The sequence below is a fragment of the Lissotriton vulgaris genome, chromosome 5 (assembly GCF_964263255.1).
Source record: "Lissotriton vulgaris chromosome 5, aLisVul1.2, whole genome shotgun sequence".
Lineage (NCBI taxonomy): Eukaryota > Metazoa > Chordata > Amphibia > Caudata > Salamandridae > Lissotriton > Lissotriton vulgaris.
This window is the reverse complement of record NC_141693.1, coordinates 1,726,601,527-1,726,673,615: the sequence shown is the minus strand read 5'-3', so window position 1 is coordinate 1,726,673,615 and position 72,089 is coordinate 1,726,601,527.

The following is a 72,089-nucleotide window of genomic DNA, read 5'->3' as shown; positions in this document are numbered from 1 at the left end:
GCCCAGCTCGTCATGAGCACAGCTACACTGTGACTTATGACGAGTTTTGGCTCGTCATTAGCATGGAAGGGGTTAAATCTATCACTTGACCAATCTGAGCTTTCTTTGGTCAAATTCCTCCCTTTTATTATGGTCTAGCTTGACAGGGCAGCTGTGGCTAGACAATAATGTGACACTCATAACCAGGAGAACATGTTCGAAGCCAGGTGTACATGTTTTGATTGGGCCAAAGTTGTGTGCTTCCCCAAAAACGTGCTTGCCTGCCACACAGCTTTGAGCGGTATATAACTGTTACCACGGATTTTTTACAACGGATTCCATGACCACGGATTTTTTACAATGCAGGTCATGTTACAACAGATCCTTTTACAACGCTATTCACAACAACGCAGGTACTATTACAACGCAATACCATTACATCGTAAGTATAATTATAGGTAAGTTTATTAGTGGTATATGGGTACAGGGGTATTTTTAGGTTTTAGGGCTGGGGTTGGGTTTTGGGGTACAGGGGTATTTTTAGGTTTTAGGGCTTGGTTTGGGTTTTGGGGTACAGGGGTATTTTTAGGTTTAAGGGCTGGGTTTGGGTTTTGGGGTACAGGGGTATTTTTAGGTTTTACGGCTGGGTTTGGGTTTTGAGGTACAGGGGTATTTTTAGGTTTTAGGGCTGGGTTTGGGTTTTGGGGTACAGGGGTATTTTTAGGTTTTAGGGCTGGGTTTGGGTTTTGGGGTACAGGGGTATTTTTAGGTTTTAGGGCTGGGTTTGGGTTTTGGGGTACAGGGGTATTTTTAGGTTTTAGGGTTGGGTTTGGGTTTTGGGGTACAGGGGTATTTTTAGGTTTTAGGGCTGGGTTTGGGTTTTGGGGTACAGGGGTATTTTTAGGTTTTAGGGCTGGGTTTGGGTTTTGGGGTACAGGGGTATTTTCAGGTTTTAGGGCTGGGTTTGGGTTTTGGGGTACAGGGGTATTTTTAGGTTTTAGGGTTGGGTTTGGGTTTTGGGGTACAAGGGTATTTTTAGGTTTTAGGGCTGGGTTTGGGTTTTGGGGTACAGGGGTATTTTTAGGTTTTAGGGCTGGGTTTGGGTTTTGGGGTACAGGGGTATTTTTAGGTTTTAGGGTTGGGTTTGGGTTTTGGGGTACAGGGGTATTTTTAGGTTTTAGGGCTGGGTTTGGGTTTGGGGGTACAGGGGTATTTTTAGGTTTTAGGGCTGGGTTTGGGTTTTGGGGTACAGGGGTATTTTTAGGTTTTAGGGCTGGGTTTGGGTTTTGGGGTACAGGGTTTTTTAAATATATATTTACAATTAAAAAAATTAAAATTAATTTCATTAATATATGTTTTATTTTTTAAATAATAAATAATTTAAATTAATAATACATTAATAATTATTTACATTAAATATTAATTTTATTTACTTACCTGTAATTATACTTACGATGTAATGGTATTGCGTTGTAATAGTACCTGCGTTGTAGTGAATAGCGTTGTAAAGGGATCCGTTGTAACATGACCTGCGTTGTAATAGATCCGTGGTCATGGTATGCGTTGTAAAAGGACGCGTTGTAACATCATACATCCCTTTGAGCATTTTGTCTATTTATCCAGCTGCCTGAGCTTGAATTTTCAAGGACACACATATGATATTGTAATGCTATTGAACTGCCAACTTCCTTAGATAACTAGATAATTTATGTTTTTTTTATTTTCTCCGGCCGCAGCACAGTTGGGAGGAGGACAGTTAACTTAAGCATGTGTTAAATACAAAAGGATTTTCAGGATGAATTGTTATGACACAGTGCTAAAACCTGTAGTAAGTATTTCAAGATTGCCTAAGTAGGCACATTTTTGTGATCCACCCAAATGAATTGTGACGATAGAAGATATACACTACAACAGTTCTTGTCAAGCTCCCTTAGGAGAGATAGTATTTTGCTTTGCCAAATGTAATAGGCTCAGTGTGACGACGTCAGCATGATGACGGGGGCGTGCCCCAGCGGTAGCTAGCAATAGCATTCAAAATAATGCTTGGAAACGGAACATACCCATTCTTGGGATCCGGATCGGGAAATTACCAGCAGGGGCGGCTCTAGGGTAATGGTGGCCCTGGGCAGGGAGAGTAGGTAGGGGGCCCCGGAAGAGGGGGTCCAGGTGGGGCAGAGCGCGGAGGCCAGTAAAGACGGGGGGGGGGGTCAGGGTGTTTAGAAGTAGAACTGGGCCGGAGGCCGCCAAATCCCTGCCAGGGGCCGCCACACAAATATGTATCCATCCTCAGAGGATAAATTTATTAAGGATATATATTGGTGTGGTGGCCCCTGGGGTTTGGTGGCCTTGTGCAGGTGCACAGCTTGCACATGCCTAAGGCCGGCCCTGCTACCAGGTTTCAGTAGCTGGCGTATGGTGTTGGCATAGTGAGTATATTCTTGTGGCTGGAAACGGTAAAAAGACTTTTCTACCTCGCGTAAAGCAAAAGTTTATGCTTGTAATCCTTTTCAGAGTGTGACTACAGACCTACACCCCCTTTAGGATCCATGGGGTAGGATGGTACTACGTCCCATGTAAGCCTTGTATTTTTCCTTTTTCCACCATGTGCTTGGGAAGAGGAGCGCCACGGCTGTGTGTTGCTCCTCTCCTCTCGGTCAATTAAGTTAATCTCCACATATTTAATGAGGCATGTCTGTGAATAACGGTCTTGTGGCAGATTACAAATTAATCACCACTATTCACTTAGAAGGGGTAGAGAGTGTGTAAGAAATTACCTGGACTCATAAACACCTCCTCTTGTAGAAATACACCACGCATTATTTTATTGCTCATATTAGTGCTAAAAGTATACACAGCACTACAATATGGGCACCATAATGATGAGAGCCTAATGAAGCACATTGAACGTCACGCATGGTAGCATGAGGTTCGTATTGTTACACCAACTATGCTGAGTATCATTTCAAACTGCAAGTCTAACCTGTTTGTTTTCCTATGTTGTTTTTTTCTTCCAGAATTAAATTCATTATCTTTCAGACAATGCTGAGAGTTCAAAAGTGTGCAGTTGATTCGACACAGTGACGGGTGCAGCTTAGCCAGTTTACACATTTGTTCCTACACTGGTCCTGAAGAAATCCTTGCAATTTTGCATGTGAAGACTGAAACATGTAGACCTGTCTCTAGCCAATTAAACCAGACAGGATGTCCTCTTCTATTTTAATCTTTCCCTACTATTCCAGCATAAAAGTTTTTTAGGAGTAGTAAAGGCAATTTTTTATCACCTAATCACTGATCCATTACCCCACGCTAAAAAAACTTCTCCACTGTAATCAAGCATCATAGCACACCGAGTGGCATTTTGCCACTCAGGAGGGGACCTTATGATGAAGCATGTCACAAACTAGGTTGGTGCGTGAGGGTTCTTTTAAAAACGAAGTGTTACTCCTTTGCTTCGTTTAATGCAGTAATTTGGAATTACCCCTATTTTGTTGTTTACATTAATACTTTAAGGGGACTGGGAATGGTTCTGCTACAACCTTACTCTGTTTGTTTTTAAAGGTAAACATTATTAGCCCAGTTAATTTGCGCTTTTGGCATTGCTGAATTAATGCCCTTTTTTCTATGTTACCAATCCTCGTCTCCTTTGTCTAGCCAGTGTGTTTGCCATTGGTCACCATTTGTCTTTGCTTCCCATGCCATGTGGCCTGGGGCCATTTTGTATAGTCAGTGCCAATAGGCCTGCATGTGTTCTTTGTTTGTGGCCATGCCTCCTTGCTTGTTGTTTGACCATGTGGTCGGTGGCCATTTTGTGTTGGCAGCCAGTGAGTTTTTTGCTGTAGGCCTGCATGTCTTCTTTATGCCCCATGCCTTCTTGCTTGTGGCAGTGACCATGTGACTGGCGGCCATTTTGTGTAGGCAGCCAGTCTGTTTTTGCCATTGGCCTGCATGTCTTCTTTGTTGTGGCCATATCTCCTTGCTTGCTGTTTGACCATGTGGTCGGTGGCCATTTTGTATAGGCAGCCAGTGTGCTTTTGCCATGGGCCTGCATGTCTCCTTTGTTGAGGCCATGCCTCCTTGCTGTTTTTTCAAAAAATATTCTTTATTTGTTCTTGCAAAACAACCACATCCCCACCCCCAACACAGGAGATAACACTAAATATTCAAATGAACCAGTTTGAGTTCAACAGGATTAAACCGTTATTTTTTTTTTTGTCTTTAGCCCCCCGTTGTACTTTTAAAACAATAACATCTAGACAAAATAATTCACTCTTCAGTCCCCTTTATCAAAAGTTATTGAACCACTTTTGTAATCACGCTCAAACATTAATGTCCCTCTATCTAAAGGAGCCCATATCTTCAATCCTCTCTTTCTGGTCTTTCCTCTGATACAGGGCAGTTTCCAGATTATGTTTAGCCAATAGCTGTGCCAACCATTGCTAGAAAACTGGAGGTTTAGAATATAACCAGGCAGAGGCTATACATAGCCAAAACACTGCTGCTGCAATAAACAGAAAGGCCTGTATACTGTTTAACCCTGGGCAGAGTTCTCAGAGTTGCGCTACACAAAAATGCGAAGTGGGAAAAAACTCAGTCGCACTACGTGGAGCTCCATGAGCGAAGAAGTACAGTAGAAAAATGCTGTTCGCGGTGATTGCACAGTGTTGGATGCTTGTCCGCAGTGTGAAATCATTGCAAACGGCACCATGCACAGCGCAACCTTTCCTTTTCTGAAGCTCGAGCGGCAGCTTTCTTAACGCAAACGGGCAGTTTCTCAATGTAAGCGGTCGCGAGCATACGCGACCACTCGCAATGAGAAACCTGACCCCGGTCCTGCATTGGGAAATCTCACCGGTTGGTTTATTTTCCACGCTTGCGCTCGCCAACTTGAAGTTGACGATCGCGAAAGAGAAAAAATCAAGCCGGAAGGTGGATTTTCCACGCTCGTGCTCATCAAATTTGATGTTGGTAAATGCGAGCGAGGAAAAAACTCCGCTCTGCTGCACGAAGCGAAGATTTTCGGAGCTTCGCGTAATACGGAGCGCGAAAAACCTGGCAAACTCCAAGAGCGGAGCGGAGTTCACCACCCAGGGTTAATCAAAATAGGTTTTGTAATGCTAGGCCTGCAAATTTGCAGCTCAGAGAACAAAATGAGCCAATTGAAGAGATTCCGGAAGGGTGGGGATCACCGACCCGCGTTTTGCCTGCTATTTCTGAGAATATTTGTCCAGGTCAACCTTCATGCGGGAACTCAGGAAAATATAGGTTCCCCCTTATCGGACAACGCTTCCCTCTTAATAACCACTCTACCATGTCTACCCTAGTGAACCCTGCCACGCCCCCACCCTCCCGTGTAAGAAAATCTCAGATTGCAAGAATTAAAAAAATTCACGACTATCATTTTTTTATTCTTTCTTTAATTTTTCAACAGATACAATCCCCATTTGAGTATAAAAATCTCCCAATCTACCAAGACTTTCCTCTTTCCAGCGAGACATACATGAACTTTGAAATAACTCTGATAATAATGGATTATTATTAATTAGGATGGTGTAATACTTCAATCGTTCGATAGCAAAATTCTTGTTGACCTCAGGCCAGACTTTAATAACACAGATCAGGGACTTAAATCGAACTCTCTTAAAATGCCCAAATTCAACCTGTCTCTATAAACAGCCCCATGCCTAATTCCCCATAAGGATCTCAGGGTGAGGGTATCCCTATTTCTGCTTCTAGAGCATTCTTTTTCGCTTGAAGCAAAATTAAACTTTGCTGTATCACTAATCACTATATCCCAGAAGTGCAGCCTAAGACCAACCTCTCTTCTCCCATTGGGGAAGTAAGAAACTTCAAAGCTCTTCTGATCTTAGCGTACTCCCTTAAAAAGCGGGACATAACTTCCTCCAGTTTTTTAAACCAGAGATTTTCCACCTTCCAAGACGAATGGCCTGAAATAGATATCATTTTTGGGGAAAACACAATTTTCAAAATATTGCCCCTACCAATCAGTGAAAAATGCATGTAATTCCAACTTACAAAATCATTTCTTGCCTTCTTGATTAGAAGGGAGATGTTTTTCCTCACAATCCTTTCACCATCTGCAGATATGTTAACGCCTAGGTAGCCCACATTCTCAACAACTCGGGGAGCGGAGAACTGTATATCCGTATTGGTCACAATTCATGTTTTATCCCCATTAAATTATATCCTGAGAGTTGCCCAAACTGCTGGGCTTCCTTCTCTATCTCTCATTGTAATCCAGGGATCCGTTGTAACTAATTGAACATCATATGCAGATGCTAGGATCTTTGTATCCCACCTAATAGGGTGTATTGGGAACATTACAGGATTATTATCTAACCTTCTTATATACTGGTCAATGTAGATAGCAAATATTAACGGAGAAAACAGGCATCCATCCCTTTTGGCCCTGTGCAATGTGACTTTACCGGATTGGCTGCCCATTAAAATAACCTTTGCCACTGGTTCTTGAAATAGTGCCCCAATTGCTCTAATAAAACCAGGTTAGATACCACCTATGCACATAACGTCCCATAGATACTACCATGAGACCCTATTGAATGCTTTTTTTGCATCCAATAAGATTAAAGCCATAGGGACATTTAGAGTATTAGTTACATCAAAAAGGGAGATAGATTACCCATCTAGTGTGATCCATCATAACTCTCCCGGGGACAAACCCATGCTGTCTCGGGGATCAGGGTCGGCTGGTGACATTTGAAAGTGGTGAGGTGTAAAATGATTGGCATACTGCACTGTCGCGAGCGAGCAAAGCGAGCGAGCCCAAACCACCATAAGGGGCGTTCTCCCCCTGAGAAAAATGTGAAAAAAGAGAAGAAAAATGGTGCATTTTCAAGCAAATTTGAGAAAGCAGGAAGCTTAATAAAGCAATTGTGAAAGTGTAGTTATTACATTAATAGATGTCATAACATAGGTAGCTGCTTATTCAGTATAACCACAGAGCTTCATACATTCTGTCCTATTACGCTGCTGAATTCAGACTATGAAACTTTCATGAAAATCTCAGCTCTAAGAGTAGCAGAAGTTGCACAGCAGTTGGGAAACAGCCTTCACAAAGCATCGGCAACCTCGCATTACCTTTACCACGTTTCCATTACAACGCATGTGACTTTACCACGCATGTCTTTCCACACAGTTTATAGTGTTTAGGTGCTACAGAATGTAATTAATATGCCACTTGATCTGTAAAATCTGTTTAGTCCCCAAGTGGAACAAACACTAGAAAACTTTTAAAAGGAGAGATAACAATGCATTTCTGAGTACCTCACACACAGATGTTTTTTATTTAACAAACAACTAAACTGGTCACCAAGTAGCAGCATTCAACATTGTTTACTTTTTGTAAATGAAATCAGCACATCTCTCTTTAACCCCTTCGATGCGGCCGCGATTTCCCTGGTGTGCTGTAAACAGCACGAACAGGGGCGGGCCGTGACGAACCCCAGCCGTCATCAGCACATGAGCACCGTAGTGCATGACGGCTGGGGTTCGTCATCAGCATGGAAGGGGTTAAGAGCAGCAAACTTGTCAATAAATTTAACGTTGAAGTCCGGGATTTTTTTAACTAGCTTGCTCTCTACAGAGAGCATTGCCAAAGCATTGAGTCTTTCCTCTAGCATGGTGTTCCTGAGGAATGTCTTCTTAATCCTCTTTAAGGCTGAAAAACATCGTTCAGATTCGGATGTTGTCATAGGAGTGGTAATGACAATTTTTAGTAAAGTCACTGTCTCTGTAAGTGACTTTTCCATATTCAGTTTATGTATTAAAGCCAGCAAAGTCAAGGCACGTGTGGCCTTCTGGTACACAGGCATTGTGTATAGTACTCAGCTGCTCTTTTTTAACACCTTAAGTGCTGCGCCTATTCCAACGGCCGACGGCACCACTACCTCGGGAGTGCTGCCGTCGGCCGTTGGACGTTCCAACTGCACCTGCGCAATGGAACGTTCAGCACTGGAGCTGGACGTTCCATAGCTGCTAAGGTGTTAAGCATAGGATATGCTTGAATAGCCTCATTCAGAGCACGCTCTGGAAGGATTCATCATATTTTGCAAACTCTTTACTTTGCAATAATGTGGCACTCACCAAATGTTTAGTGAATGAAAAACGTTCTTGTGCCTGCACAATTACAATGTCACATATCTCCTTTGCAATTTCGAACCAGAGTTGTGATGTTTTTCCTGCGGTTTACAAAAGTAGAATGCTCTGTCAGTTTACTCTCTAAATTGTCAACCCCATCTCTCACTTTCCTTATGCTTTGTGCACACGTAGTGGTACATTCTTGCACTTTGACAGTATCTATCTCTCGTGCTTGTAACCGATTGTATAACGTGTCGACAGCAAGCATTATTTCATGGAATAAAAACAGTAAGAACTGAAACTCTCTGTCTTCTAGTGTTCTAACAAAGCCACGGGCTTCATTCTGACTTATGTAATCAAACTCATCATTGGCTTCTATGGCGACAAAACATTTCTCAAGGCCCTCCCTATGTTCAAAGATTAGGTTGACTGTACGGATGTTAAAGTTCCAACGAGTTGAGGATCCCCTTAGAATGCTTTTGTCCACAATCTCATGAAGGGCTTCTGTTTTTTGGGGGGAACGTGAGAAGAATGCTGCCATGCCTCCTATATCCTGAAAGAAAATGTGTGTCTCAGTGATCTTTAATACTGCTTGTTGCATAATAATGTGAGTTGGTGAGCGTAACAGTGCACATTATGAGCTTTAGGGTACACATCTCTAATTCTTTTCTGTACTCCACTGAGGCTTCCACTCATTATGGACGCACCATCATAGCTTTGTGCAATAAGTTTTTGCTTTTGAGGCAGCTCCGGAAATATTACGTTCAGTTGACACAGTATAGCTGCTGTGTTGGTTTCTGCACTAGAGTCTCTTAAATGTGTGAAACCATAGAACCTCTCCACAAGGTCTCTGTCATTATCAAGGTACCAAAACACTAATACGGACTGTGTTTTAGTGGCCACATCAGTGGTGTCATCAGCCTATATAACCACAAAGTCTGTGTTTTGCAACTCTTGCACAATATGGCTTCTTATAATTTCAAGCATACACTCAAGGAGTGCATTTGGTATTGTTTTAGAGGTGCCCTTAAAGACTGCAGCACTTGCTAAATGTGTTTCCAATTCCTTGTCTATGCTTGCTGTTAAATCCACTAGACCTCTGAAGATCCCAGGTTTTGAGGAACTTTCTGATTCATCTTGGCCTCGCAATGCCAGTTCGAAAGCACCACAGAAACGAATGCAATCAATTAATTTGGATAGAATCTGTCTGTTCCTATCAACGGCTTCATTGTTTTTCTGTATGGTTTTGCGGTATGCATCGTTTATCTGCTGCTCAATTGGTGCGTCTTGCCCCAACATTCCCAGTCTCGTCAGGTTTTCCATATGCTTTCTTGTGTATGTGTGCTTCTTTATTTTTTCCGACAAATGCTTTAAGTCTGTGATTCCTTGATTTGTCCAAGAAAACTCACCACCAAACAGCAAGCAGGGGAAGCAGCACAGAGAATTTCTTAAAGGGCACCCTGTAAGCCAATCAGCTTTTGTGTACCAGGCATTTGAGAATATACGTTTTGACATTATTCCTCTGTCCTGGGAAGTTTTCTGTAGGTTTATGTCAGGTTGATGAGGTTTGAATTGCTTTAAATGTAGTTTCTCTTCAAGTGGCCATGCCTGGAATGACCTTGTAATCAGCTCTTGTACTGTATTCATGATGCCGATGCTGGCCTTACCAATATATATTAAAGAAACCTTTCAATAATCAAAGTACAACGTATAAGGTGCAGTGCAATAGTATCAAATTTCAGTATGAATACATATACCTTTGCACAAAATGACTGCTAAAAATACAGCCTTACTGCCTCCTGCCTCTCTCTGCTATAGTGGTTGCTGGAGGCACTGAGAGTGACAACATACATAGCCCTAACTCCCATGTAAAAAAATATAGCATCAGTTTCATTACCTTTAACACTGGTGTTTGCTGGGTCGTAGCCGGGGTGAAAGAGCAGCAAAGGAGGTTGGGGGGCCTCTTGTTGTTCGCTGAACAATTGCCCCAAAATTTGGTAATGTTTCTGGTTGCCAGGTTTTACCAGGTGCTGAAAATAAAAAGATAACAATTTATTTTTGAAACACTAGGGTAATCAAACAAAGACTGTGGGGAAAAAACATAACGATCCAATTTTTCCTTGCAGTTTGCATGCAACTCTAACATGATAATGTTAATAGATCTTTTTTGATATATAATGGAGGAGCCACTACACTTATCATTGATTTGTCATCGTTGGCTTAGTCAGTCACTGTAAAAGTCAAAAGGGAATAACCTGAACAAGTGTAAAATAAATCTGTTATGGGAAACCATGAAATATTTATAGTTTGGAATCACTTCACTTCACAAGGTTATAAAATGAAATGGAGCATATGCGAATTTGTGCGAAAGCGAATTCGCGGTCCGCATAATCAGCAAATTTGTGCAAATTTCCGGATTTTTTTTTGTGTGTTCGCAGGGCGCTTTGCGTGTTCGCTGGCCTCTTGCAGCGTACAGACCGCAAAATTACCCATGAGGTCGTACATGGGCGCGGCCATCTTTTTCGCGTTGCGTATTTCCGTTTTCGGGGCGCTGGTTGCATGCTCGCGTCTGGGGTGTGGCGCACCTACAACCAGGCGACGCACCGGTGGTCCGACATCCTGGACCGGGAACACGACGTGCTCGACCTGCTTGGCATGGAGATCCCTGGGCTTGGTGAGTAGTAGTAGTATTTAACCACTACTTTGTTTTCTCCTGCTCTGTGTTATTATGATATTGAAAATAATTGTTTTTTTCCGAAGAGCAAGAATGCTGCAGATTACAGTGCAGGTAAATTATGTTTCAAAAGCTTCTGTGATTGCAGGTGGTCACCTGCTCACTGGCGGTGCTACTATGCTTACTTGTTTTCAATTTTGTGCTCATTTGGCCTGGGTGATGATTATGTATCAGTGTACTTTACAGAACTGCGTAATGCTAGACATTAGAGACTCAGGTCTAAGTATGAGCGGAAAATTTGTTCCGCTTGTGAATTTGCGGATTTTCAGCGATTTCGCGATCCGCGAATCGCGCGAAATTGCTGCAAAATCCGCGAATCAGCGAGCGAGACGAATTTTACTCAGGAAGCACTTACAGGGTTACAGCAGGTGCGATGTCTGCAAGGTCCGCTGGCCGCCAAGGAAGACTTGCCAGGCCACTGGAGGCCCCGGGCCGTACTATGAGTACCCGTGATATACACCCATCAAGATCAGGGCTTAGAAAACTTGGGGAGAGAGTTACTATGATTTTGCGCCGTTCTTGCATCACAAAAGTGACGCAAATCAGTGAAAAATCTCTTTTTCTCCATTTACTTTCCTGTGCTAAACTTGTTTAGCGCTGGAAATAATGTGACAGTAATGCAAAGCAGAGCATAGAGAAGCTTTGCATTACACAGCGCCAAGGGGGCATACCTTGGGTGGAGAATGGGCATTCCCATGTAACCAGCCAAGGTTTCTCACACTAAACCCAATACTAAACACAGTAAACAGGGTTTAGAGTGAGAAAACTGTGCCCTTTTAAAGTAGGTAAAAGGAAGGAGAAATGCTTTCTTGTCTCATTCCTTTTCTGACTTTGCATGTGTGCTGCACTGAACAGCACACATGCATAGTATGAAAATGCTTCAAGCTGGTCTAAGCATAGCATTTTGTACTGGAAGGGTTCCCTTCCAATACAAACCTCTGCTAGCCTCATGGATACACCCTTGCACCATGGCGCAAAGGTGTCTGCATGGGGCATGACAGTGATTTCGGCACTGGCGCAAGGGAGAGGGGAGGAGAGTGCCTTTTCTATTAAATTGGGCGCTCTCCTCTCTCCTTTTTGCATTGCGGCTGCTGCAGTGCGCTATGTGAAAACAATGGTAAATCTCCCCCTCAGAGTCAAACCTTTTTTTCCATTAATGTGCCCAACTCCTAGAAATATTTTCCTATGTTCAGTAAAGAAATGAAAGTAAATAGGAATGCTACTCACTAACCCATGGCGGAACAGAGCATCAGTTCTCCTGTCAGGAAATGCGAGGGGAGGAGGGATGTCCGTGGGCACAGATAGGCCTAGCAGCTGAAAAGAAATACAATGCCCCCGGCAAAAACTGGAGATGTCCCACAGTATCTGAAGACTGTAATTACTGTCCTGGTTTATGTCCTTGATGCGGTTACTTTAGCAAAACATATTCATCTTCTTGTCTTGACAATTACAGTCTTAGCAAATTGGATTGAACTGAGATGGGTTTGAAGAACGAGGGAGTAAGGGAAAGGCAAAGGGAACAAGAGAGAACGTAGAAAGGAAGGGAAGGCGAGCAGGGAGAAAGGGATACAGAAGAAGGGAGGGAGGAAGAGAAGGACAAAAGGAGAAACAAGAATCGGAGGAAGAGATATAGGATGAAATAGAGGTATGATAGGGAAAGAAAGGCAGGGGGGGGGAAATGAAGTGTAGTGAAGTGCAAATATTTTTAAGGTTATGTGAACGTAGGGGTACCCAGGTGTCAGCAAGGAAGGAAGAAAGAACATATGGAAGAATGGGAAGAAGGGAAGGAGAGCGTGACATGGATAGGGAAGGGAAGGGAAGGGAAGGGAAGGGAAGGGAAAGGGAAAGGGAAAGGTTAGGGAAGGGGAGGAGAGGGGAGGGGAAGGTAAGGGAAGGGAAAGGTAAGGGAAAGGTTAGGGAAGGGGAGGAGAGGGGAGGGGATGGAAGGGAACGGACGGGAAGGGAAGGGAAGGGAAAGGAAATAGACAATGGAAAAACAAGACAGAAAGAAGAAAATAAGTAACAAAGGAAGAAGGCTTGATAGAGGGGAAAAAGGAGGCATGGTAGGAAGGAAGGATCAAAAGAAAGAAACTAACAATGAAAGAAAGAATAAATAAAAACATGAAAGCAGGTCTAGAGTAAAAGTAAAGAGATAGAGATAATGACTTGTTTTTAGGTTTCACTTAAGATAGCAGTTGCGCTGCCTGTTCCGAGACATGTTATTAGCCTGCAGTGGGCATATTGCCTGCTTTTTGCCAACCATTGGTTGTCTTCATAGTCACTCTCATATCATTGCTTCTTATTCATCAGCTTACCTAGGCTTTCCTTCCTTTTCTTGTGTTTGTTCCCTTATGGAGGATGGATGCATTAATTGTGTCTTTTCACTGCGCTACTTACTTTTTTGGCACTCTACAAGAGTGCATTTGTTTTCCAGCTGTCTCCCTTCTGTACTTCTTGCCTCTCCGTGTTTCTTATTCGCTCTCTTCCTCACTTGCCTTTCTTGCTTCTCCCCTTCCCTTGCTGTTCTGCTTTCCCTACCACTGTTTGCTTACCCGGACACACCCACCAACCCTCCATTTTCAGTTTAGTTCACCTGCCCATCCTGCCCACCCTCAATTGTGCGTGTGTTTCCCCAGCCCCTCCTGCCTACCCACCATTGTCCATGTGCTGCCCCTGCCCTGCCCACTCTCCGGTGTCAGCTTACTCAGGGCTTTAAGTGGGAAATAAAAACTGGGGGTGCTCTAAAAGGGGCGGGCGAAACCTCAAAGGGGTGTGGCCATCTAAGTAGGGGCTGGTCTAAATCCCCCCCCTCGCCATGTGTCGCAGCCCGGGCTGGAACAGTTTCCTTGGCGCACACACAGCTGCCCCCGAGCACTTCACAGTTCTTTAAAAGACCCTGTGCTTGTTAATGATTCTTTGTCATCGTTTCACCCCTTCTTACATCAATTGCACAGGTCAGCAACAGGATATGCATTTAGAGGTCGGAAGGAGCAAAGACTGCTAATGGAAAAAAAAGAGCAGTGAAAACCAAATGAGCTTCTGTGCCAGAAATCAAAGACTACAAACTCAATCCCTAAAAATAATTATGCACCACTGAGCGCCAATACATATTTGTTGCAAAGTACCTACACCCATGAAAGGGACTGCCAGTAAATGGATGGAGCCTCACACAATCAAGGGGTCAGCCTGTGGTTCAAGAATCAATCCGAGGTCATCTCTCTCCCGCTTTGAAGCACCATCAAAAGATGGTGGTTGCGGGAGGGACAGAGAGACTACGTCAGGTAGGAGGGTCGAGAGAGAATTCCAAGTTTTGTCATTTTCTGGGGCCATGAAACCTGCAAGTGAAAGTGTGAGAACGGAGAAAATGAAATAATCACTCTCCCGAGTCATAATTAGCCCCCAAAAATGTAATCGCTTAAAATAAAAATACACAAACGATCACTAACAGGTGTTGCACGTTGCTGCTGCATGAGGTTACAGCCTCACCCACTATGGTATTTAGGCTATGGTTCAGGATTCATACACAGGTCACAGATCATTTTTCTCCCACTCGCAGCAACTTTAAAAGATGTTGCTGTGCCAAAGAAAAGAATGCGTGTCTTAGCTAGCCCTAGGTGCAAAATAATGAAGTATAATTCCTCCTAATAGTTGTAAATCAATTTAAGGAGTAACTTAAAGCATCTATGTTCCTAAGTGGTTAACCTTGAAGTGCTCATGCCTGCCGATCCGCAAGCACCTTGATACCTTATGTATGTGTGCAACAATAGTCGTGGAAAAAAAAGAAAAAGAAAACGGACCACCTCTGCATGGCCCGAAAATAGAGCCCGATACAGACCCGTTTTGAGGGCCCCTAAAAATAACTGCCGGTGCTCAGACCCGGACAGACCCGGCCCACTTAAAGCCCTGAGCTTACTTCTTGAGCCCCACTGCCTGCCCTCAGTTGTGAGCTTTCGGTCTCATTTCCTCCTGCCCTCCTTTGCTGTCAGCTTGCTGAACCAGCTCCTCCCTCCTGCCCTTCATTGTCAGCTTGCTGCATCCTTCCCCTAAAGCCTGCTCTCCATTGTCAACTTTCTTTTTTGCTGCTCGTCTGCTCTCCAGTGTCATCTGCCTCCCTGCCCTCCATTGTCAGCATACTGCACCATCCCCTCCCGCCCTCCCTTTATTGTCAGCTTGCTTCCCCAACCCCTAATACTCGCTCATCCTCCATTGTAAGCTTGCTTCCACAGCCCCCTCTGCCCACCATCCATTGTCAGCTTACTGCTCCATCCCCTCCCACCCGTCTTCAGTTGTCTGTTTGCCTCCTCAGCCTTTCCCAACCACCATTCTTTGTATGTGTGCTTCCCTTATGTCTCGTGCATGTTCTCTTCTGACCACTGCGCCCTTCTCTCCCATCCCCCTCTGCGTTGCCTCGTCTCCTAATCCACTACCCTATGTATTTGGGTTTAAAACAAATGAAAAGCGCATTAGTGCTGTTCACATAATAGCAGTTTAAAAAACAAATTGGGAGGTATGCTGTACAGCAGCCACACTGTTACGCAGCACAGCGTAAAATCATTGTGAAAGTCTCATAATTCCCATTGGTGAGACATATTGGCTTTGCTGATGCTTATTTATATCTGGTTGACAGTGTTTCTGAGAACTGTAAAAAAAATATTGCTAGTACTATTGCCTCATTTTTTAAACCCTATTTTCACCAGAAGGATTCATTTTAACTTGCCAGAATAGGAACTCATGGGACTCAAATAGTCTTGTCAGCTTTCGAATCATTGACCCACCTCCAGGAAAAATCTACTTTTTGCTACATCAGAGGAAAAGAACATACCAGACTGGTGATAAATTGCAGTAAAAGAAAGATGTAAAAAGAATGAAGGTAGAGAATGAAAACGGAGACAAACAAAAAGGAAAATAAAAAGGCTAAGGGCCTTTTTATGAGTTTGGTGGTCCCACGTTGCACCGTCCGCTGTGGGACTGACAAACCCTTGGTTAAAGCGCCCACTAGATCAAGAGTTTTCTCCTGGTTTTGCAGGCGGTCCAGCAGTGGTGTGAGAGCAGGAGTCTGTCAGGCTCTTTATAGAGCCTCCTAACAGGCAGCCTGCCGCTCCGAGAGCGCCGCCTGCACCTTCCTGCTTGGTTTGGCATACATGCCACACCGTTCATAGTCACATCAGGGCCACATGAACCCCCGCCCCACATGCCCAAACCCGCAAATAACACAAAGACACAAGTGTTAGGTTTGGGAAAAAATTGCTGCAGGTTTATTACATACAACATATGTAATGACGGTGGGTTAACTTACAGGCGATCCTAGGGCAGGCCGCATTCTCGCCACCTGCCCGCCTGTTGAGCCAAACAACACAGTGGCGAACCACCCAACTGTTGCACAATTACCATAATTATACTGACACGCCCATTGCGGGGCGTGACTAGGCAAACCCCCGGTTGCACAGGCCCACAACTGCCCGAAGGACTACTGGGGCGCCGACACGAATTCCTGCACCTCCCATGAGGTTACAGGTTAGGCTCTGAGGTTATGCTCTGGCACCCCTATGTGCCCGCTGACGTCCAGCGTTTGCACCTCTCTTCTTCCGGATCGCCCAGTAACTCCGCCTCAGCCCGTGCGGTGGTTCCCGCTGCCGCACGGGCCCCCCCACCACTGCTACTGCTCTTTACCTGCAACCTTCACCTAGAATTGCTTCCTTCAGATAGAGGAGGAACAGGGCAACGCCCATCGGCGTGGGGTGACACCATCAGGCACCATTAACCCTGTCCTACAAAACTAACTCGGCCCCTATCCACCTTGAAGAGACCCAGGCCCCTGACATGACCTTACATGCCCCAAGGAAAGAAAGGCCCCCTCTGCCACCAATCTGCAGGTCCCCCCGGGTCCTTTCACCAAATCAGAGAAACCAAAGGGATAGGAGGGGCCCCTACTACATAAAGCCCTTTGTATCATGAAATAGGCTGTCCAGCACATGCCGCTGGGACGCCAACATATCCCTTCCCACTGAGCGTCAGAAAACTGCGCCAAGGAAGTCACTGCTACAGCTGAAACGCCGTCTTCTACACAATCTAGCAGGAAGTGTGCTTACTGAAACGCCGTCTTCTGCACTATCTAGCAGAAAGTGTGCTTACATGACGCTTGTGCTGCTAACCTCAATAGAGGACCGGGGAATTGGAGGGCACAAGACATACTATAGAGCTTGGACGAGTCCCAGGTAAGCAAAATACCGGGTCCACAGGCAATTACAGCCGGCATCCCCTGCCCAACTTAGCTCCGGAAGGCCTGGGGACGGGCGCCGTGTTACATGGCCAGGTCGAGAAGACGCTTGTGAACACACCGGCGACAATCATCATGACCGCTAATGGGCTGAAAACGATCGCACTAGAAGCCTTGTTAAGCGGCAAGAAGCGCCTGTTGAACCCCGAGCCTCCCAAGACAAAATGCGATGTGTAGCTCAGAATTAGCGCGTTTACATAAGCGCTTAGAAACCTAGCTCTCTCGCGCACAGCCACAAAATCACTCTGAGAGACCTGGTGCCGGGCGCCATGACGCATGGCCAGATCAAAAGAACGCCTATGGACACAGCCTGGCAGTGCGATCCTGCCTGGCGAATAAATCATCAAGCCAAACAAACGCATTCGAGGCCTCAGACATAACCGTCGCCACGAAGGGAAAGCACAAAGAGTCTTAGCCTACGACAGCAGCGATACTTCAATTGTCCGCACATGCGTCCGCGGATAAGCAAGCACCTCGGGAAAATGTAGGGGACAGACGAGACGGCCATCTGCCCCCCTGCTTCTTTCCTAACGCGCTGGGCCTGACCATAAATAGAACGGACTCGCAGCCTAGCAATCGTTATATGTATCCGATCCTCATCATGCTCTATGCATACCGTGTACAACGGTAGGGGAGAAGGAAGGCGCCTTAAATGCCCCACATTATGTAATCGTACCCCTGGAGGGAGACGTAATGAAGGGCACCGAGAAACAATCAACTGCTCCGTGGGGACACGCACTCACGAGCTAAGGTAAGCGCCACGAAAGCATACGCAGAAAACGAGACGCTGGAGTGATAGTACCCCTGAAGGGACACAACAAACAACTGCTCCGGTGAGACACGAGCTCACGAGCACAACGAGACTAAGGGCATGGACTGCTTAAAAGTCCCATGCATTAACCAAGTGTTACCCGACGCGTGGGGGGGGGGAGGACCGCCGGGGCCACACCTGTGACCCCACATGCCCCCGAACAAGACAATTGCCTACAGCCCACCTAAGTCCTCCCCACTCACCACAGGCAACGCGGACCGTCGAACGCCGGGTAAAACGTCGCAAGACCGGACCTCTGGACGGCGGCCAGAGGCGAGACAAAAGAGTGTCCCAACATGGAACTGCGACGTCCGCGCCAGCGGGGCAGAGGTCTGAAGTACTCCAGACGGCTCCTCCCAGCCGCCCCGGACTTGCATCACTTACCAGTCTCCACCAACCAGGGGAGACTGCCTCGGGTGAGGAAACTACTGCGTCATGCGGGGGCGGGACAGCCCTCCGTGACTAGAAGCCCGCCCTCCTTATGGCCACTGCGTGGCCTCGGGCAGGCGCAGGAACTGGGGTGCAGATTTACAGGGGGCACTACATGTATTCCCCTGCATGCTCCCCCAGGCACAGAGGCACTAAGGGTCCTTGCAAGGTCCCCTTTGTTGCCTCACCGCCACCCTTTTTATGGCAGTGCGACCACCATGAAAAGGATGGCAGTGAGGCAACTGAAAATATCCTCAGATTTGACGCTGCGACACCACCACAATATTTACGCCTCGACCACTGCCAGACCGCCTCAAGATCCTTGATCCATGCCAGTAGCAGCGGTTCAGTGACAGTCAAGCCGTCACACTTATAATACTGCAGGAAGTCACACAATGTGGCCATGGTCGGCCACAACTACTGCGGTCCAATGGATCGCCGTAGTTGTGATAAGGTCCTTAGACAGAGGCAGAAAAAATACATGAATGAGGAAAGACAGGCAGAGGGAATGGGAGACTGATGAGAAAAGAAAAAGGACAACTGAGTTGGGGGACTGTTAGAACAATGGAATTCATTTATCAGACAAACTGGCTCCAGTAGAGTGAGCAACGGTATCCATGCCCTGCACTGGGGTGTGTCATCCGCACATATCAAAGCTCACTGCAGCAATGAATGTATCACAAGTGAAGAGTACCCTCCCCGAGCCGCAGTATGTGTGTGTACAAAACAAGGGTGCAACAAGGCTGAACTTCAGGGATTAACAGACCAACCAATAATGGCAGGGCTAACACTTCAAGCAATAGATCCAAAGCAAGAAAGAGACGGATACATTGTGCATTTTAGACATGTTGGTCACAACTAATATGAATATAACAAACAATTATAAGTGGACATGACAATATTTTCAGGCAGCTGATAGAGATGTTTAAAAATGGCAATAAGCGATCTGACTACTACAAAATAGGCCCAGGCAGAACGCTCCACACCGCTTATGGAGTTTTGGAAATACGTGCCCTCCGCGCTTTGCGGTGGAGTGTAGAGTTTCTGGATTTCACCTTACGACGTGAAGCAGAGTTTCTGTTTCCATCTGGGCGCTCGAGATTTATATTGAAGCTCTCTCGCGAGTGCCATAAAATTCTCTGGCCGCCAGCTAAAGCACTTGAGACTTTGCGACCACTAGCAACGCTTACGGCCATGATGGGGATAATACAGTGGTGCTTGCAAACGCACCACTCTAGTTCAGCTAAATCTACAAAATTAGGTTTTCAAGTGGATTTTCTTCTCCAACGGACCATTCGATTTGTTTTTAGTGCGAGAAGTGCCCTAGAGACTCCAATTTCCTGTTCCTGTCCAGCAGGTTCAACCCAGTGCTTTGTCTGGCAGCCATTCTGTGCATCCAGCCAGTGTGTTTTTGCAATAGATTCGCATTTGTCCTTTGTTCCCCATGCCTCCTTGCTCACTGTTGTTGTTTCACCATGTGAGTGGCATCCACCAAATGTGCCTTTGCCATAGGCTTGCATTTGTACTTTGTTCCCTGTGCCTCCTTGCTCTCTGTTGTTGTTTGACCATGTGTCTGCCAGCCATTTTGTGCATCCACCCACACCCAGTGTGCCTTTGCCATAGGATTGCATGTGTTCTTTGTCCGCCATACCTGCTTGCTTACTGTTGTTATTTGACCATGTGTCTGGCAGCCATTTTGTGCTTCCAACCAGTGTGCCTTTGCCATAGGCTTGCATGTGTTATTTGTTCCCTATGCCTCCTTGCTTGCTGTTGTTGTTAGACCACGTGGCTGGAAGGTATTTTGTGCATCCGCCCAGTGTGCCTTTGCCATAGGCTTGCATGTGTTCTTTGTTCGCCATGCCTGCTTGCACAATGTTGTTGTTTGACAATGTGGCTGGCAGCTATTTTGTGCATCCGAACAGTGTGCCTTTTCCATAGGCTTGCATGTTATGTTTGTTTCCCATGCCTTGTGGCTCGCGGTTGTTGTTTGACCATGTGTCTTGCTGCCATTTTGTGCATCCACCCTATATCTATATATTTATTTATTCCTGTTCAATTAATTAAAATAATTACATATATGAAACAGTGCAATGTATTTTCACGTAGCTACAGTAGCCAACGATTATTGATAAGAGCGAAAAGAAGTAAAAAGAGCACAATGCCCTATAAACAGCGTTAAAAAGTATTTAGGTATAAGAATGAGACCAAAGGTTTTAACAGTTTTGTGCAAAAAAGACAGCATCTGGGAAAGTGCAAAGTGCAGACTAGTTAGTCCTGGTGCGGTTTTGAAACTCAAGGTGCTTATCAAATGGGATCATCTAGGTATTAGTCTGGACAAATATAACATCCTGGCCCTCAGAGGGTGAGGCCCACGAGGATGATGTAGGGAGATAGGCTGTGCGAGACAGTCATATTGTGGTGCGCAAAAAACACGGGGACTTAGGGATCTTTGTGTGTGGCCCTTGCTCTAGTCAGTGAAGGCTGGTTCAGACTCCAGGACGATAGACAAGGAGCGCGTAGTACACTGCCAAAAGTTAGTGTAGGGGCATTGAGGAGGGCAAGACGGATCGAGTCTGTGAATTTCCCCACTCTAGCTACGGTTCCTGGTGTTTTGTCAGAAACGCACAGACCCGAGGACTCTCTGCACTGTCTGATCCCCTTGGTTCAGAAAAGGGAAAGGAGCAATCAGCGGTAGTCATCAGCATTCAGCAGCAAGTTTGGGGCAGCAGCACAGCCGATGAAGCCAAGATTCTTTGCGATAGTTACATAACCTCAAGAAGTTTCCTCTGAGCGCTGGTCCCAGGCTGGGTTAAAGTTCAAAATTGACAAAGCAACGGGCCTCATTTAGAGGATTTTCCTGCATGCCTGGGCTGAGAGTTTGTGTTGCATCAACTCATTCTGCCTTTGCCATAGGCTTACATGGATGGATATGATATCAGTTTAATATTATGCTTGAGAATCATTGTAGGATATGTATATTAGGAATATAATTTTGATGAACAGGGCTTATATATCACATGCAGTTTAAAAAATATATTATTTTCAACCTCCTTGCCTCACAATAGTTTCTTCTTATCCTCGCATGCAGACCAGCAATTATTGGTGGTCGTTTTTCTTTTAAAGTATTTTCATTTAAAAAAAGAAAATAATAATCATTTTTTAAAATTAATTTCTTTAATGTTTTTATTTTAATTTTCATTCTTTTTTTAAGTGTATTTTTATTATTATTATTTTTTATTTTTACGTAGGTGCACAGGCGAGCAACAGCATTAACTTTTTTAGGTATAATTCCATTTGCTCCTGGACACCCTGGCTGCGGTGCACTGCATATACATTAGCATCATTCACTTTTTTTTAATGATTGTTCCATTTCCTCCTGGACTACATTGCCTGCCAAAGGCGCACACTAACCTTAATTTTTTTTAACTTTATTTTTCCATTCACCCATACAGTTCACTGAGTGCCATAGGTTTCTCCTTTACAATAGACAGACAGAAAGCGAAGAGCTAACTCTGAATGTTGTGTTATCCTGATTTGAAATTACATCTTATTGTATGGTGTTGTGGGTTAACTTTAAAGTGGCAGATTTTTTGTTATCGAAGTAACCAACCACACTGATATTGCCTTTGTCTGTACTAATTTTAACTGCAGCAATGTTATGTTTCACTAAGGGCCAGATGTACAACCGTGCGAGGCCTGGGTGCGACCGCAAAAAATGTGTGGCCAATGTACCAACCCTATTTTGCGAGTCGCTAATCAATTAGCGACTCACAAAATAGGGTTAGCGACTCACTATTAGGAAGGGGCATGCCAAGGGCATCCCTTCCTAATAGCAAGTCCAGAACCCATGTATGAATATCTTGCAACCGCAATTGCGGTTGTAAAACATTCGCAGTTTACCACCCTGCGGCACTCGCAAACAGGAAGAGGTCCCCAGGGGACCCCTTCCCCGTTGGGAAAGCATGCACAAATACTTTTTAAGAGCAGGCAGTGATCCCTGGTGGTCCCAGGGACCACTGCCTGCCCTTAAAAAATGAAACTGAAAAGTTTAATTTTTATTTTTTAAAAGCATCCCATTTTCCTTTAAGCAAAATGGGCTGCCTTTAAAAATAAAATTGCTTTATTGACAAAGCACTCCCAGACATGGTGGTCTGCTGACCCCAGCTGGGAGTGCTAATCATTTCCAATGGGGTCACAAATTGCGACAGCCTCATTAATATTCATGAGGCATGCAATTTGCAACCCTTTTGGGAATCACAAACAGTGTTTCAGACACTGTTGTAAATAGCATTTTGAGACTGGCAAATTCTGACTCGCTATCTGTCGCAATTTGCGAGTTGCAAAATGCTATGGTCGTACATCTGGCCCTAAATGTTTTACTTGCTTCTTTGCTTTCAGGTGCGCATGAGAAGAAAAGACATTCAAACTAAAGGCCTGAACAGTGTCATCAGTCCTCCAATCTCCTCCATTTGTGCAGCTTAGTGCCACTGCCAACTAAGAGCTTTAAGAAGACTCCAATTAAATTTGTTCCCAAGAAAGTGGTCAGTGAGAAAAAGCAGCTTTCCACCAGTGGTGTGTCGACCACAATCGTTTTCGGGAGACATGCGCCTACCGGAACGGCCTCGGAGAAGACCCTAAGAGCAGCATGCCCACATCAACAGTCACTGCAATCATGGCGACGCCGATAAGCAGTGATGCGCGTTTTGATTTGTCCCTTTTGCAAAGTAGTACCCAATAGTTTCAGGAAACAGAGCAAATTAGAGAGCAGCTGCAGCCAGCAATAGTGCATCTTCCTGAAGTTGGAGCAGAACAGGAGAACAAACTTCCTGCCAAGCAAGAACCTCCTCTGTTAGAATCATTGGCTCCCAGATCTCCACCGAAGAAAAGGAAGGGTACTACTCCTCCATCTTCACCAAGCACCACTTCTAATGATGATGAAAGGGCAATGGAGTTGAGCCTGGCAGAGTTCAGGGGATGCCAGGAGAGGCAAGGGAAAAGAAAAAGTTCCTGGAAGACTTAGAATTATGGTAGAGGATGATGAGGAGGATGACAATGAGCTAGACATTGTGGAAGCTGGCACAGAGTCCAAAATCACTATTCAACCTGCTCCAAGGGATTTGGCAAAGGTAGCACCACCAGTTCCCATGTTTGCACAGCCTAAGCTGAAGCCTGCACCAAGCCCTACCTCAGCAGGAGTATGCACTGTAGAAAGACAATCAATGAACCACCAACCTACCTCCAGTTCTTCTTTAGGCATTGGCAGTGGCACAGTAAGAAAGTACTTCTCCTCAGTTTTGGAATTTTTATGATAAGCAAAGATCAGGAGAACATTACATTATGCACCATTTCCCACATGAGTGTTCAGCAAGGTAAGTCTTGTTCACTTTACTGTAATGAAGGACAAACAACCAGTATGAAAAAGCACCATGCAATCTGGTAGGAGAAGCACCTTAACCAAATTGCTGAATGTAGTCGTGGTGGTGAATTTGAGGAGAGCCGGGGAACATCAGCTATAAGTCCCATTATGGTGGGGGGTGATACGGAAGAAGAGGGTGACATCCTCCCACAAATCAGCATTGTCCCCAGCAATGCACCAGCAGAATCACCCTCCACCTCAGCGACTTCTCAATGGCTCAAGAAGAGTGAGAGTCAGATGGAAACACCACGGCATACAGTGACTACCCTACTACAACTCACACTACCACCTCCTACTTCTCAAAGCCTGTGTCAGTGGCTCCAGAAAAGTAAATAAATACCGGTTGCTATTGTGAACATGTTTAGGCAGGATGGGGCCTACGACCGTAACCACTCAATGGCACATTTGTACAATTCAATTCAATTCATACTTGTAGAGTGTGGCTACTGGCCCAAGAGGGTATCCAGGTACTTGCTGCTGGTTTCAGTCGAAGAGCCATGTCTTGAGCTCTTTCCTGAATTGGGTCAGCAAGGTGCAGTGTGCAGGTGGAGGGTGTGGGCGTTCCAGGATTTAGTGCCAAGATGGAAGAAGGAGCATCCTCCGGAGAGTCAGCGGTGAATGCAAACTATCTGTATGAGGCTGAGGACTGTGAGTGGAGGTTCCTAGGAGGTCGGTGGGAATGCAAGTGGGGGTTATGTAGGCGTGTCTTTGGTCATGGTGGGTTATGTAGTTGTGGGTCAGGAACTTGAACTGGCATCTTTTCTGGATCAGGAATCAGTGGAGATCAAAGCAAACACAAGGAGATGATGGACGGAGCACAGAAACTTTTGAGACACTCACCCCCAGTCACAGATCTGAGTTAAATCCATCATCGTTATTTAGCTCACTTCACCAACCCAGTTCAGAACTAGCCATATGTAAATCAGTCTTGACCCTGTTCCTCATGGGACCAGTCCAGCCCGAACTGCCAAGCCAGGTCTTCTCTGGACCGGAACCAAGCATCTGGGGATTGGTTTTGGGGTAACACCCCTCATTCATCTGCCAGGCTAGCTTTAATCCTGTGGCAAAGTGAGCAAGGGTCCCACATCTGGACATATTTTGCCAACTTAGAGTGAACAAAACAAACACAAGGAGAAGAGGTCCTTCAGGGGATGGGTGATACGGGTCCTTTTGGGCAGGTTGAGGATGATTCTTGCATCTGCGTTGTGGATTGTCTGGTGCCTCTGCATGAGTTTGGTGGTGGTACATGCCTAAAGTGCATTGCTATAGTCTAGTCTGCTGGTGATGAGGGCCTACGTCATCGTCTTTCTGGTGCAGATGGGGAGCCACTTGAAGACTTTGTGGAGCATGTGGAGCATGTAGAAGCATGCTGTAGAGACGCCGTTAAACTGATGTTTCATAGAGACTACGCTGTTGAGGATGATGCCGAGGGTATGGGCAATCTGGTAAAAACAATTGCGCTGGACCTCATCCCTTTTTCTTTTGTGGAAGGAGTAGGATTTTTATAATTTGGAGAAGCCATCTGCCCAGATTGGAATGTTCCTAGTCAATCCAATTTTGCCAGAGTTACTGTTCCAGTGCTGCATCACGAAGTGATGCAATTAGTAGGACAAGCTTTGCACCAAACTTACCTGATGACAGACATGTGGACAAGTTGTCAGGCGACTGATTACATGTGCATCACCGCACACTGGATCGCTTTTGCAGGGGTAAAACAAAAGCTATCCACAGGTCTTGGCCCTGAAGAAAGTTCAAAGCGTGCTCGGTGGCATGCAACAGTAGCCATGTTCCCCATGGAGAAATCACATAGAACTGCAAACATCTTGGACACATTTAACAGCAAGGTGCCTGAATAGCTATGACCCACATATCTCAGAATTTGATTTGTTGCCATAGACAATGGCAGTAACATATTCAAGCCCATGGCAGATGGTGGCTATTTCAGGGTCCTGGGTTTGGCACATTTCATCAACCTGGTTGTGCAAGAGTGTCTCAAAAAAGAAGACATAGTGAACAACATACTGACCGCCTGCAGAAGAATCTGCACATATTTCAGCCATTCTTTTAAAACCTAGAAACACTTGGGAATTATTCAACATGCTAATAGAGTACCAGTTAAAGCCCTGATACAGAACGTGCCAACACATTGGAACTTGACCTATTGCGTGTTGCAACGTCTGTTCGAGCAGATCAAGACTATGTCATTCAATGAGGAGGGGATGCAATTGAGAAAAGCTATGACCATGGATGCGGACAAATGGGTCCTAGTCAAATGCCTGACACAGATGATACTCCATTTTGAGGTATTCAACTGTAAGTTAGCAAGGAGGACAATACGATGGTCCATGCTATCCCGTTGTTGTATCGGCTACAGGACCAGCTACAGAAGATGTCTGAAAGGTTCACACTCGCTGGTGTGAATGAAAACACAGAAGCGCATGCTTTGGTTGAGAGCTTAATCTTTTGCTTGGCTTGTAAAGCAAGGCTGTAAAATGACATCATCTTATCCAAAGGGTACATCTGCCCAACACTGCTTGACACACGGTACAAAGAAATTCATCCCACTGAACCGTTGAAACTTAGAGTTCCATTCCATAGTTCTGGGGTGCTGCCTTCAACTTTGAGACAGGACAGTCTTGTCTCAAAGCAGCCAACACCAGCAACCAGAACACTGGCAACAACAGCAACAAAAAAATCAGACCCAACCTCTGAATTGGCTTGGTTATAAGTTGCAAGTCTTAAGTCCAGTGCAGAGGCGAGGCAAACAAGGTCAAGCAAGTGGCAGCACCACTGACTATTCAGAGGATGTTCCAGAAGTATCTGGATGATCCAAAAGAGGCCTATGCTGATCAAAACTCATTGATGTATTGGTATGGGAAGATGTGCCAATAGCCAGAGCTCAGCAGGCTGGCAATAAAGTATCTGGCTTATGTAATGTAAAAAGAAAGTATATAGCGTAAACTGTCACCCCACGGGTATCCTGCCACTGAGACTTATCCTAATATCAGTGTGCATATAGATAAACCTACCCAGACGATAGTGAGGTTACTCCTCCTTCGGGAAGAGCCAGGTCTTCAACCTATTTCTAAATGGAAGCAGGGTTTGAATTTATCTGATATTTAAGAGGAGATCATTCCACAGCCGTGAGGCTGCTACACCGAAAGCTCTGCCGCCAGTCCTAGTTTTATTCTGTAGCCAGTGTGTCTGCTGAGCGTGTGTCCAGTGCATCTGGTCAAGTTGTTACAATGGGAAGTACCAGTCTCTTGCCTCAAGACGTGGAGAGATTGACCATGACCAAAATGAACTAACATTTCATACTACACAATTACACCATTCCTGAAACAGCACAGGAGGAGAAGGAGGAGGATTGGTCAGAATCAAGTGTGTTAGCTGACCAACGTCTGCGTGAACCACCTGAGTTTCTGAATGAATTTTACTTCCCAGACTGAATATGCCAGTGCCACCATAGAACTTTGTAATTGTAAACTTGTTGATTTTTTTTCTTTGCATAAAAAAAGAAAGTAGCTAGAGGAACATTTAGTTTATGTCAGATTTATGCTGCCCCACCATTCCTTCATCACATATATGGCCAAATTAGAGTTGGACTAGTGTGCAGTGAAAAAGCTCCACAATTCCTTCATGACATTGGAGATAATGCCTGCCTCCTTCACATGCCTATACTTTTTTTGCTTCATTTAGCAGGGCTGCCCGAGAAGATCACTGATAACAAGAGTGCCAATACCAAATTCCAATGTATTGCCTGCGTCACAGATACAATTGTGTAACTACTACCTTGCCTACCCATGCTTGGATTGGAAGAGGTAACTACAACTATTGCAACAATGTGTGAGTGATTGTGAGGGAGGATTTGTATGGTGGCAGACAGTGAGGGAGGCTATTAAATTATTAGTAAACTTGATTTTGATGAATTGCAATATTTAGTCCCCGATGGGTGATCTTTCTTCCTGAAGGTGATCGGCCTTTACAAACTTATTTAGCTAAAATGTACCTGTACGGTCCACTCCTTTTTTCAGGTTCTTCAGAGACCAGACCAGTCACTTTAGTTAACAAACACAAACATATACAAAATACTACAATTTTGTTTCTCTACTTGTTCTTCTACAGCAGTGCACTACACGTCTATCTTGCTCGGGTTGGGCCTGGAACAGTCTTACTCAGAGTCAGAAGGAGGATAGGAGGACTCATGGTGGGACTACCTTATCAACAGCTAGAAGGAGGATATTGACTTCAAAGGGAAACCATGACTCTTGAGGCCTAGGACTTAGCTATGCAGAATAGAGACAGGTGTGTGGATTTGGGAAATGCTGCTGAGTGTGTGTGTTACACTGGTGGCAAAAGTGAAACTCTAAGTCCTCTTGATTTTTGCTCTGAATCTGAGACTTCTTGGTACACTCCTCATGAAGCTTACCATCTTTGTGTCCTTCTCCTTGACTCTACAATACAGTTTTTGTTTTACAATCCGCCTTTTTCACTGAACAAAAGGCCAAAGCTGAGCTCAATATTCCTGCTTTACTATTGGACCTGTGCAGACAGGCACCTAAGTGTCACTGACATTCCCAAGGCAAATGCAGATGTACCGCCCAATTTGGCAATACAGTTTAATTTTGCTTTGAACCATTATATTTTTAGAACTGGGTGGGTTCAACTCACTCCTCCATAATTAGATGTTTTCAAACCTAGAAGACAAAACATTTAGATATCTGATAACTTGGGTCTCTGTGGCAGAAGGACTGTTTGCAATGTAATGTGTCATACTCATTCCTTTGTTTCCTTCGACAACCGATTGATGATGTTGATGTGCTGCTCATCGCCCTGATGAATATTGTTCTTATGTTGTGTTTGTCTTTGTCACACCTTACCCCAAATCCCCTTTACCATCTATTCATCAAACCCCTAACCCTCTTCCCCCAGGCCGAGTAATGTTTTCGAGGTGTCTAAATATACACCAAATAGATCACACACTTGGTGGGGCAGATGTGGTTAAATGTGACACCAACTCACTGTGGGATCTTCTATTACTTGAGCAATAGCCAACACCAGCCCTACTTACCCAACCACGCATAAGTAAGAACGTCATTCCTCAACATCAAAATCATCTTTCAGGCCTTGTTGACTACAGAGTACAGACTTTTGAGTACATTTTCCCTTACTTGAGGACAGAGTTTGAGTACATTGCAACTGACTTGAGGATTTCATAACTTCGGTTTTCAAATTACATTCTCACAATTGCTCAGAATAATTTATTTTTGGCTGTTTTTGTTACAATATGTAGTATTCTTTGATGTGTAATGGTGGTAGTGGCCTGTCCTCAGTCTTTCAAAAGGTATAATATGAATGTATATGTGTAGCCTACTAACTCTCGCTATTTCTTTCAATTTAGTTGCCTGTGATCCTTTTGATCCTGCAGTTGGAGATCACCTGGGGGGAGGGGCACCTCACTGTGATGCTTTGTCTATTAGTGCACTACCACTACCATAAAGGAGGCACTTTGGAAAACCCTCCAGTAAGGAGTTGGAAGGTTGACAGTGGGAGCCGCCAGCCATCACTATTCAGGTAATAGAACTATGAGGATTCGTTATTTACCATCAACTATTAGTTGGTGGTAAATAACGAATACCTGTGTATATGCAAATCTGTGCATGTACACCTGTGCTGTGTGGCTCACATACATGCCCTAAGGGCATGGCACACATGGCACACACATGCCTAAGGGCATGTATGTGTGCCACATGGCACACAAGCCCTAATCAGGGGTGCAACAGGGTGTCAAAGTGACACCCTGCCACCCTTGAATTATTCGGTATTTACCGATTCAGTAATTGACATTCATTCCTATGGGCCTCCAGGCCCATATGACTGAATCGGTAAAAAATACTGAATATTTACCTACATCAGATTTACCAATACTAAAATACCGAATTGGTGAATTTGGGTATTTTTGAATCGGTAAAAATGATTTACCTACATCTAGCCCGTAATTGTTTATCTATGTTTCGTAGGCTATATAGGGAATGGCAGCATACCCTCCTAACTGGCATACACTTTAAGAAATAGTAAAGAGACCCTGTGCAAGAAGGCATCAGTGCAAATTTAAAATAAAACCTTAAAAATAAACTTCAGACATAAAGTGGATTATAAAAGCTTTCCCCTTTACTCAAATATTTATAATACCATATAAAACACACCCTCTCCAACCATAGCAGGCCCACCCCTCTCCCACATTCTAGCCCCATCCCCAACTAATGTCCAAAATAAATATAAATCATGTCCAAAGTGTACAATATCGCCCTGCACCAAATTCCCACCCCCTGTACCCACAACTCCCTGCCACCAAAACATTTTTTTAAAAGAGCCAATAGATGGCTTTTTGTACTAGGGTCTAAGGATGTTGGGCGCAGGGCTCGAGGCATGCCAATCTACGGCACACATGTGCCAACACTCGCAGCCCGTGAGAATGATGGGGCCTGACTGACAGGGGGCAGCACAGGACAGGCTTGGGCAGCTTCAAGCTGCCAGCAACGCTGGTGTGGCCTAGAGACTGGAGACACTGGTGGCTGGCTAGTGGAACTAAGCCCAGGAGCAGGGACATATGCCAGGCCCTCCTCTTCCACCAGCTGCTGGAAGTGGTCCCTGGTTTCAGGGGGATCTTAAGGACATTGGGGGCCCTGGGCCTAAGATATATTGGGGGCCCTGTGAGGAACAGTTTGAATTTATACTCCTATTTCAGCTTTTTCATGCCCTCTTTGGCCGAGTCACTGACTCCAAATTCTAAATGCGTTTATATGTAATATTCAGGGATAGTGATGTGTGTTTTAAATATTTTAAAACAGCAGCTGCTCGCTAATATTATTGCAAATAATCTCTGTGACACTCCCATTTGTAACACACGTGGAGGAGTAGTGAGTCGTTTTAAGAAGGTTGAACGTTCTCAGTGAAAAAATACTGCCTTCACTCACAATATTGTGACATGCTTCATCATAGGGCTTGCTTCAATACACCTCCTCGCAGACCAACGCCTGTAGTGGAGCAAAGGGAGGGGAAGACAAACCAAACATGAAAAGAGTAATATACAGATATATTTCTGGTATCACTGAAAAAAAAGTGAAGCAAAGGTTAAAACTAATACGGAGGTGTCTCCGCTCAACAATTTATTCCTGGACTCACCGGCTAGAGCTAAAAACGTGAAGGATGGTGGTGATAGGAACGAACTAGGAGTTCCTTCACCCCTCCTTACTGCCAAAGTGTCACCATGTTTCTGCCATGTATCTAGTGCCCACTGTGTTGGGTTACGCAGGCATTCCTCAGGCGGCCCTTTCTGATCCCAGTAAATTATTTCCCTTTGTGCCCGGAATTAGGTATCCCTGGGACCAGTAGTTTCCAGAGTGAGGGTCACCCTAAGTAATACACATTTGTTAGTCGAGTTTATTTGTGATCATGCTAAAACTGGTGAGTAAATGGGAGAGACCCTCTGTAGCCAAACTTTCATCAAGGCTGATGCTCTGCCGGACCCCTGCCCTGCCAGTTACCGCCATGCTTCTGTACAAAATGACTGTAATCGACACACATATCACCCACATTGAAAATAAAGTACAGGAAAATGGTATTTAAAACAATCTGCTTTAGAATCATCAGGGCAAGACTCTGCAGAATAGAGCTGGTTCTTTTAGGCCCTCCCTGAAAGGCTGGGGCTCTGGACCAGAGCCTACTTTGCCCATGCCTTAAAATATCTCTGCCTGGTGACCTCCAGTTTCTGCCCATGGAGCCGGGCCGCGATCTCCTGCCAGGGTGGTGGTGGTGGTGGACCAACAGGAGTAGCTATATCAAGAAAGAAAAAAATACAGACAAATTGTAATGAAAGCTCTGGGAAAACACTTATTTTTTTAAATTAAAAAGTGTCACAGTATAAGTATAGTTACTAGTCCCCTTGGGCCATTGGAATTTTTGATGTGATTAAGAAAGTCAATCACAGAGACATGATTTTAATAACATATGCCTTACGTAAAAGTACTGACTGGCTGAAAGGAGGCAGCATAAGATGAAAAAAATAGTAAAGGATTTCCTAAAAAAATGTTAGCCACACTAACACTTTAGGGCTGATTGAGATTTCGGTTGGAAAACCTCCGACATCGAAATTGGCTTTTTGGCTGACACGGTCGGTTTGCGGCCAATTTACGATGTTGGTGGTTGGAGCACAAACCGGTCGGCCATTCCGATGCGGTTCCGACCAGCTCTTGGAGTCTTCTGGCCGGTCGGAACTGCACCGTAATCCACTATAGATGGCATTTTCGCAATCCGGATTACGATGCTCGTTTCCCACAGCCTTTCCGTGCCGGCCTGTCCAACATGGAAATGCTGTCGGGGGACCCATGGTAGTGCCCCCTTACCTCCACAGCCTACAGTTGGTCATAAAGGGGGTACCTATGGTGCCCCCCTGTAAATCCATGCACTGTGTGGCAGGCACAATGTTGTACCTGCCAATAGGTGTGGGGTTTTACATACACACCCATTTCTTTATGGGAGCCTGTATTATTATAAATTGTAAATTGTAAATTGATACTTGTATAGCGCACTACTCACCCGCAAGGGTCTCAAGGCACTTGTACGAATACCGCTGTGGAACCCATCCTGGCTTTCCCTGTGAGGCGTCCACTCCTGGGCACCCCCAAGGTGGAGGCCAGGCATCCTTAGCGTTGTGGGGGCCGTTGTGGAGATTAAGCAAGCTATTGCCCAGAGTTGCAGAGTGGGACTCCATGATTGGAATAGGCACCGAGGCGAGAATTATCAGGTCCGTGGAATTTTGAGCCCAAGACCCGCCGAGGTGGGGAATTGAACCCTGGTCCTGGGCTAGACCTCTGCATCAGGGTCTGCCGCTCTAATCATTGAGGCTCCCATAGAGAAATGGGATTATCCGACCGAACAGTTTTCAGTCGCTTCATAATCAGGCGGTCAGGACCGCCGACCGGATTTAGAGCGGTCCTGAGCCTACTCTGTAAGTACTAAGGGACAGATTTACAATGAAAGTGACTCAGTGCATTCCACTAGCCATTTGGCTGCACTGCACTGAGTCACTTTCCAAGCACAGGGATGCAACATATTTACAACAATATGTCGCATCTCTGTGCCTCCTCTTGCGCTGGCGTACAAACTAAAGCCATGCGCTGGCAAAGGGACACTTGCACCTTGGTGCAAGGAGGCCTGCGTCGTGGGGAGATTGTTTTTGTGCAGGAAGGAGCATTTAAAAAGTTAGCACGTGTAAGCGTCCCCATCTGGTGGACCTTGAAAGGACTTTTTTTGTCTGCAGCTGGAAACAAAAACAGGGAGTACTTAAAAGTCATCCAAATAAGTAGGATAAAATAATTCCCATGTCACGATTTATAAAATGTGTCTGTTATCTTGAAATCAAAGACACTCCTCTCAAAACTGCAGTTATTTTGACATAGACACTCAGACTTTAGACAAATAATATGTTTTATATGGTTCATCTTTTTCTATTCTCTCAAATCCTTAATTACTTTAGCGAGACATGTAAATAATACATGTGAAACATAATAAACTGCTTTGATGAGCTGCCTTTAAAGGGAAGGAACTAGATTATTCCTGCATAATTTGCATTCCGTTGCCTTCTAATTTAGACATCCTACTGCATAATTTCAGCCTACAGTTCTGCATAATTCCAGTGGCCCTCCTCTTACTGCGCTAGGCTATTCCCCTTCCTGCGCCCACTCGTAACATCTCTGTTGACTACTTCTCTCTGCTGTTGCATCACTTACAGTTCTAAAACACAGGTCTCAGTCAAAGGTAGCATTCTAGCCCCACCTGCACATTTCCCACTACATTGAGGGTTCTCATTTGATGGCCCTAGATGATGTGTGTTCTGTCTATCCCCACTGACTTCATTTTCCTTCCAATTCTCTTCCCAGTCACTATATACTCCTATTCAACTTCTTTTCTTTTGTTAGTTTACTCTCTCACTTCATAAAATGCGTTTCTTCCTTTACTGCAGCTTTTCCTCTCTCTCACATGGTCTACACTTTCTCCCTCAGGGCTCTCGTTTATTCCCCCTGACTTCCTTTCCCAAGTTGCCCTTGTTCACACTCTCACCACACCTTGTCACCCTCCTAAATGGCTTTTTGCCTGTCACCTGCCCACTGCACTCTCCTCAGTACCTCTTCCTCACTGCATTATTTCCTCTCTGTTCCCTGCAACCTTTTCCTCGATCTCAGTTTATAACTACATTCTCTCTTGCCGCTCCCTTCCTGAGTTATTTTTTGTATTTCCTTCCCGCAATACACTCTCGCTTTCTCCCATACTCACTGCACTATCTATTACTTGTTACTGGCTCACAGCCCTTTTGCCCTCTTGCACTCTCACACCCACTTAACACTCTATCTCTTTCTTCTAACCTCCTTAAAAGTCTTTCTCTTTTACCTTCCCCTTCCTTCTCCACTTTTCCCTTCTTTATCACAGCTAAAATATAGTGCTAAATGCTGATTTTCCATTTCACAAAATTTTGCAACATTTTTTTGAAATTTTCATATTCAAAGCTAAAGCAAGGGTGCCACAAAGTCTCGCATTTGTGAGAGTTTGAGCTATTGGCATTATAAATGAAAATGCCTTTTATTTATGTGTTTACAAAACCTGCAGGTGGTGTTTACGTAGTGCTTGCAGGTTGTGTAAGCACATAAAAAAGGCATTATCATTTACAATGCGAATACCTCCAACTCTCGCAAATGCAAGACCTATTACATTGCAAATGTTTGTTTGGTCAGGCGCTCATGTTTAAAAGCAGACACGCCACGTGGACATGACAGTAGGAGATCAGTCCGTGATCAGCATGGCTTTTTTGCGTTTTGCACATTGCTGATTTTTAAAAACTGTTTTTAGATCAATGCTTTTGTAAAAATCTGTGTTGCTGCTTAAAACTTTTGGCACAAGGCAAGATGAAAGCTGGTGTCTACCTGAGAGGGGAGAAAAAGGAGACTTTTCCAGGTTAGACAGCTAAAAACGCAGGGCCTCATTTATGAGAAATTACGCATTGCTGCGTCAAAGCAGCGATGCGTCACTTCTCAGTGCACACTCCTTGCGACATTCCTGATGTGTCATATTTAATGTACGACGCATCATGTCACAAGGAGTTACAGATACGTCAGTATTTCTGACGTATCTGTAAGCGCAAAAGGGACGCATTGCTGGAGTGTGTCACAAAAGTGACACAACTCCAGTAATGCGTCCTTTCACATGGGGCCAGCCCCATGTGAAAGGGCCTGCGTCAGTCTTACGCCTGCTGTGAGGCAGGCGCAAGATTTTGACGCAACGGCGTCCTAAAAGTGACGCAGTGAAATCTCATAGATTTCACTGCGTCACTTCTACAACCCTTCCTTGCGTCAATACGCCCCCTTGCATACATTATACCTGGCGCAGGTATAATGTGGCGCAGGGGTTTACAAAGTGACACATCTACCTAGATGCGTCACTTTGTAAATATGGCGCAATAAGGCGCATTGTTTACGCCACTGATGCGTCACAAAAAGTGACGCACCTGCGGCGAAAAAGTGACGCACAGCCTCATAAATGAGGCGCGCAATTTTTTGATCAGTGAGTGCTCTAGTCGCCGCTGGGGCTCATGCCTAAAAGCAGACATGCTGCGCGAGCGTGGAAGGGGCGTGCAGCTGGCTTGCCAAATGTGCGCTAAAGGCAAGCCCATATGCGCACGGAAACGTCCAGCGCCAGCCATGCTGCTAGCGACCATTCTAATGGTAAGAAGTACATTAGGTACTGCAGAGACTCGCTTTTTATCCTTGCTCCAGTTACAAAATGTCAAATCTAGGTAGTAGATGGAGGATTATTCCTTCTTAATTTGTAAATTTTAGGGGGAATAATTTCTAGTCGTTCATTGGTAGTTTTCAAGTGCGCAGTGTTTATTCATATTCTCATCCATAGAACAAAAACAGCCGGCACGTGTTGCACCTGTACGGCCCATCGGCCGAGGGGTTTTTCAAGGCAGGAAAACGTATTTGAGAATCATGTTCCTTGTAATTGATGTGAAATCGTCTCTGCGGTCCCAGGAACAAATGTTAAATGCAGCCACCCGATCCTTCAGCGGGGTTGATTGTTAAGCTGTTTAGACTGTGACCTCCATCTTACTGTTATGAGCAGAGAGCAAATTGATTTACAGGAAGGGCCATTCAGGAAAGGTGGTACTCTAGTTCGTGCAAAAACCACAATTGATGGACAGAATGCAGAACAATGTCATACATTCACCCCAGTACAGAAATCTGGGCCTAAATCCAACGTTTTTTTGCACTCCACACCACCCCAGTTCAGAAATGGCCATATGCAAATCAGTCTGACCCTGTGCCTCATGGGAACAGTCCAGCCCGAACTGCCAAACCAGGCCTTCCCTGGACCGGAAACAAGCTTCTGAGGACCGGTTTCTAGCATTCCAGCCGTCTTCAGCCCGGATTGCTTGAATCCAGTGGTGTGGAGTGCATGGGACTCACGTCTGAGCATACCCAACCCACTCGGGGTGACAAATGCAAAAAACACAATTGATGGACAGAATGCAGAAGAATGTCATACATTCACCCCAGTACAGAGATCTGGGCCTAAATCTATCGTTTTTTTTGCACTCCACACCACCCCAGTTCAGAAATGGCCATATGCAAATCAGTCTGACCCTGTGCCTCATGGGAACAGTCCAGCCCGAACTGCCAAGCCATGCCTTCCCTGGACTCTAGTTCGTGCAGCACTGATTAATGCACTTTCTATCCAAAAACATGCTAATAACATCTATGATCTTCTAGGGGAGGGCTGCTTGGACTTTTTTTATGCACAACGGAAGCTTGGCTATCTGATGTCTCCAATCTCTACATACCTAGTGCCATACCCAATGGCTATTAAAATTTACAAGAAAGACAGACATGTGGGGAGAGGAGGGGGTTTAGCCCTGATTCTTAGAGAGGACTGGAGTTGCCAAAGCTTAGAGGTGAAAGATTTGCTGGGTGCAGAAGCATTGGGCTTTTGCATTGTTCTATCGCACCAGCACTCAGCAGCTTGATTTTTAATTTAGAGGGGCCAGGACCGGTTGGCTCCTTTTTGAAGTATTTTGATAAAGCCATTACTCTCTTAGCACTAAGGTACTCATTTTTTTGTTTTTATGTGATTTTAATTTGCACTTGGGCAAACTGATTGATACTGAGACTTCTGAGTTTAAAGAAATTATGGACTCCCTGGGCCTAAATCAATTTGTTGTAAAGCCGACCCACCAAGGCAGTCATATACTGGATCAAGTATGCTCCAATGTCGTTATACGAATGGAGGACCAACAACCCTTGAATTGGTCAGACCCCTATTTAATTACATTTGCTTGGCAGCTCCCAATAAAACTAGATCCAGCTCCTGACGGGATGACCCGTAAGGGATAAGCCTTTAACAAAATTAATACTGTGGAGTTTATGAGAATTCTTAAACAGCATATCCTGGACTTGTCAGGCTTGGTGGAGGAAGATGTCGTAAGGTATGATAATTGCATTAGAAAAGCAATAGAGGAGTTGGCACCGGGTCTACTGTGCAGAGTAAACAGAAGGATGCCTGCTAGTCTATGGGTTTCTGGTACTCTTAAAATAGGTAAAAAATGCTGTAAGGTGCTGGAACGGAAATGGAGGAAGGAATATAATTCATGGGATAAAGAGGCCTATAGGGGCATTAAAGGAGCATCATGCCTCAGTAACTAAAGCCAAATAAGCCTATTATGAGGAGAGCATTGCAATGGCAGGCAACAGGCCGTGAGAGATCTTCTCGATTGTGAAGAGTTTTATGGCCCCATCAACGTGTGCTAGTTCCCATTCAGTCTCAGCAGAATGGTGTGAACAGCTTGCTAGTTTTTTTAATACAAAGATTTTAAGTATTCAAGCAAGCCTGCCCTTTGATACAACAGCAAGCCAAGATGATTCCACTCTCTAAGGCAGAGGTGAGCACCTTAGAACCCAATTCTCTGGATTGTTCTTAGCGGCTTTGAAGGCCATTAAATCTCGTTCTCTTGCAGATCTGTGTCCCCCTAAATTACTGACATCAGGGGCTGATATTATTCATCTTGTGGCCAATTTGAATTTAAATACATCAATAAGGACGGCCACAGTTCACAGTGTGTGGAAGCAGGCAAAGATTCTGCTGAAAAAAAAAGCCAGCAGCAGATCCAGCTATCCCTGCTAACTATAGGCCAATCTCCCTCGTTCCTGCTCTATCAAAAAGTTTAGAGAAATGTGAATAAACAGCTCTCCAGCTGCTTGAAAGCAAATAATTTCCTTCCTTCACTTTAGCCGGTCAGGCTTTAGAGCCCGATGTAGTATGGAAACAGCTCTGGTGGAAGTATCTAAATATATTAGAGGAACTCTGGATGTGGGGGAGTGGCAGTATTAATCATGATTGACCTATCGGTAGCATTCAATACAGTCCCCCACTTGATGATGCTGGACCATCTTGAGGCCATAGCAGTAACAGGGCAGGCTTTGGACTAGATAATGTCATTTCTAGCTAAGAGGAGCCAACAATTATAGATTCCTCCATTATCTGACAATTCATTTGATATACTTGTGGGAGTTCCTTAAGGCTCTGCCCTGAGCCCAACCTTTTTATTTTATATCTCACCCCTCTGGCTCAATTAGCAGAAGATTTGGGAGCTAAAGTGATATCCTATGTTGATGATACACAACTGCATTTCGCCTGGGATAAGGGAACAGAGTTGAAGGGTGGACAGATTCAAACGTGCATGACTGCTGTCTTTCACTGGTTAGCTGCAGCGCAACTCAATTGTAAAGAAGAGAAAACAGAAATTCTCTTCTTTGGGAAGATTCAACCAGGTTTTTGGCAAACTTTTTGACCAGATGATGCTTCTCCCCCAGGGCCCCAGAAGACTCTGTTAAAAATATAGGTATTAAATTTGATCACAGGCTGTCCTTTAGGCCTCAGGTAAAAGTGTTGGTAGGTACTTGTTTTGGGATTATGAGGTTCCTAAAGACATTTTGCCTCGTTTATCCTTTTCTGCAAAGAAGGCAGTAAATCAGGTGCTGATAACATCCAGAATAGATTATGGTAATGCACTATATTTTGGCTTAACACAATACCTGACGAACAAACTCTAAGGGATCCAGAATGCAGCAGCCTGTTTCCTGCTAAATGCTCCTATGAGAACATGGATTTCTCCACATATGTGGGCACACCATTGGTTGCCCATCAGGGAAAGAGTCACATTACGGCTCTGGTAGTTGTACATGACGCCCTTTATCAATCCAGCCCTTCCTATCTTAGGGCCAGATTTGGCTTTTATAACCCCACAAGACAGCTGAGATGTGCCAACAAATTGTTGGCAGAGATCCCTAGGATTCAGCGTGTAAGAGCAGGAGGAAGGTATGCAGCGTACCTGGGTTTGACAGCTTGGAATCAGCTCCCTCTGGAGCTGCAGATGATGACTGATGTGGCACTATTTAAGAAGAAACGTAAAACTTGTCTCTTTGCTCAAACCTAAGCCTCTTTCTTATTCCGATGTCACTGCTCGAGTCGGCACCCACCTAGGAGTAGCTGTGCGTGCTATACATTTTTATCATCATCATAATATGTCATAGCTAAAATTAAGCATAACATATTACAATGGCGTTTAGTTATGGGATGATGGCCCATCACAGCAAATCTCCCCAACACTTCCCTCTCCAACAATGCCTGCTCAGGACCAAAAACCTGGGCAACAGGGCCGCTTTAGTGCTGGTGGTGCCCGGTATGACAATCATTTTTGGTGCTCCCACACCCCATGGCTTCCACCACAGATTCCCTCAATACCACAGAGCAAAAGAGGCCCTCATCTCTCCAATCATAAGTTATTGAAAGCACTGTGCCCCTCTCCCCCCCTGAGGTCAGCACCCCCTTCAGTGCCCAGTGTGGCTGCACCGGTTGCACTGCCCTAAAGCAGGCCCTGTTGGATAACCCAGTGTATTTACCAGCTAAGTACACTATGATCATAAGAAATACCATCCTGAGCTGCTCAAAGGTGCCAAGTTATTGAAAACCATAAACTCAGGTTTATCTCTCACACCTTTTCAACCAATACACTACTAAGCGCTGTGTCTCATAACATGATAATCGCACCTTTGTGGTCAGCAAACACAACACGAAAAAACTACTCACAAAGGATGAAGAAAACCAAGGCAACACCCTTCCACTACACACGCTGCATGGTGTCACTTTCTGCCCATGTAGCAAGCGTTTCAGTGCCTCAGATAGGAGTAGCAAGCAATGTACAAATGCTACAATACATAAGATGTGGCCTTCTATATGAGTATGTTAGCATACCAGATCTAGAATATGAATTTGTTGCTCGCCTACTCTCGGCCTTACTCTAAGCATTCTAATAAGGCACATTGGGCTTCTGCCCTTCCGATGTGTAAGTATCCATACATCTTCTAGGGTCTTTCTGCTATCATGGTTTATAAAAGAGCATTGATAAGGTGTAACACCTTCCATGTACAGGGACTTGCTCTGTTAGTGACATTCTACACAGAGAACATTCTAATGGCCACAGTTGAGTCGCTGTACATAGAACATTGTGGTGTATATGGCCCAATTGAAACTAGATTACAGAATCTCATAAGTAATGGAGAGGGCAAGGGAACCTGCATTGGCAGCAATTCTAGAATGGAGACTAAAAGCCCAATAAGGAGGTGGATGGTGAAGAGGTGCTTAAATCACCGTGGGCGGAATGATAGATTCCAGTCAGTAATCACACCCCTATCCATGAAAATATGATTTTGCGTCCTCGGGTTGTGGACTACCGACGCATACCTGAGATCACTGAGCCCTATCCCACATGGTTGTTCCCAATTTTAGCTCCCATTTACAACCTCCTATGAGCAGGTGGTAAATTGGAGTTGGACAGGAAGGATCAATGTGGTCCTGGGACAGAGGATCAGGAGGAAGTGAGGGGAGTAGGGCAGCTCTGGGCCAGTTGTGGGCGCATTTCATGCTCCCTTCTAGGCTTTGTCGGGGAGTGAACAGCTGATATATAGATGCATTTCCACCTATTAATATCAGGACTGGTATTCGCACACCCATTAATCACAGATGCGTAGGAAGACTGCTCCAGCTGGAATCGGCATCCATAGAGTTGTTTATTTACTTATTTATTTTACACATATATATTTGCAATTTAAGGTAAGGAGATTTGAGGAAATCTTATCATTTATGGTCAAATGTTTAGCCACATGATGATATTTGCAATGTGTCCATTATTAGAACTAGAATGCACGAAGTGTTAAAACGTCTAGGTCTATACAAAGGGCACACTGCATCAGTTCTGTATGCTTCAAGTGCCAGTGTGTGTGTTTTTTAATGAAAATAACGTTATAGTGTAGATTTGCACAGCTGCTTACTTTCCTTTAAGGGATAACAAGTGGTATGCTTCTAGGGGTACTACTATTAAAACCAACCTTCCGATGACTGGAGCTAGGTCAACTTTTCCCCTGCAATGTGCTTTGACAGATCAACAGTAGCACCCTCCTTTCAAGGCGCTAGGCTATCTGACGTTAGATTCAAGTGGAAGCTCAATGTATCAGACAAAAGCACATCAAGAATACTGGGCACCCTTAATGACTATAGTAAACAGACCAGTGTGGGATCATGACATACTTATGGATCCCTGTATGGGAGCAGAGGTAGATCTTTTCGACTTATGTTTTATTGCATTATCACACCCTCCGGTACCAAGGCAAAGGTCTATGGTACACTGTGGTTAAACTAACTTACCATCTGGGGGAGAATATAATTTATTGATTCAATATTGGATGCCATTTCATACAACCAAAATGCTTATTTTGATAAGAAAAAACACTGCAAACCTGTATCATCGATGTGTCTCATATATAGATTAAGGGGGTATGCCAGTGCCACATGGTAGACCCTTGCATATAGGTGGGGCCTCCACTGCCCACCAGGGACTAACGGTAACTGCTGTGGCAATTTTAAATTTCAGCGCAAGTAGTATAAAAACAAGCATTGGTAAATGCATTAGGTGTCACCTATGTGATTAATGATCAGCAGATTTTTGTTGTAAGTTGTAGCTTGCTGAGTAATTGTACAATATGTTACAGAAAGTCTGTTAAAGTGTTATGACTTGTTTATGTACAAAAAGGCAACAAATTGTGCTGTCACTAGTGGTATAGTGCGGGTAAGTAATAGCAACATTTTGAAAAATGAGATGAAAGGGAAATAATGGAATTAATTGATGTAATAGCAATATCATGTGTTTAGAGGAGTTCTGGCAATATTTGGGCCTCGTACCTTGCACCTGCTGCACCATTCAGATCATGCCCTTAGTACCTGCAAGATAACTGCATTTGTGACTGCCTGATTAGTAGTAAAATATAGTAATATTTGTTGGTTTACAGGAGTTATGATAACTTTTGGCCCAGTGCCACTGCACCTGCTGCACTATTCACATCATGACCCTATTGTGTGTAAGGTAACTGTACTTGTGACTGCCTGTTTAGTAGTAACATTTTGCAATCTTCTGCGTTTAGTGGGGTCACTAAAGTGTTTGCACCTGGTGCCACTGCACCTGCTGCACCATTCAAATCAATCCCTTTTTATCTGCAAGACAACTGCAAATGTGTCTGTCTGTATAGTATAAACTATAGCACTATATTAGGTGTTTAAATAAGTTCTGACAGCTTTTGGTCATGGTGCCACTGCACCTGCTGCACCATTCAAATCCTGACCCTGCTGTCTGCAAGGTAACTGCTCTTGTGACTGCCTGTTTAGTAGTAAAATATACCAATGTTAGGTGTTTAGTGGGGTGACTAGAGCTTTTGGTCCTGGTGCTACTCCACCTGCTGCATCATTCAAATAATGATTCATGACCCTGTTGCCTGCTAGATAAGTTGACTTGTGACTGTCTTGTTTAGTAGTAAAATTTAGAAATAATCAATCTGGATTTAGTGGGGTCCCTAGAGCTTTTGGGCCCAGTGCTACTGCACTTGCTGCACCATTCAAATCATGGCCATGTAGTCTGCAACATAACTGGTGGTGAGAGGGCAGGGCCCATTGCTGATGTGTGTGGCGCCATTGTGCATTGACGTCCATTTACCGCTGCACTGTTTAATGTTTTTTACTGTTGCACTGCATAATCTTTTAACTGCTGCATTGTTCTATTTTTTAAACTGCGCTTGCTGGGCTGACGGTGAGATAGCGATCTAGGCTTCTCATCCTGCGACCCCAGAGCGCGGCTCATGCAATCTCCCCGCACTTGACAGACCTTACCTCAGTGGACGCACACGGGGGGCTGCTCTCGTCTTCCTTCCTTCACGTCCCGTCCGACGAGGTGGCTAGCACCGTTGTGCGGAGGGCGTGGAGGTGGAGACAGCCACTTCCAGTGCGCGAGGGGGCCGGTTAGCGGTCCAGTGGTTGTGAGGCAGACAGGCTGCGGGCTACTTAAGGCACTGGAGTTTCGCCCGCCTTGTGGTGAGAGGGCAGTGGCAGGGCCCATTGCTGCTGTGTGTGGCGCCAACGTGCATTGACATCCATTTACCGCAGCACTGTTTAATGTTTTTTTACTGCTGCACTGCGTAATCTTTTAACTGCTGCATCGTTCTATTTTTTAAACTGCGCTTGCTGGGCTGACGGTGAGATAGCGATCTAGGCTTCTCATCCTGCGACCCCAGAGCGCGGCTCGTGCAATCTCCCCGCACTTGACAGACCTTACCTCAGTGGACGCACACGGGGGGCTGCTCTCGTCTTCCTTCCTTCACGTCCCGTCCGACCAGGTGGCTAGCACCGTTGTGCGCAGGGCGTGGAGGTGGAGACAGCCACTTCCGGTGCGCGAGGGGGCCGGTTAGCGGTCCAGTGGTTGTGAGGCAGACAGGCTGTGGGCTACTTAAGGCACTGGAGTTTCGCCCGCCTTGTGGTGAGAGGGCAGTGGCAGGGCCCATTGCTGCTGTGTGTGGCGCCAGTGTGCATTGACATCCATTTACCGCGGCACTGTTTAATGTTTTTTACTGTTGCACTGTGTAATCTTTTAACTGCTGCATTGTTCTATTTTTTAAACTGCGCTTGCTGGGCTGACGGTGAGATAGCGATCTAGGCTTCTCATCCTGCGACCACAGAGCTTGGCTTGTGCAATCTCCCCGCACTTGACAGACCTTACCTCAGTGGACGCACACGGGGGGGGGGCTGCTCTCGTCTTCCTTCCTTCACGTCCCGGTCTGACGAGGTGGCTAGTACCGATGTGCGGAGGGCGTGGAGGTGGAGACAGCCACTTCCGAGGCGCGAGGGGGCCGGTTAGCGGTCCAGTGGTTGTGAGGCAGACGGGCTGCGGGCTACTTAAGGCGGATGCCCTTACGGCAGCGCAGCAGACGTGCGCAGCTGGCGCGCCGAAGTTGCGCCTAAGTCAAGCCCGTCTGCGCCCGTCCGCGCCCGTCCGCGACCGGCCGGGCCTAGGGGCACCCCACCATGCCCAGATTGTACAATACTCTTCTGTGCAGCTCCGCAACCTCAAGGTCCGTGGCCTTTGGCCGACTCTGTGATTTCGCACATTGGTAGGCTGGGATTGACAGCTCCTTGTCCACTCCCTTATCTCCCGTCCCTCCCCCCCCTTCCTTCTCCCCCCCGGTCCGTCTTGCGATGTCCCTGTTTCCCCCTTGCCTGCTGCCCTATCCATCAACTATCTTAATACTAGGTCAGCAGTAAAGCACTGTCACAAACTTTTCGTCTTATTGGACTCACACAAGCCGGATCTCCTATTTCTTACGGTGACCTGGTTCTGTGACAACTCCCTCCCTCCCCTTTTGGCTGCCCTTCCTGCCTCATATTATGCTCTGCGCGCTGACCGACCCGGCAAGTCTGGCGGCGGCGTTGCTTTGATTGCCCATACAGACTTTTCCTTTCAGCCTCTAGCTTTCTCTTCTATTGGATTGTCAGACTTTTTAGTTGTCCGCTCACCGTCCTTCAGAGTTCTACTACTGCTGCTTGCTTATGTATCGGCCCCCTCAACCTTCTCAACATTTTCTCTCTGAATTCCAAGATTTGCTGGCCACTTTAGCGGTCAACAACTCCTCTATCCTGGTATTGGGAGATTTTAACTTTTGACCTTCAGACCCCGCAGAATGCTCGACTTCCAAAGAATTCTCGGATACTCTTCGTTCCCTCAATTTTGACTCCCACGTTCACTCCCCCACTCACATTCAGCGTCACATCCTTGATCAGGTTTGGTCCCTTAATTGTCCAGTAGCTTCCCTGTCCATTTCCCCTTGCACATGGTCCGATCACTTCTTGATCTCTTTTTCCCTTCACCTTAGTCCAGTCACCAAGCCCCCCCTTCTTAAAAACATCTGGGCGCGCTCTTGGAACCGGGTGGATGTTGCCTCTCTGTCTGCCACACTCACTGCATCTAGTCCTAATTTACACGGTCTGTCGTCCTCCGCACAAGCTGATTTCATTAACTCCTGGCTCCTGACAGGCTTCGATTTGGTTGCTCCCCTCAGGCGGGTGTCCTCCAGGCGTGCGAACGACTCAAACCGTTGGTTCAATGAGGAATTGAAGGCCATAAAATTAACTGTGCGCCATGCTGAGCGGGCTTGGAGGCGAGATTACTGCCTTAACCTCAAAACCCAGTATGTCATCCTCCTTTCTCAGTACAAAAAATCTATTTTGGCTGCTAAGACTGCTTATTCCTCCTCAAAAATCCTGGCAGCCGAAAATCAGCCTAGAGAAATTTTTTCTATTGTACACAATCTCGCCTTTTCCGACAGAGTCACCCTAAAACCCTCCCCTTCCCAGGACCTATGTGACTCCCTCAATACTTATTTTCTGGACAAAATTTCCAACATTAAAGCCAATATCCCTCCCCCCCTCTTTCCTTTGTTGACCCCCAGTGTCTGTCAGTCGGGGCGTGCCTGGATTCGTTTCCCCTCTTGACGGAAGAGTCTATTCTCTCCCTCCTCCCTATGGTCAAATCAGGTTCCCCTTTAGACATCTGTCCTGCCCACATCCTCAAGCACATTTACTCGGTTTGTGTTCAGCCCCCTCTCAATGTTCTTAGCAGCTCACTGTCTCAGGGCATTGTTATTCAACCACTTAAATCAGCCATCATTGTCCCCATCCTTAAAAAGCCTGGCGCGGACCCCTCCGCTCTTGTCAACTACCGCCCCATTTCTTTGTTGCCTTTTCTGGGGAAGGTACTGGAGCGCCACGTGACCAGAGCGCTCAGTACTTTTGTGGAGGAGAACGGCATTTTAGCCTCCCGTCAGGCTGGCTTTCGCCCGCACACTCTACGGAGTCCGTGGTGTTATCGGTCCTTGACAACCTCAGGGAGGGTATGGACACTAACCATCCCCAGGCCCTAGTCCTCCTTGACCTCTCCACCGCCTTTGACACGGTTGACTATTCCATCTTACTCTCCCGTGTCAGGGCGGTGGGGGTTGGAGGTTCAGCCCTGGTCTGGCTATTCTCCTTCCTGAGGGACCGCACCCAGGCAGTGCGCCTGGGTGACTTTTCGGCGGACTTCCGGAAGGTGCAATGCGGGGTTCCTCAGGGCTCTTCCCTTTCCCCCCTTTTATTCAACTTGTATATCGCCCCTCTTATTTTTGCCCTTCAGCAAATGGAGGTCTCCGTCTACAATTATGTGGACGACTTTCAGCTTATTTTTAATTTGTCCCCATCCCCTGACTCCATGCTTAAGGTCCAGTCTGTTATGATTTTTATCCGGGACTGGGTGAATTACAACCACCTGAAGTTAAACCCAGACAAAACTGAGCTGGTTTTGACAGGTGGTTGCTCCAGTCCCTGGACCTCCTTTTTTTGCCCCCCCTCCCTGGGTCCCTCCCCTTCTCCATCCTCTTCTGTGAAAACCCTCGGGATTAAGTTGAATGACCAACTCACTTTGCACTCCCAGGTCAGTCTAGTGGTGTCCTCCTCCTTTCTTTCACTCCGCACTATCCGTAAAGTTTCCCGTTTCTTTTCATTTTCTGCTTTAAAACTCATACAGCCTGATTCATCAAGGTGAGTATTTGCTATTCCTTAATAGCGATTATTAAGGAATCGCTATTAAGGAATAGCAAAATGCTATTCACCAAGAAATCGCTAAATAAATTGCGATTTCTAATTATTCCTTAATTGCGATTAGCAAATTGCTAATCGCAATTAAGGAATATCTCCCCATTCATTCCTATGGGCCCAAAGGCCCATAGGAATGAATGGGAAGACATTTCAATGTGCGAATCGCAATTAGCGATTTGCATATTGAAATTGCAATTTCAAGGGTGCAGGGGTGTCCAAAGGACACCCTGTAGCGCCCCTGAAATGTAATCTACATTGGTGTTGTGCACACACATGTCCAAAGGACATGTGTGTGTAACATGCAACTTAGAAAAATGAATTTAAATGCATTTTTCTAAGTTTTTGCTATTTACCGAGAGGTCTGACCTCTCGGTAAATAGCGGCCCAAAAGTGCCATTTCGCAATTTTAAAATGCTTCATGAATTGCATTTAAGGAATCTCAAATAGAGATTCCTTAAATGCAATTCTTCGCAAATGTGCGAATTCTTAAATAGCGAAATTTGCATTTGGGATGATGAATCCCAAATGCAAAATTTGCACTCGCAAAAGGCAAGATTCTGAGAATCTTGCCCTTTGCGAGTGCAATTTAGCTTGATGAATCAGGCGGTGAGTCCTGGCGATGGTATTTTCTCGCCTCGATTATGGCAATGCACTATATTGTGGCATGCCCGCTCACAGTTTGCGGCGATTACAGCTGGTTCAAAACCAGGCCGCTCGCCTGGTTTACAATCTGGCTAAGTCCCACCATGTCACCCCTCTCCTTAAGTCTTTGCACTGGCTCCCTATCCGAGAACGAGCTCAGTTCAAGATGGGCTGCATTACTTTTCAGGCACGGGTTGGCGCAGCCCCTGCTTTTATTTCTTCGGAAATCAAAGTCTATGCCCCTGTCAGGGAGCTGCGCTCTTCCTCCCAATGTCTGTTGGCAGTTCCCCGCTTTAGGTGTAAAAAGTGGGGGGGCACGAAATTTTCCACACTTGCCCCCGCTTTCTGGAACTCTCTCCTTGCCCATCTCAGATCTTCCACTCAATATTTACATTTCCGAAAGGCGTTAAAAACTTTTCTCTTTGAACAAGCCTTTCCACTGTAATTGTTTTGTTCTGCTTCTCCCCTGATCTCTTTGTTCTCTGGGTTCTGCACACTGCAGCGCCATGAAACCGCCAGGTGAACGCGCACTCTATAAATGTTTTAAACTCAAACTGAACTTATTGTTGCCTGATCAGGAATAAAATACAGCAATATTAGGTGTTTAGTGGGGTGACTGGAGCGTTCGGTCTCTGTGCCACTGCACCTGCTGCCCTTTTTAAATCATGACCCTAGTGCTTGCTAATTAACTGCTCTTATGACTGCCTGTTTATTTGTAAAATATAGCAATATTAGGTGTTTGAGAGGTTCTGGCAACTTTTGGGCGTGTTGCCACTGCTCCTGCTGCACCATTCAAATAATGACTCTGTTGCCTGCAAGATAACTGCACTTGTGACTAACTGTTTAGTAGTAAAATATAGCAATATTTGGTGTTTAGTGGAGTTATGACATTCTTTTAGCCCCAGTGCCACTGCACCTGCTGCACCATTTAAATCAAGCCCTTTCAACGGCAAGGTAACTGCAATTGTGACTGGCTATTTCATAGTAAAATATAGCAATATTAGGTGTTTAGATGAGTTTCCTACAACTTTTTAGCCCGGTGCCACTACACTTGCTGCACCATTCAACTCATGACCCTAGTGACTTAAAGATAAGTGCACTTGTGACTGCCTGCTTAGTTGTAAAATATAGCAATAATCAGTGTTTAGTGGAGTGCCTGGAGTGCTTTGTCTGGGTACCACTGCGCATGCTGCACTATTGTAAATGTAAATGTAAATGTATAGGCATTTATATAGCGCACTACTTACCCGTAGGGTCCCAAGGCGCTTCGACCGCTGCGAAACCCTTCCTGGCTTCCCTGAGAGATGGTCCCTTAATGGGTATCTCCAGGGGGAGACCAGGCATCCCCGGCGGTCTGGTGGGGCCGTTAGTGAAGACGAGGCAAGCTAATGCCCAGAGTTGCCGAGTGTGATCGCTGATCAGAGTGGGCACCGAGGCGAGAGAATTATCGAGTCCGCTGACCCTGGTCCAGAAACCTGCCGCGCCGGGAATCGAACCCTGGTCCCAGGCCGTCCTCTGCTCTCGGGTCTGCCACCTCTAACCAGTGAGCCACACTAAATCACGACCCTAGGGTTTGCTAGATAACTGCACATGTGACTGCCCGTTAAGTTGTAAAATATAGCAATATTAGGTGTTTAGTCGGATACCTAGAGCTTTGGGTCTGGTGTCACTGCACCTGCTGCACCGTTGAAATCATGACCCTGTTGTCTTCAAAGTAATGGCATTTGCAACTGCCTGTTTAGTTTTACATTTTAGCAATAATCTGGGTTAAGTGGGGTCCCTAGAGCTTTTGGCCTGGGTGCCACTGCACCCGCTGTACCAATCAAATCGAGTCCTTTTTAACTGCAAGGTAACTGTAATTGTGACTACCTGTTTAGTAGTCACATATAACAATATTATATGTTTAGAGGGGTCTGACAACTTTTGGGCCTGGTACTACTGCACCTGCTGCACCATTCAACCCATAACCCTGTTGTCTGAAAGGTAACTGCACTTGTGGCTGTCTGTTCAATATTAGAATATAGCATAGCTCTTGTCAATTAACTTTATTTTTAAAGTGCAAAGTTTATTACAACATTTAAAATTTGATCATAATGACCAAATAGATTAAGCTGATAAAATCAATCTGATAATGTCGACACAGTGCAAATAATGGTACTGAGGCATGATTCGGAAATAACACAAACATTCTAAGGCTAAAACATCTGCTTTACACAACTAAGTAATAAACAACATGCATTCCAGTATACTGCTAGAAGCTGTCTGCCTTTTCCGTGGGAAGAGATCTTACCTTGACAGTAAATGGGGGCTTAAACAGTGCGAACAGCTTTAGTAGAAACGTTGTACATGCGTGCAGGCAGGGGAAGCTAACAAAACAAGCATTGGCATAGCCAATAGGTCTCGCCTTTGGTACCTTAGAAGTGTTCAGCCAGAGCTTTTGGCTTTGCCAATGTTTTTAAGTCATGTTGTAGAGTAGTGTGTTACTTGAGCAGTATGTTGAAAAGTTATAATATGAAAGTGCGGGTCACAGAAAGTACTGTAAAATTGGGTGAGAGAGTCAGCTGTTAATTAAAAGATTTTTGGGCTATCAAATGTTCGGTATAGGTGCTTTATAAAAAAATGTCACATTAATTAGGCACTTGGATAGGTCAGATACCATTGGGTACCTTTTTGAATCATTCATCAGATCTCCAGCATAATCCCAGTGTGGTAATAAAGGCTTGGTAATGAAGAAACACCAGCAACAGTTGTAAGACTGCTCCCAGGCAGGAGTTCTATCAGGCCCCTTCAATGCAACAGGTATAAATGTGTAGACATTTGTGCACATTCTTAAAGAACAGGATGGGTGCATAATCCAAGGACTACATCTTCAAGTATTACAAGTTCGAAAGAGTCAAGTGCTTAATGGGAGCAACTTGATGATCCAACTGGAGTATGAGAGTAGTGGTGGCCCAGCAACCTCAGGGGTAAACCAGAATACTTGCATTAAAAACTACCTACTAACTGCTCGCTGCCCTACTGGCCTCTAGAACAAAAGCCTCACAGTCTCGTGGCATTCGCTTGTTTTTTACACTACTGTGCACCCTTTTTATAGAGACCTGCCTCAACATCTCCCTCATGCCAACAAAGGTGTGCATAATAAGCAATGCTGAACAATGGGTTACTTTGCTTGTCAACATAGATGCAATTATTTTACTGGGTATATCCAAGCAGATAGCCCCATTTCTTTAATCTTGTCTTTTCCTTGGCTCAAGGGTGTAAAACATATTATTTGGTCTGTCTCATCTAAACGAGAGCCTACAAACCATACACCTTCTGTGACACTAAAACAAAGACTAAATTGAGCTAATGGACAAACAAAAACCACCCTGTGCTCTCTTCATGGGAATGAAATAATGCTCTTTTTGTTTTCCAATCTTTAAACAAAAACTGGGAAGATACAATGGAACAAGCTACAGGAAATCACAACTCCACAGAATGTTCACCATGCCCTAGTCTAGTCATAGAGCAGTCACATGTGCTGCTAACATAACGAGTAATATATCTCTGTACAGCAATTAATAATCTAACAGCCAATTGTAAGTCAATTGTAAACCAGTAGCGATGCTCCAGGGAACAAGTGTGGTTTCCCACAGATCTGTCCGACAGGGTGGGGAGCATTTAAGTATTTTCTTAATTTCAAAGAATGTGCTATTATTGCCTATATGCTGTTATGGTTCCAATGAAAAGTAGGCTCAGCAGACATTAGTTAGGAGAACTAATTAAAGCCAGAAGTAAATCCAACATCTGGGGTGGCTGTCCTCCTGACCCGACTAATCACAGAAGAGAGCAGAGGAACCGGGGAGGCTTTTACTGAATGTACCAAGTGGTGTGCGTGCACAAAATGGTTTAGCTTAGGGACTTTTGGGTTGCTTGTACCTACTCTGCTGTATATTATGTTAAATCAAAAGAAGCAGCAGCTGCGCTTTTGAGTCCGAGATGATGCCCTTAACAAGCAGTGTTAATAAATAGAATGTGAACTCCCATGAAGTACCGCTAATGAATGTGGATGAATTTTGTAGTTAATTAGAACACTTGTAGGTACCTCCATTACTTTAAAGTAAAGTAAACATGGGTGAAACCCCTAGCATGCCATATCAATCAATAAAATGTGGACGCAGGTAGGTAATCTTACCTAAGATATGTACTTATATCGTTTTGCCCCGACCGTTTCACAGCGTTTGCATGAATCAAGCGATTTTCAGGGCTCCCTGCTTCAAGCTCTCCGACACCTTCTCCTTACAAACAAAACAAAGTGGGCTGCTGCAACTTCCACAAAAGGACATGCTTCTAGCTAAGCCACTGCTGTGCGATCCACATTGAGCCCAGAAGCTAGATAGATATACAGTTCAATTTGTGCATTGCAGTCAGAGAAAATAACACAGTGGAAACAGGAGCAAAACCTAGATAAGAGCACTTAAGAAGTAATTCTATGACAAAGAGCAAAAGTGGAACTAACTCCAGCAGCAATGAACAACAGGCAGACTGAAGGAGGTATGAAGACGCTTAATTAAGTTGCAGGGTGTGGTGTCACGCTTTGCTTGAACAGGTATCTTTTGCCTACCCAGTGAAAAACCAGTGAGGAGTGTCAATGCTTGTAAATGTAAACACAAAAAAACCACGGCATGCTAGAGAAAGCGCATATCCGAGTGAAATAGAAAGGAGAGAGTTTGTAAAGGGCAACGTGATAAAACTGCTCATTATAATGGAACACACGATTCACATGAGGGGATTTCTATGGGCTACCTGAAACAACAAGCATTGGCCACGAAAGTCACCGCGATCAGGATCGATGTGAAAGCGAAAGTGATCATGAGGACGCCCTAAAACATGCAAGGGATGCGCGCCCAAGCGGGCATGCTTGTTGCGTGTTCTAGCAAGCTGGTCACCGCTTTGGGAGCACTTCCCAAAGCAGCTACTAAATGTCTCTCCGAGTAGCGCATGCGCGCTGACTCAGCGAGACCTAAAAAAGGTCCACAGAAAAGCGAATGGACACAGTAATTTAGGTATGGAAACTGATAATGAGCCCCCTTTTAAGATATATTAAATACAAGAGATTTCACAATCACAGTGCAAGAGCTGTGCAGGCGAAACCTAACTTGGCTTCCCTCCGACTGGAGGGCTGACCTGCAGGTTCAACAGGAAAGGGTGCCCGTTAACTAGTATTTCAACTGCCTTTTCGAGGGCATTGGCCTCTTTCCCTCTGCAACTGGCTCCAATAACGCGGCACCTCGCCCTCTGCAATGTGGATGACGCCTTTCTTTTGATGCTGTCCTCCCGTCCCCTGTGGCTATGATTGGCAGGGGTCAATCTTTTGGCGAATAGTGTCAGAGTTGTGCTACAAACTGTTTTATTTTGTGCAAAGTTCACTGTATACAATATTGTCGTATTTTACGGGGAAGACTCGTGGTTGGCCAAAAAGCAGGTACACGCCTTGGTATCAGATAATCAAAGTTAGACAAGCTCTTTATTCGGCTTCAATTCTACCCCAAGCAAGGCAGTGGTATACTGGTAGTCAGGGAGAGTTTGAGTATGAGTGCTAAAGTGACTTTTCTTAGGCCCTCTCCAGGTGCTTCATCATCTGTTCTTTTTGCATTTATCACCCTAAGTGGAAGGGTATGCCCAGACGTGGGTCCCTTGTTCGTAATCGCTACGCCACCAGATTCAACCTAGCCTGGCTGATGAGGGGTGTTACCCTAAAACCGGTTTGGTCACAAAAGAAATGACATTTTAAATCCTCCTTAATGATAAAGTCAGATTTTAAGTCACAATTCTGAAAATCCCACTTTAAGAAAGGGTAATACCCTAAAACCGGTCCCAGGATGCTTGTTTCTGGTCCAGGGAGAACCTGGCCTGGCAGTTCTGGCCTGGACTTTTCCCATGGGAACAGGGTTAAGACCGATTTGCATATGGTTAGGTCTAAAGTGGAATGGCGTGGCGTGCAAAAAAAACTATGAATTTAACCCAGATCTGTGACTGTGGGTGAATGTTTGATTAATTCAGCATTCCATTGGTCATCTGTTCTTTCTGCATTTGTCACCCTAGTGCTCACTACACCACTAGATTCAAGCTAGCCTGGCTGATGAGGGGTGTTACTCCGAAACCAGTCCCAGGATGCTTGTTTCTTGTCCCGGAGATGACCTGGCCTGGCAGTTCTGGCTGGACTATTCCCATGGGTAACAGAGTCAAGACTGATTTGCATATGGCTGGGTCTAAACTGGAATGGCATGCAAATAAATGATGTATTTAACCCAGATCTGTGACTAGGGCGAATGTTTGATTAATTCAGCATTCCGTCTATCATCTGTTTTTTTTTCATTTGTTGCCCTAGGTGGGAAGGGTATACCTAGACGTGGGTCACATGCTTGCCACGCCACTAGATTCAAGCTAGCCTGGCTGATGAGGGGCGTTACCCCGAATCCGGTTCCAGGATGCTTGTTTCTGGTCCAGGGGAGGATCTGGCCTCCCATGAGGCACCGGGTCAAGACTGATTTGCATTTGGCTGGGTCTAAACTGAATTGCCTGGTGTGCAAAATAAACTATGGATGTAACCCATATCTGTGACTGGAGCGAATGTTTGAGGAATTCAGCATTCCGTCCATCATCCGTTCTTTTTGCATCTTTCCAGGTACTTTATCACAGTGACTTGGGAATGTGAGGCAGAAGGGGTCTTCACCAGGGGACCAAGTGATTATTGGGTTGCCCAGGCCCAACTCTTGGAGAGTGCCATGGGGATCCATATTTAGGGTTGGCTCTAGAATAGTTTTTATAACTAGTGGCTCAGTTTACAAGTTGGCCTGGGCTCACCTTGGACCGGGGAGGAGGGAAAGAGGGAAAGAGGAAAGAGGCCTACGGATTGCAGTAGGGGGCCCCAACCAGATTATTGATGTTCAAGGACCAACAGGGTGATCAATCATGACTCAGAGCAATTTTTTGGTTAGGTGAATCGATGTCTAGTATCTGTAAAAGATAAGTCATGTATGCATTTACATGTATGTATTAATATGCTGTGTGATGGCTGCAAAAATGATTGGTGATTTATAATGTGTTTTGCAAATAAATACAGCCTGAGACTCTGTTTCTCAAATTACAATGTAGTGAGTCATGGGTGAGTTGTTGTAAAAGGGAAAGGAATATGAAAGGCTGATGTGTTTCTTTGTCGCTGGTCTTCTTCGCGACAGACTTGGGGAATCCCTCATCTATGTGGCATGGAAGTAGGTTTGTGCTGTGTGAGTATAGCGGGTGTATGGGGAGTTTATCAGTCGTGGAGTAGAAGGGTGTCAACATATGTTTTAGATATGTGACTTGTGAATAGGTACGGCTGCAAGTCTGGTGTGTGGTGTTTGGGAGGCATGTGCATTTGATGTGTGTGTGTGCGCATATAGCATGCCGGTGTCTGTATGGCATATTTGGGGTTTCTTACAGGGTCTGTAGAGTGTGTGCATTTGTACACATTGTATGTGGGATGTGTATGTATGTTGTGTGTGTATATGGTGTATGTTGTGGGTAAATGGTATGTTTGTCTGGTGTAACAGGTGTTATACCTGATGTGTACAGTCTCCGTGAATGACGTGTGACTCCTGTGTATCTGGATGCTTCAGTATATCAAGCATGCTTTTCTCTGTGCAAAAATGGTTTATGTGGAGTGTTGTGTGGTATACGGCCTATGAATTGTGTTTATGTGTAGGGGGCTTTTAAGGTGGGTGTGTGGTGTACTTGTATTATGTGGTGCATCTTGTTTGTGTACAGGTATGTGAGTAGGCGTGTGTGGCATTTGTGTCAGTGTGTGTGGCAGTGTGTTGTGTCAGTAGCTTCAGTGTGAGGATTTGTGCCTGCATGTATAGCTTTTATAGCGTGTGTGCAGTGTGTATGTGGTGATGTGGTGTGGAAGGCTGAAAGATTGTTTGGTGTACTTATGGAGCGAGGTATATATGTGAGTGCTATGTGCATATTTGAGCCATGGCATATGTTTTGTGTTTGGTGAGTAAGCATATTCTTTATGTAGTTGATTCATGTTCAATGTGTGCGCTTAGTGAGTGCCAGTGTGAGGGGACACAGGCAAGCGCAGGGGTGATGGACCGACAGTGTGACCAGGCAGGAAGGTAAGTGATGGACAAATCGCGTGTCATGGTATTAGAACAGGGAGAGCGGGATGGATGATGGAGGTACAGTGTGTCTGTTGGAACAGAGTGTGTCAGGCACGCGGGCGGTGGGTTGTAAATAGAGGGACTGACCCGGACCAAACAGGCATGGGTTAAGTGATGAGACAGAACGCATGTCAGGACAGGCAGACAGATGCTTTATACAGGGGATGTTGGGGATGGGCAGAGGGGGGCAGGCTGATGACAGGCAAGCACTATAATCGGTTGACAGAGATAAATGAGCAATGAACATACTTTTGTAATGGACAGATAGTGAGTGAGGACAGAGGGATGCGTGATGGGTAGACAGGCATCGGGGCACAAACACAGAAGGACATAGATGACCAATCTAATGACTTTTGGACAGACCGTGTCAGGGCAGAAGGCGCTGTGAACAGGCAGGGAGTCGCCCGGGCCTTACGGAGTCCGCATTAACCCCTGCTCCCCCCTCTGCAGCCGCAGCTGTTGACTTTTTCTCTCGAGTGAGTTTCCTTTACTTTTTGACACCCTGTTCCCTGTTGCCGGGATCCCAGGTGTGCTGTCTCTATCATCAGCGCTGCTCTTTACAGAACGCGGATAGAAAGTTAAATATCAACTGCTTAAAAGCCTTCTTCGGTGACAGCCGGGACATTACTCAGGATGACAGCTTCACAGCAGGCCAGCGCAGAGACAGAGAAAAGGCACAAGACACTAAGGCGAAAGCCACGCGCGCACGGCGACGGGTCATTCTGACGCGGCTTTCTTAGTTCCCGACTGACGGCTGATCTAGTTTGACTGAAAGAATCCTTAAGATTGACATCTCACCATCTCATTGTCCAGTGCAGACTTCTAATCTTCTGACACTACTCTCAGTCACGCTTTGTTAATATTCGAGAGTTATGCCTGAATCACTGGCATTGCTGATATCACAGTTTGCGATTGAAGGCTAAATGTCAGACAGAAGTGCCATTGTCACTTTCTATGACTGGCCTGGGGCTCATCTACAGACTCATATCTCTGTATGTGACTGAAGGGTACTCCTAACACTGCTCTCAGAGTCTCAGTCCACCAGGGATTCACATTAAAACAAAAATGATGGGTGAATTTTTGCAAAAGTGTCAGCCACTGCTAATTGGACAGGTATGCATTCCAGTCTATTGAGTTTTTTTGTTGACTAGGAGGCAGTTCAGCCAATCAATCAATCAATCAATCAATCAATCAGGACATTTGTTAAGCGCGCCACATACCCGTGAGGGTCTCAAGGCGCTGGGGTTGGGGGTGCTGCTACTGATCTAAGAGCCAGGTCTTGAGAAGTCGTCTGAAGGTCCGGAGGTCTTGGGTCTGCCATAGGTTGGTGGGGAGGGTGTTCGAGGTCTTGGCGGCGAGGCGGGAGAAGGATCTGCCCCCAGCAGTTTCTCTTCGGATGCGTGGCACTATGGCGAGGGCGAGGCCAGCTGAGCGGAGCTTGCGGGTATGGGCGTAGAAGCTGAGTCGTTTGTTGAGGTACCCTGGGCCGGCGTTGTGGAGGGCCTTGTGTGCTTGGATGAGGAGCTTGAAGGTTATCCTCTTGTTGACGGGGAGCCAGTGTAGGTCTCTCAAGTGGGGTGTGATGTGGCTGCGGCTGGGGATGCCGAGGATCAGTCCTGTCGAGGCGTTCTGGATGCGTTGCAGCCGTCTCAGGAGCTTGTTTGATGTTCCTGCGTAGAGGGCATTTCCGTAGTCCAGCCTACTGGAGACGAGGGCCTGGATTACTGTTCTTCTCGTTTCAGTGGGGATCCACTTGAAGATCCTGCGGAGCATTCGTAGGGTGTTGAAGCAGGATGAGGAGACGGCGTTTACCTGTTCAGTCATGGAGAGGGTGGAGTGGAGGATAACCCCCAGGTTGCGTGCGTGGTCAGTGGGTTTCGGGGCAGTTCCCTGTGATGTCGGCCACCAGGAGTCGTCCCAGGCTGAAGGGGTGGAGCCGAGGATGAAGACCTCCGTCTTGTCCGAGTTCAGCTTCAGTCGGCTGTTCCTCATCCATTCGGCGACGGCCTTCATTCCTTTGTGGAGGTTGGTTGTGGTGGTGTGAGGGTCTTTGGTGAGGGAGATGATCAGCTGGGTGTCGTCAGAGAAGAAGAGGATGTTGAGGTTGTGCTGACGGGCTACATAGGCGAGGGGAGCCATGTATATGTTGAACAGCGTTGGGCTGAGGGAGGAGCCCTGGGGTACGCTACAGATGATCGCGGTGGAGCTGAAGGGGGGGAGGCGGACGCTCTGCGTTCTGCTGGAGAGGAAGGATGTGGTCCAGACCAAGCCATTCTCTTGGATCCCGGCGTCGTGTAGGCGTGCTCGTAGTGTCGGGTGGCAGACCGCGTTGAAGGTGGCTGACAGGTCCAGGTGTATGAGGGCTGCTGTTTCTCCGTTGTCGAGCAGGGTCCTGATGTCGTCGGTGGCGGCGATGAGGGCGGTTTCGGTGCTGTAGTTGCTGCAGAAACCGGACTGGGATTGGTCCAAGATGTTGTTGTCCTCGAGGTAGCGGGTCAGTTGCTTGTTGATGATTTTCTCGATGACCTTCGCCGGGATCGGGAGCAGGGAGATGGGACGGAAGTTTTTGAGGTCCTTGGGGTCTGCCTTGGGTTTCTTTAGTTAGGCGTTGATCTCTGCGTGCTTCCAGCTCTCTGGGAAGGTTGCTGTCTCGAAGGAGGTGTTGATGATTTTCCAGAGATGGGGTGCGATGATTGTGCTGGCTTTGTTGAAGACGTGGTGTGGGCATGAGTCAGACGAGGACCCAGAGTGGATGGAGTTCATGATTTTGATGGGGTCATCGTCGTTGACGTTGGACCATGCAATCAGGTTGCAGGTGGTTGGGGCGGTGGGGGTCTCAGTGGTTGGCGGGGTGGTTGTGGCTTTGAAGCTGTCGTGGATGTCTGCAATCTTGCGGTGGAAGTATGTGGCCAGTGTGTCGCACAGGTCCTGTGAAGGGGGGATGTCGTTGGTGTTGGGGCTGGGGTTGGAGAGTTCCTTCACGATGCTGAAGAGCTCTTTGTTGTTGTGTGCATTGTAATCCAGGCAGTCCTTGAATGCGGTCCTCTTGGCGGTTCTGATGAGTTGATGGTGTCTGCGGGTGGCGTTCTTGAGGGCCGTGTAGTTGTCTGCTGATCGTTCGCAGAGCCAGTTCTTCTCCAGTTTCCAGCAAGTATGCTTGGAGGCCTGGAGGTCTTCAGTGAACCAGGTGGCTTTCTTGCTGGTGTGGCTGTTGGAGGGTGTCTTGAGCGGGGCGAGGGTGTTGACGCAGTCGATGATCCATTGTCAGAGGTTGAGGGCAGCGGTGTCGGGTTCGATGGGGTAGGCTGGTGGGCTCTGGGCGAGGGCGGTAGCTTGCTGCTCTTCGGTAACTTTTCCCCAGCAGCGACGAGGCATCTGTTGGGTGTGGCGATGTGTGGTGTGCTTCCTGAAGGTAAAGTGGATGTAGCTGTAGTCGGTCCATTGGGGTTCAGTGGTGTGGTTGAAGGAGACGTGGGGGCTTGCGGAGAATATGGGGTCTAGCTTGTGACCGGCGGCGTGGGTGGGAGCTGTCACAAGTTGTCTGAGTCCGAGGTTGGCGAGGTTGTTGATCAGGGTGGTGGAGTTGGCGTTGTTGTTGTTCTCGAGGTGGAAGTTCAGGTCCCCGAGGAGAACGTAGTCTGTGGAGGCGAGGGCGTGGATGCTGATGAAGTCAGCGATGGAGTCGCTGAACTGTGGTCGGGGTCCGGGGGTCTGTAGATGAGAGTCCCTCTAAGGGTGGTGTTGGGATCGGTGTGGATCTGGAAGTGCATGTGTTTGGCGGTGCTGAGGGTGTCATCGGCGTTGGTCGATACTCTGAGGGTGTTCCTGTGGACGATGGCAATTCCTCCTCCTGTTCGGTTAGCGCGGTCCCTACGCGTGATCTTGTATCCTTCCGGAATGGCAATGGCGATGTCGGATGTGGAGGCAGGGTTCAGCCAGGTCTCTGTCAGGAAGGCGACGTCAGGGGAGGTAGAGTCGAGGAGGTCCCAGAGCTCGATGGCGTGCTTGCAGGCAGAGCGGGTGTTGAGGGGGATGCATCTGAGGTAGTTGGGTTTCTTGGTGGGCGGTGTGGCTGGCCAGATGCTGGTGAAGTTCCAGTTCCGGCAAGTGAAGGGTCCTTGGTTGCGCTTCGGGGTGTCTCTGTAGCAGGTGAGTTCTCGGTCCCGGTTGAAGGCGTGGAGGGTGCTGGCGTCATAGTGCAAACGGGTGACGTGGCATCTCCGGGATCCAAGGGTTCTTGCGCTGGACGAGGTCCAGGCACGGACGGGCGCAGACGGGCTTGCCTTTGGCACGTCATCGGCACGGCTGCGTAGCGGCCTCCATATAAGGGGAGCAGGGAGGGAGGAGCAGCTGGGAGGCGGGAGAGGGCGGCCTATGGGAGAGCGAGGGGGCGGGCCGCAGGGAAGCAGCAGCGGAAGCGTGGGGCAGAGCGGGGTGCTGGTAGAGAAAGGGGGTCAGGGGCTAGTGAAATAAACAATGGCAGAAGAAAAAAACACTTAAACAATACCAAAGGGCACAAGAATGAAGGGCAGTAAAAACCAGGTACACAGCAGCCGCCGAGTAGCACTTTGCAGTGGCGAACTTACGGCAGCAGGGGGAGAGGCACGGACACAGCAGAGGTGCTGTGCGGTGTGGGGAGCGACCTGACCTGCAAGCAGGGTCAAGGGTCGCTCTCACAGTCGCGCAGTGGCCTCCAGATAAGGGGACCAGGCAGGGAGGAGCAGCTGGGAGGCAGGAGCGGGGTGGCCTATGGGAGGGCTAGGGGGCATGGCCGCAGGAAAGCAGTGGCGGGAGCGTGGGGCAGAACGGGGTGCTGGCGGAGAAAGGGAGTCAGGGGCTAGTGAAACAAACAATGGCAGAAGAAAAAAACACTGAAACAATACCAAGGAGCACAAGAATGAAAGGCAGTAAAAACCAGGTACACAGCAGGTGCCGAGTGGCGCTATGCAGCGGTGAACTTACGGCAGCAGGGGGCAGAGGCACGGACACAGCAGAGGTGCTGTGTGGCGTGGGGAGCGGCCTGACCTGCAAGCAGGGTCAAGGGTCGGCCAGGATTGGCATGTCTTGTCTGAACAACCCCAAACAGGTTAGACACTTTTTTAGGCCTCATTAGTGAAGTGCAACTTGTCTCCTACTGCACAGCCAGATCAGAACACACGTCGGTCCATTCTCTTTGCACTTAGGTCTTGACATTAAAACAAAACGTGATGGGTGGCATGCATGGAAAAATCTCAGCCATTGACGATGGCACGGACTGCTTTCCAGTTCATTCTATCTTTGTTCACAGTGTCAATCCAGACGAGGAGCAACCAGAGGCAAATCAATACTGAACCTGCTCTTATAGAAACAGTTCAAGCTACACCGCCAGGCCAGGGCCTCTCTGAAAGAGAACACAGGCAACCTAAACGGGTTCAGTCTAGTCTGGCCTCATGCATGAGGTGCAGCTTGGATTCTGTCGCACAGCTAGAACTGGTCACATATGTCTGGGAGCTGACCTCGATGATGCTGCTGTCATGTCACAGTCTGAGTTGACAATTTAGAGGTCAAAATGTGACAGTCAATCAATCAATCAGTCTTGTATAATAAGACTTGTCACCCCATGGGTCTGTGAGCCATGGCCGATAAGACATTTCTTGAACTTCTTCCTGAAGTCTTGCAGCGAAGGGGTGGTTCACAAGTGGAGGGAGAGGTCGCCCAGGACTTGGTGGCAAGGGTTAAGAAGGAACGACCTCCGCCATGGCTCCGATGGATGCGGGGGATGCATGCCAAGATGAGGGAGGCAGAGCAGAGCTCTTTGGTAGGGTGGTGGAGCGTCAGGCAGTGGCTGATGTAGGCTGGTCTGGAGTTGTGGAGGGCTTTGTATGTGTGTGTCAGGAGTTTGAAGAGGCATCTTTTCTGGACGCGGATCCACTGTAGGGTTTTGAGGAGGGAGGAGATGGTCTTCTGGGGAGGTTGAGGATGAGTCTTGCTGCAGTGTTTGGGATGGGCTGGAGGCCGTTGAGAAGCTGATTGGTGGCTCCGGCATAGAGTGTGTTGCCTTAGTCAAGGTGGCTGGATACGAGGGCTTGGGTGACTGTTTTCCTGGTGGAGGTGGGGATCCATCGGAAAATTCTGCAGAGCATGCAGAGGGTACGGTAGCAGGAAGAGGATACAGCATTGACCTGTCGCTTCATGGTCAGTTGGCTGTCCAGGATGATTCCAAGGTTATGTGCTTAGTCAGTGGTGGTTGGTGAGGAGCTTGGAAGGCCACCAGGTGTTGTCCCAGGGAGAGGGCTTGTTCTCAAAGATGAGTACTTCCGTTTTGTCTGAGTTTAGTTTGAGGCAGCTGGACTTAATCCGTGTGGCGATTTTGGACATGGTGTCTCAGAAGTTGTCTTTGGTGGTGTTGGGGTCTTCTGTGAGGGATAGGATGAGCAACGTATCGTCTGTGTAGGAGATGATGTTGCTTCTGTGGGTGCATTGTGTATGTGTTGATGAGGGTGGGCTTGATGGAATAGCCTTAGGGTACACCACAGATGATGTATTTTGTGTACAAAGGCGAATGGAGGTAGATGGTGTAGGTAGGTAGGATCCTTCTGCATGGTTACCCCCACCTTTTCCCTGGTGCTAGGGTGTTTTTGGACCAGTCTGACTGGGATCCTGCTAATCAGGACCCCAGTCTTTCTGCTCTCTCCCTAAAGTATTCTGTTCGGTACTTAGGTACCTCCCTTATTGGATACTGGAGTACCCTTAGTATATAATAATAAGGTACCCAGGGCATAGGTACACCAGGGGCCTATCATGGGCTGCAGCTTGCATTATGCCACCCATGAGAGACTATTCATAATGGAACTACAGGCCTGCCATTGCATGCTGTGTTAGCTGGTGCTAGCACCACTTACTAAAGATATAGGTTTCCTATATCTAGGGTCATTGCACTTAAAATCTATAAGTCACCCCTATAGCAGGCCTTTGTATTCCTGAAGGCAGGGTGCTTGGTTCTAAATGAGAGGGTGCCCCTGCATGAGCAGGACACCCCTACAGTCAACGGAGTCCATTCTCCGGGGTTGTCAGTGAAGCAGCCATATACTATATACAGGGGCACCGCATAATTACGCGTTGTCCATCTTGAAACTGGCTGCAATGAATCCTATCATGTTTGGTATCAAACATGTTGGAATCATACTCTCCACAGCATAAACGGTGTGGGAGGTATGATTCCAAGCACTGGAAGAGCCCTCCGTTAGGCACCAAGTGTTCCTGGTACCAGTCTTCTAGACCCAGAATGCACAAAATGGTTGCAGCCGACCAGAGACATGATTCTGCCCTTTTGCTGCTGAGCCAAGCTCAAGCAGGGGAAGGCAGAACATAGGTATCCTGTCACAGGGAGGTGTTACCACCTCCCAGACAGGGTTTAGTGTATTGGGATGGGATGGGTGCGCTTGCCAGCACCACTCAGTCTGCCTGAGGGGCACATTTGGTGTCCCTGTGCAAACCAGTCCTGGGAGCTGTTTGCTCCCGCTCTGGTGTGAAACTGGACAAAGTACATGGGAGTAACCTCCCCCCTGTCCAGACCCTCCCCTGACAGGGTCCCCTGAATATTCCCAACCCTTTCTCTAGGGTACTTCAGGGCTTACCTGGGTGTAGGTCCCTAGATTCATCGTGGGAAAGGATTCAGATCACACACCATTGCTCTTCTACTGTCTGGGCACTCTGGGCTTTGCTGGACTTCATATGGGCCTGACTTCGTCTCCCTTCCATTTTGCTGCATCATCTGTGCCTTTGCATCATACAGGAACCTTTCAAGGCCTGTGAAGCATCAAAAACACTTGAAGAAATCTCCCTTGGAGCAGAAGGAGTCACTCCCCTGCATTCGCAGCCACCGCAGATAAGTCGACTGGTCTGCTGATCCTGAGCTCCTAAGGACTCCAAAAGGTTCTGCAGCACAGGTGGTGGTTTTCCAGAGCTCCCGAGCCCTGCCCTGCCCTCTCACCAATTTTGAGGCCAGTATCCCTCCGGGAGAGGGGGTTGCAATAACTGAACGCCTTGTGCACTGCGTCAACTTGCAGTTGCAAAGGCTTGTTGACTTCTTTACAAGAAGATCTTTAGGCTCCAAGTAACCCCAACCTTGAGTATCTCCTGTGACCAGAATGTTCAGCCACTCCGCATCTTGTGCATCATCGCCTGCATATTTTGGTGAGCTGCTAGAGGTCCTTTTGCGGCTCCAGTGCCTCCGGCCTGTGGGTACAGTTAAGGGTCACCTTTACTTCTGTTGGGCTCCCCTGATTGCTCGGGTCTGCCCTGCCTCTTCTGCTTTGGTGAGTCCCTGGACCTTACTGGTCCCAACATTGCAGCTACTTCGACTTCTGCATGGGTTGCATTTGCCAAGGCTTGTTGGAGCTTCGTCCAGACACTGACCTCTCTGCAATCAACATTGGATGTGGGACAGCTCATGTATGGCACTTGGACTTCCTCAGCATCACCTGGTCCTCACTGCTGCGGAGTCAAGGTCCTCGTCAACTCTCCTGCGAAACCCGACATCGAAGGGCATTAGTCTTCCAAGTCTCCTGGTCACTTCTGAGAGACATAGATTCTGTCCCCTCTGCTTGCAGGTACTTCTTGTCTAGAATCCATCTTTGGATTCCAGCAAACATTTTCTACTCTTCCAGCAGCGTCACTTTCCTGAAGTCCTTCATTGGAAACAACAGAGGTTTCCGACACCACTTCACACATATGCACCCGGCTTCCCTGGTGTAGATAACGTGGGTACTAGGGCATCCACGGATGGGGTGGCTCTCCAACCTTCTGTCTTCCACAGTGTTTCTTCAGGGTTCACTGGGAAGGGTCCTTATTCTTTAAAAATCCAACTGCGCCTTACGCATAGACTTGTACAGAGCACATGGCTGTATACTCACACGGCACACGCTGTCTGTGGGGCTCCTACTTACTCACCTTGGGTGATTCCTTGGATCCCCAGCACTTCTACGTCCTCTCAACATATCTTGACTCCAGTCATGGTTCTTATACTACTTTCTTAGTATATGGATTGGTCCCCTCCCTGGGGCCCACTGTGTATTTCGTTCTATTTACTGTGATTTATTTGCAAGTATTGTGTGCATTGTGCATTGCGCATAGGAGATATTTGTATGTGTTAGTGAGTATTATATATTAAATACATATTTTTATAAATACCTTGTGTGATTATTTTTCACTTAATCTACTATAAGATTGCAATCTAGTAAAACAAGCTGCTTTACATTCCTTCTGGGCCAAGCCTGATGGCTGCTCTCTGCAGCTACTACATACAGAGCTTTCTAAGGTTGTCTAAGACCTCTTAAACCACCATAAGGGTTGTCTGGACTGGTGCAAGGTGTCCACTTACATAAGTGAACATCATATACCAGGCCAGCTTCTCACAGATGGATCTTCCGATTCAACCAGAGAGGAGCAGGAGATCCAGTTGAAGGCATTGCCTTGGATGCCTGTGTGATGGAGTGTGGTGATGAGGGTGTGGTGGGAGACGGTGTCGAAGGGCGCCAAGAGGTCGAGGAGGATGAATGCTGCTGTTTCACCTTAGTTTAGGAGGCGTCTAATTTCAACTGTTGCTACGATTAGGGCAGTCTCGTGCTGTGGTTCATCACCACCCCGTTTTCTGAATCGTTTTTGGCCACTATAGGTGTGGCAGGGTATACTCAGACATGAGTCCCTTTCTCACTGCACCATCAGGATTCAAGCAAGCCGGGCCGAAGACGGCTGAAATGCCAGAAACCGGTCCCTGGTAGCTTGTCTCCTTTCTGGTGAAGAATTGGCTTGGTAGTTTAGTCTGCCCTGTTCCCATGATGCACTGGGCCAGGGACAGACTGATTTGCATATAGCCAGGTTCTGAGCTGGGATGGTGCAGTGAGATAAATAACGGTGATGGATCAAGCCCTGATCTTTGGACTGGGTAAGAGTGGTCTGCTTAATTCAGACACTCTGTTCATCACCACCCCCTTTACTGATTCGATCGAAAAGCAGATTTGGAGGTTTTAAGGAGGTTATTTTCTTCGAGGTACTCTGTGAGCTGGTAGTTTATGGTTTTCTCCAGGACCTTGGCGGGGGAAAGGGAGTAGCAAGATGGGAGGTAATTCTTGAGCTCGTTGGGTTCGGCAGAGTGATATTAATGTCTCTTTCTGCGACACTGCTGTTAGTTCACCGTCCTTGACTGAGGACTGGTATCCTGACACTGATGTCCAAATTTGTTATGGCTCAGTTCTGACCTACATACACTGCTGTGTCACTTTCATTGACTAATGCCTGATCTAACACTGTTGTCTTTAACTAAGGGCTAATTTCACGATGATGCTGTAAGTGTCTATTTCATGACATAGAACTCAGTGTCACTAGGGTTTAGGGCTAATCTTTTGACCCAGTTGCCCCATTTTTTATTGTCTATGACTAGGGGTTGATTGTCATACAACTTATGTCACTTTAAAAGTTTAGGACTCTAGTCTAAGCAGATCTCCTGGCAGAGCCCTCAATGATTCTGACTGTGCCTGAGGGCGATTTCTAATAGACTGCGGTCAGTACGCATGTCTGTGATATTTAGTTATTGGAATGTTGATAACGATGGGTTCTCAGAATTTTGGGTATAGATTGTATGTGTTAGGTGGAAGCAAGTGAGGCGGTTGGTGCTAGCATGGAAGTGTGTGACCCGCACTCCCGTAGGGCTTAAGTATTATGAATACAACTTTTAGAAGAAACTATGAGTAAACCATCTTTTGTGCTGCGTCACAACATAAGATTGGCGACGAGTTTATTCCTGCCCTGTATCCATGCTACAGTTACTTTCAGCAGTTTGCCTAATTCAATGCTGAAGTTTTAAGGACCTCCTGTGCAGTTCGACAGACGTGGAAGGACACATTACAGGCTAGTGGGTGAATTTGGCCGCGCATCACTTGGTGCTGAACAAGTTAATTTATTCTGTTCTAATGTCCTTCTCTTGCATCTACCTATCTCCGCTTCCTCGTGCTTCCCTCTCGTGCACCTCCTAGCCAGCGACCAACCAGAGAGTAGGGCGCATGAGCGTTCACCGGCAGCCTCAGTCCTGTCGCGCTTTCCTCTTGCCTACCGCATATTGAGAGCGCCTAAAGATTTCAGGCTGCCTCAATCTGCTACCGTTGGCACGTGTGTGCAGGCGTGCTGATTAACTGATGTTTCCATCCTTATTGACTACAATGAAATTTTTCTGTATTGGTTATTAGTGCTGCTTCGCTGCTGATTGGTCCACTGATGTATGCTTCTTTTGGAATTTGGTCTTTAGTATTTGTCATCAACGGCAGTAATCTTAATTTTGGCTGCAATTACGTGTCATAACTTGGACATCCACATTATTTTATTTAGACTCTCCACTCACATGAGTTTCAACAACGTTTGAACTGTGGTAGATAATTTTAAGCATTCAAGTGCAAAACATAGGCCCACTCAGACAATTTGAGGTGCAAGTGATCGTTTCTGTACTCCTTGATGGAGTATGATATAAGCACCTTTAAGTACTGTTTCAGAGGATGTAAAACATACTACTTGTGGATCTCTATCTGCTAAGTAAAGGAACTGCTATTTGTGGGGATTTCAACCTCAAGTTAGCTATGGCGAACTGAATTGGCCATCTCCTCAACCATTTACGGTACCTCAGGCTGAGCCGAATCTGAAATGGGACAAATAGGAGTACTTTTTAACCCACCTGTGACAATGATGAATTCACACCGGAAAGGAAAAAGAAAGTTCTGCTACATTATTTAGGTACTGGAGTGGTTAAAGGTGTACAATCATATGGAAAAGAAACCCAGTTCAGTGGATGAGTGGGACGATCTTACACACATACTTGAGTACCTTGATTAATTCCGGGGCCAGGACAGAGTCCCCGATCTGTGGAGATTTTCTCTGTGGCGAACTCACTTGAGAGTTTGACGCTAACCCAAGTTTGTGAATACAGTAATCTAATTGCTTGTAGCAAAGGCGGGCTGATGTTCCAACGTGCCAATTTCTGCCAGAGGATGGTACGATCTACCCCGTCAAAGATTGCTGAATAGTCGATGAAGCAGGCAAAGAGTGGCAGGGTTCGAAGGGTCACCGCTTGTTGGGCTAGATATGACAGGGCTATGATGTTATCCACAGTAGAGCACCCTGGTCTGAACCCAGTATGAAAAGAGGGCAGAAGGCCTTCTTTGCCAGCCCAGTCTGCTAGATCCGCTAGGAGAGTGCTTGCATAAGCTTTGCCCTCGATGTTCAGCAGGGCGATCATGCGGTAGTTCTTTGGGTCAGTGTTGATCCCTTTTTTAAATATTGGATGCAGCATTGATCCCCTCCAGGAATCTGGAACATCCCCCAAGAGCCTGCATTCGGCATATAGCTGTGCAAAGTTTTCCGTCCAGAAGATTATGTCTTCTCTGAAGAGGGAGCCGGGCAGCCCATTCGGACCAAGTGCTCCATTCTGTTGAATCTTTTTTAGACTAGAGTAGGGCAGACTAATCCTTTACTTGGGAGGATTGGATCATCCGGCGAAAGAGTGGATTCATGGGTAAAGTTGCCTGTTCTCTCCCCTGGTGTTAATGGGCTAGTTGGAGGAATTGGGTTGGAATCGTCCAAGTACAAGCTTTTCACATGGGCTACCCAAATGCCCACGTCAATTAGATTCTCTCTGGCCCCGTGGGTAAGGTTGCTTAAGTAATGCCAAAATTCTTGGGATTTACTCGGTGCCAACAGGTCAAAGATCTTAAGCCATTTTACTTCAGTGCATTCTCATCTTGTTTTCCAGACTAGTTTTGAGTGGATTTTTGCATCTGATTTAAATGGACTTTTGGTAGACTCTGATCCGGTTTTCTGGTAAGCTCTGCGTTTGGTATTTAATTGTTTAGCACTTTCCTTGATTGCTGGGACATGTCCTAGGGAGTGTGCTGGGTCTGTGGGAGTTCTTTGTGTAGTGCTCCCCCGAAGCAATGAGGCTAGTTCGTAGACGAGAGAGTCCCATTCGCTAATGATATCCCCATTGGTTGAGCTGGTTTGCCAGCCTACCCGCATTTGTTTCGAAGAATCAAATTTATTTATTGGCATCGGCCCCCATTTGATTCTTTTAAGAAGTTTATGCTGTTCTTCCCCTTTGGATGCCCCAATGTAACGCAGAGAGTGGCGAATGCCTGCTGTGATGGTTAACTGGACTGTTAGGGAGGCATGGTCGCTTTCCGTCCGTGGGTGCTCACTATAGTTTGACATGAGTTTTGTATTTTCTCACTTAAAAAGATATAATCTATTGTAGTTTGATTGTTATAAGTGGCTGCAAAGAAGGCCCCAGGGTTATGTTTTGTGAATCGAGAGTGCGCTGTTGCCAGATTGTACGCCCGTATAAGGGCGTTGAAGATCCTGGTGCTCGCTAAGCTGTGATTTTGTGGTGCATGGTCCCCTATATTGTGAGTATTAAAATCTCCTAGAATAATGGATTCCATAGTTGCAAACTGTATGAGCAAAGCTTCTTTCTGCGTTATCAACTGGTTGAGCTTGTCGTTGGGGCCAGGCCCATGGGGGTTGTAATAGACGTTAATCAGAAGAATCGATAGTGGGCCGTCGACCGTATCAAGGTCTTTAACCCCTTGCGTGCGGCGGGAATTCCCCACCCATGCTGACTCCGCCTTGCGCGGGAGGAGTCATGACGGAACGGTTCCGTCATCAGCACAGCTCACCCGTAGCTGATGACGGAACCGCTCCGTCATCAGCATGCAAGGGGTTAAGGGTACCCGCCAGATACATGTCTGAGGAGTTCTTTACCTCTGTGAAGTTTACTTTCAGTGAGTGCCTAATGTATTTGGAAATCCCCCCAGAGGGTCTCCCGAATATATTGTTTTTAATGGCCGGTTTGGAATATACTGCATAGCCTCTTATTGGTATGGGTGTAGTGGCCCATGTTTCTTAGGTGCAGATAAGGTCAGCTCCTTCGAGAAATGTGGGTGCCAATGGGCTCTGCAAAACCTTAATGATCCCTGCGACATTCCAGGTCATGATTTTTAGTGTTTGGATATTATCCGAAAGGCACGTGTGCTGATCAAAACTGACTCTTAGGGGGTGCCGGACCTCAGATGTTGTTGATATATGTGTTTTTGTTGTGTCAGTATAGGGCACCAATATTTAGATTATCCATATTTATTAGGCAATATATTTCTTTATAATAGTAGTGCAGCAATCCTTCAGTTGTGTGTACTTCCTGATGGTTGGAAACCAGATTATTTTTTCCACAGTAGCATTTTTGGTAATATAGAAGTGGCAGATGTTACACTTGAGTGCATGATTTCCTAGCAAGTAAGTTGCTTTGGTGACAAGAAGTCGCATGGAATGAAGTTGCTTCTGGGACATATAGAATAAACCGTATATTAGCATAGTACTAACACAACCAAGAAACAGAAATCATTTTAGAAAAAGATGGCCTAACTCAAATTAAGGCACATCCCCACTTACCAACAAAAACAAGTATTGGCAATGCCAATAGGTCTGGTTTATGTTATGTTATGTTAATTGTTTTTTTTAAGAGCAAGCATCTCAACCTATTAGGGTCTCATGACACTGCTACGAGAGTTCCAACAGATATTGACAGTGGTGTTAAGGATAGTTAGACCATCCATGTTTTTAGCCCTTTTTAAGAGCCTGCGGCCGGTACAGGCTCGGAGGTGTATAAGGAGCTGGTTCCAGTATTGAGGGGCTAGGTGAGAAAATAATTTGCAGCCATTTCTCGCAGTGCGGGCCTTTTGGTGAACAACAAATGTTTTCCACCTGACCGAAGATTCCTTATTGGCGTATAAGAATTTAGATTTCTTTGTAAGTAATGTGGCTCATTTCCATGTAAACATTTGTGTGTTAGGCAAATGACTTTGAAATGTGTTTGTTTCCTTATTGGTAACCAGTTAAGGATGGGATCGGGCGGTGAACGTGTTTGAAGATGAAGTACCAACCGTGCTGCAGTGTTTTGTAATTCCTGGAGCCTTGTATAAAGTTCTTCATTCATGGACTCCATTAAGCCGTTTCCATAGTTCAGGCGACTGATTACAAGTGTCTGGACGAGGGGTTTCCTTAATTTCAGTGGAATCCACTGTAATGCTTTTCATAGGGTGTGCATGATGCCATAGCAGGTGCTTGATATGTAGTTTACATGGTCCTTCATGGACAGTTTGATGTCTGCTATTATTCCTAGATTCCTTACTGTTGCTTTTGGGATGGGGCTTGAGCCGAGACTTGTTGGCCACCAGTCGTCGACCGGAATTCATATGCTTTCCCGAATAGTACCACCTCCGTTTTACTTGCATTAAGTTATAGGCAGTTTGTCTGCATCCAGTTGGCTATATGATTCATGCAGTTTCTAAATCTTATTTTGGTGTCTGAGGCTTGGGTCCCATGTTTATGACCAGCTGTGTGTCATCTACATATGAGATGACATCAAATCCAAATGATTTGATGACTTTTGCCAGCGGTGCGATGTATAAATTAAAAAGTGTGGTCCTCAGCACCAAACCCTGGCGGACTCCCTTGTCAACAGATATGGTGCAGGATACATAAGACTCTGGTTGTTCCGAGGGCCTCCTTCCCTTCAGGAAGTTCTTTAGCCAGTTGAGAGCTTTCCCTTTTCTGATTCACACACTTGAAACACCTTCCCCCTTGAAATAAGTTCTGCTGAGAACTACGGGGGATTCAGGAAAGAACTGAAAACTTGGTTATTCAGACAAGCTGATGATTAACTCTGGTAGCAGTTGCCTCCTTCTACCCCAGCGCCAAGAGACCTTGGTGGACGTGCGTAACAAGTGCAGCCGCTGCCCGTGCAGGTAAGAGCGGTGGGGCCGGGTGCGGTGGGAATTTTGACAGACGACGACAAGGGAAATTAATTATTTATCTAATTTTCCCTCGTGGTTGTCTGTTGAATCCCCCTCAACCTGGGCTCCACAGCTCTTACCTTCACGGGCCGCGGCTGAACAAGTGGTCATTAACATAACATAGCCATTTCTTTGTCTATATGTTATGCTATTTGTAGAGAGCAGACCTACCTAGTGAGAAACAGGAACAAATCAAAGGGGCATATTACCAAGCAATAGCGATAATTATCGCTATTGCTTGGTTAGAGATAAAAAATTATCGCAGAGCTGCGACGATTTTTATCGCAGATAAACCTGGGTATTACCAAGGTTTATCGCAAATGCGATAAAAATCGGCAATAATGCATGAATATCGCTGAAAAGTCAGCGATATTCATGCATTACCGAGCTAATGCTCTTAGCCATGTTATCCACCTACCATTGGATAACATGGCGTAGAACTGCTCAGGGGCAGGTGTTAGCTTTTGGAGATATTCGCGTTTAGCGCGAATATCTCCAAAAGTTGGTAATAGGAGATAG